This window comes from Rosa chinensis, chromosome 1 (genome assembly GCF_002994745.2).
Source record: "Rosa chinensis cultivar Old Blush chromosome 1, RchiOBHm-V2, whole genome shotgun sequence".
In the NCBI taxonomy this organism is placed as follows: Eukaryota; Viridiplantae; Streptophyta; class Magnoliopsida; order Rosales; family Rosaceae; genus Rosa; species Rosa chinensis.
Genome location: NC_037088.1, coordinates 4,068,586 through 4,140,674, shown reverse-complemented (window position 1 = coordinate 4,140,674; position 72,089 = coordinate 4,068,586). Strand labels below are relative to the sequence as shown.

General features: G+C 37.5%; 3 protein-coding genes and 1 long non-coding RNA gene across 6 annotated transcripts; 3 read left to right on the top strand and 1 right to left on the bottom strand.

Annotated features, from left to right (window-relative positions):
* The first annotated feature begins 15,424 nt into the window (after window positions 1–15,424).
* On the top strand, window positions 15,425–16,956 carry LOC112198740. The gene is made up of 5 exons (XM_040518605.1): window positions 15,425–15,736; window positions 15,818–15,916; window positions 16,163–16,340; window positions 16,765–16,862; window positions 16,945–16,956. The coding sequence occupies exons 1-5, from the start codon at window positions 15,425–15,427 to the stop codon at window positions 16,954–16,956; spliced, it is 699 nt and encodes a 232-aa protein (XP_040374539.1).
* Window positions 16,957–18,916: 1,960 nt separating this feature from the next.
* On the top strand, window positions 18,917–20,050 carry LOC112182078. Of its 2 annotated transcripts, XR_005801652.1 has the most exons (4): window positions 18,917–19,057; window positions 19,142–19,300; window positions 19,464–19,523; window positions 19,681–20,050. It is a non-coding gene; the product is annotated as an uncharacterized LOC112182078 (long non-coding RNA). The 2 variants fall into 2 exon arrangements; XR_002929269.2 differs by having other exon boundaries at window positions 18,930–19,300.
* A 16,796-nt stretch (window positions 20,051–36,846) lies between these two features.
* Window positions 36,847–42,424, top strand: LOC121051037. 2 transcript variants are annotated; one of them, XM_040512870.1, is made up of 7 exons: window positions 36,847–36,929; window positions 38,629–38,799; window positions 38,888–39,057; window positions 39,155–39,364; window positions 39,832–39,978; window positions 40,563–40,990; window positions 42,062–42,424. In XM_040512870.1, the coding sequence occupies exons 3-7, from the start codon at window positions 39,018–39,020 to the stop codon at window positions 42,233–42,235; spliced, it is 999 nt and encodes a 332-aa protein (XP_040368804.1). In that variant the 5' UTR covers window positions 36,847–36,929; window positions 38,629–38,799; window positions 38,888–39,017; the 3' UTR covers window positions 42,236–42,424. The 2 variants fall into 2 exon arrangements, with proteins under 2 accessions (XP_040368804.1, XP_040368803.1); XM_040512869.1 differs by having other exon boundaries at window positions 38,888–39,364.
* Window positions 42,425–59,573: 17,149 nt separating this feature from the next.
* On the bottom strand, window positions 59,574–61,118 carry LOC112198724. The gene has a single exon (XM_024339848.1). It carries the CDS (start codon window positions 61,116–61,118, stop codon window positions 59,574–59,576), a length of 1,545 nt encoding a protein of 514 aa, XP_024195616.1.
* Between the last annotated feature and the right edge of the window lie 10,971 nt (window positions 61,119–72,089).

Below are 72,089 nucleotides of genomic sequence, written 5' to 3'. Positions count from 1 at the left end.
AGAAAAAAATACGAGTACGATTCCAAGCCGTACTCGGAAAATCTCGTAATAATTCCGAATAAAGCAACGATGTGTCCCACACATCAAAATAATTTCAAATGGGTAAAATTTTGTAAGATTAAATTATAAATCATAATTATTCTTCCCTCGAAATCCCGTTTCGAAAAAGTAATTATAAGAAATTCAAGTCGAAAAAAGAAATTAACTTAATTTCCGGAAATTACCTTGGAAAATGTTTTTTCGAAAAACAAACAATAACCATGTTATCCAAATCGGGCATAGAAAATTTAAAATTGAAATCATGCTAGAAGCAATAACCACATAAATAATGGGATAATCCGATATTAAAATAATATGCTCAATAAATTTCATACTAATTTGTAAAGCATTAATTTGATAAAGTAAATGCATGCATCATTTCTTAAAATAAAAGTCCACTTCGGCTAATCCTGTCGTCGATCGGTATTTTCTTCGTATGGAGACTCCTCTTGTCTTGTACGAATAGCACTTGTAAAAATATAATTACAGGACAAGAATTTAAATTTACGATAATTAGAAATCGAAATTCTAAACATCTCCTTCAAACCCAACTCCTTCAATCCACATCGGATTCTATCCAACTACATTTAAAATGTCGATTCACCTATTTACAAATTATAGGCAACTTCGAGAGAAATCCGACGGTCAGATTCTCGTAATCGATAATCGAAATTCTAAATTTTCAGAAATTCATAAACAACCCAAAACTTCTCCAATCTTCACCGAAATCACATATACAAGTTCTATATCAATTATAGGATTTAATTAGCCAAAAATATAAACTAAAACCCTGCTCGCGTGGGCCCCCCACGCCGCCAGTCACCACCTTCGATGGCTACCAAATTTTGGCAGCAACACCTACTCAACAAACCCAACACTTTTGTCAACTACAACAAATTCCAATTTTACCTTGAAGTGCTCGAGATTGGCTGGTGAAAATTTTCCATAAATTTCAACCTAGAATCAGGAATTTCTTTGATTCTCTCTCCACACTGTGAATTGAAGCTAGAAGCTTGAGGGAAAATGATCAATGGCTTGAGGCGCTTCTATTAGACCCGGTTTGGTGGCCGGAGATGGCCAGAATTGGAAGAAATCGCCGGAAAACTCTGATTTGCTACAGTAACATTCTGGACTCAAATTCTCTCTTCTCTGGAAAAATTTAGACGACCCACGACCACAGGCGTGTAAGGGAGGAGGAGACGAATCGACCGCCACTGGGGCTCGCCGTTTGGTGGCCGGACGGCGGCAAATCGAAGGGGAGAAGGAGAGAGGCTGACGCGGGGGGAGAGAGAGAGAGAGGAAGAGAGAGAAAATTGGGGGTGGGGGGTAGGTTTCTTGAAATAGAAACCTACCACAGTAACTTTCTATATATATATATATAAAATAATTTACCATAGATAGTAACTTTCATATTGTATGTCATAACTTTCGCATGCGAACTCCGATTTAAGTGTACCACATGTTCACGGACTCGGTTTAACGTCCCCTACAACTTTTGTGAAGAAAATTTTCTCAAATTGTTATTCCATAAAAAGTCAACTTCTAGCCCCCCCCCCCCCCAAATGATAAATACTGAAACCGAGGACTGTAAAACGTATATAATTCACTTATACACAGTAAGAGGTAAATCATATACGGGGCGTATCACATTTTTCTCATCAACATCTTTCTTAGGTATTCTATTATTGTGAGTTGACCATATTTCTTAGGTTGAAAATCCCTAACTTATACCTATTTGCATATTCCTATCTATTAGGTAACAATTGAGAACGAACAATCATAAAAAATTAATATGACAATATGCAAAAGGAAAAGTTCAAAGAAAATAAAAGTATCTTGTTCTAGGTACGACAATATACCTTGAACAAGATACTTTACCATAAGAAAATTTAGGGCACAATGATGACCAATTAAAAGGTTTGAAAAATTAAATCTCATGAATAACATACCTTATGAGTAGATACCATACTTTCGAAAGTCAAAAATTAGAAAGAGAATATGGTCATGAATGCATAGGTGATAGGTGATATAAAAGTTCACAACAACAAATTTGAACTTCTTTCTTATGATCTATAAAACTGAACTAGTATTTGTACAGCTTGAAATCATGGTGTTATATATATATATAGGGCTAAATACTGTTTAGTACCCTATGGTTTGAGCCAAACATCAATTCAGTCCCTTGACTTTCAATTTCATCAAAAACACCCCTACATTATCAAATCTCATCTAATAGGTCATTTTTTCAATTGGAGTCGTTCACTCGCTGACAAGGCATGCCATGTCAGATCATGTGGGCCCCACCTATCAGGCAAAATTCCAAAATTGCCCCTGCCTCTCTCCCAGCTCTAGAAGAACTCGGCTTGCCCCTGCCCAAGCCCAGGCCATAGAGAGAGAACCACCACCTCTTTTGCAATGGCCGTCACTCCGTCTCCGACCTCCGGCTATCCCAACAACACGCCAGATGTTCTTTATGCCTCCATCACCACTCTCATACCCATAAGACTCGACTCATCCAACTTCACCATCTGGAAGTTTCTGATGACCACTATATTCAAAGCTTACTATCTCCTAGGCTACGTTGACAACTCCATCACGCCGCCGGAGAAGTTCCTCCCAAACGACACCGGAGAACTGATAGCCGCGATCAGCCCGAGCAACTAGACCTGGATGGTGCACGACGCCGTCATGATAGTGCTGATCCACGCCACTCTCTCCAACTCGGCTCTCTCCCACATCATCGACTGCGACAAGGCCAGAGAGCTCTGGCTGAAAATGGAGGAGAATTGTTCGTCTCTATTGAACTTCCACATCATCAACTCCAACCCTAGAAAGCCTATCGAGCCCTCCAGCCCTTCATCCCCACAATAACCCCTCCTCCCTTCGTTGTAGCAACCCTAACCCACCGCCTCCCTCAAAAGCCCCAACCTTTCTCCCTGGATTTTAGCTCCATGGACGAGAGCGGGAACCCGCTTTTGGTGTTCCAGGCCATGATTGTGGTTCTGTTTCTGGAGAGAGTGCCGTTTATGCTTGTGGAGTCATCGGAGCTGCAGAAGCAGCTCGAGACCGATGCAAGCTACGGGAGGTGGGCGAGAGAACGGGGGGATTCTAGTAGTGGAGATGGCATGGATGGTGGGAATAACAAAGGAGGAGGGTTTGTGGGCAGAGGTGGGCCGTGGGTGGTTGGGCCGGAGCCGTACATGGGAAGGTTGCCGCCATTGTTCCAGAGGATAGGTCCGAGAGGTAGAGGAATGATAGGAATGCCGAGAGGGGATGATTGGGTCTCCAATGCATAGGCCTAATATGGGGCAGAATGGTGGTTAGTCCCAATGACTACAAAAGTGACCATTCTTGACATTTTGTGAACAGCGTTTGACCAGCCAACCTAAATAGTGGAAATACAAGGCAAAAAAGCAGTGAATAGTCTTGACCGGTCAAGCTCAACTGGTGAACTTGCTCTTATGTCATATGCTATAATTATATATCAACACTCTACAAGGAAGGTTGCCCAATCTCAACAAAAAAAAATTATCCAAGGGTAAATCAGACATATAGAAAAACACAAAAAAAAAAATAATTATACATCAACACTATATAAGGAATGTTGGCTACATGGATTGGGTGTAGATTGAAAGAAAAATATGTATGAGTTTTTCCCAATATCTCTTTAGAAAATTGGGTTTATATATTATTTTTTCATTTAAAAAAGTGAGTGACCGAAATATCGAACATGTAAAAATTGAATGACAGTTTGTGATAATCTCCCCTAACCATCAAAACAAAAATATTTATGTTTAGCTATTTTTGTTCTTTTATAATTTATGTCTAAATAAAGAATTTATATACTTTTTTGGTTATTCGTTTTATAGTGAATTTTATTCGCGTGATTTTGAGTTATATACGAAAAAAAAAGATATCATGTGAGGTTGTATTTTTTTTTTTTTTTTATCAAAGGCCTCTAAAATCTCAGGACCGACCTGACTTTTGAGACTAGAGGAGGATATCTTCGTGCCCTCCCGCACATAGTGTAGCACAAGTATTTTAATTATTCTAGACTTCTAATGGAACTAATTAATGTAAGAATTAGCTTATATGGTCAGAGAGTAATTTTAAGTTGCTCTTTTATAATATGGCTCTAGCTATCAAGAACCCCAGCGACTCCGTCTTTGGTGTTGAGCAAACATATACGACCTTGGCTTTGCCTCTACCTATCTCAATCACCCAAACCGATCGAGCATGCATGTTGTTGTCTAGAACGATGCCTTACCATCGATGTCCCTTGGTTGGTAGATGGGAATCGCTCTGTTATGGCAGATCGGGTTTGGTTGACTTTTGGCAGGAGAGGGCTGCCATGATCTCAGTGGTTTGGTCTGGATTGCTGACGGTTGCTGTACTGGTGCTCGTGTTGCTAGTTATGCATTGACTTTTTTAGAAAACTTCATTCATGAAAGTTGTAGAGCATATTAAATCGAGTCCGAGGACATGTGGCACACTCAAATCGAAGTTCATATGAAGAAGTTATGATCTAAAAAGTAAAAGTTACTGTTTCGATAAACTTACTATAAATAGCCAATTATTACTTTTGGTAATTTCCATTGATAGAAGCATTTTATGCGACGTTTATATGGTTAGGGGCCGGATCTGTGGCCACCTAAATTATAGTTAAGATTATACTCTGATTCTAGACCATTAGATCATAGAACTACTAATGGTTCAGATTAAATAATATTTTTATCGGTTTTTTTTAATAAATGCATATTCTAAAATACAAAAGTAGGTGATTATACTTTTTCCTTTTTTCTCATTCCTTCATTTACTGTAGGAAAAACCCAATGTGGAATACCAAATCAAATGAGATTATCCATTTAGTTACTTTCTTCTCTAACCTCATTAATTTTAAAGTATCAATTGGAAAACTATTTAGAATTTTTCATGTAACATAGAGTAAATTTTGTTTAGAGGTTGAGAAAGAAAAAAAAAATTATCCGTTTGTTTTTTTTTTTTTGAGTTGAAAAGGTCATACTATTATGAAGTTCAGCAAGCAGTACAATAATGGCTTGCCCAAAGGGCCATCAGAAGAAGTCATTACATAGAGCACACTACACTAGCTCACCCCTCACACAAGCATACTACTTAGCACACCCCAGCACACCACCTGTTTGGTTGAAGCTTAAAACAAGGAAACCCTAGAGCTCCGAAGAGAATAAAAAGAAACAACAGAGCTTCTAGTTTCCTTGTTGATCTTTCCTACTCAACAAAAGAAAAAAATAGTTCCAACATCCTTTCGTGAGAGAGGTTATGAACCCAATGCTAACATCATGACCAAAATCTAACAATGCTATGAGCCTAAATAGACCAGGCCCATACTACCAAAACCCTAGCAGACCAGGCCATTAGTAACAAAGACCAAAAAGCCCAACCAGGGCAAACCCTAGCTGAGCTGTTTCTTCCCTTGTCGTCACCATCACTGCCTATCACTGACGAGGAAGACAGAGAGCCCGTTGTGCCCATAGTTCGGCCCCCGATAGAGGATAACCGACGGCCGAGATCCAAATCACCATCACCATCATCATCTGTCTGACAGGCTACACTGCCGTTCTCAGCTGACGATTGAGACACTAGCCTGCCACTGATGTGCTCATATTATCCTATATTTCTATGTCTCTTAATCTTGGTATTTATGTTTAGTTCTCCTTATTTATAATTCATTTATATGTTTTAGTGTTTTTGTAGGTTTGTTTCGTAGAAAAAAGAAAAGAAGCTAGAATGAGCTAAGTAGGATTGAAAGGCGATTACAATACCATGTTCCAGAATCTGTCTGTGCAGAACACCTAACTTCGCCGAATTACTGAGAAATTCTCGGATAGAATCATACAATGAGCCTTATATGCATGGAAAGCTACGGATGTCTACTTTCTGACTAATTGTACAGATATCAATTTCGATAATTCTGGAGAAAATTATGTTTATTTGAGTGAAGATAGGTTGGACAGGAAATCTGCTCGGGAATTTACAACCATTTGTGGAGAACTCAAGTTCCATGGCATAAGATCGTCAATGCTAATGTTTCAAGGAAGTTAATTCATATGAGGATTAAATGATGAACTTATTCCTACTTCTACAAGAGATGTTTCAAGGTTTTCCCATTCCAAATGAAGAAAGGAATCTAAACCCAAGTTTTACAAGGAAACATGAAGCCAAAGATGAGCAGAAATCTTCCCTATTTAAGGGAGCACGAATTTACATGAGAAGGAAGTCTTGGGAGCACAATGTAGATGCCTAAGGAGCAGAGACGACTCATCCATCTTCCCCATCTTTTCCCTTCCATTCTTTTTATGTTCTTTCTATGTTTTATTTAGTTATATTTTGCTAAACCTTTTTCTAGGGTTAGGATGATGCCTTAACATAATTGTTTATGTACTTTGATGTTTTATTAATGGATCTATAGTTTCTTTATGATGAATTCTTAGTCACTATTTGAATTGATGCTTTATGTTTAAGTTCTTTGATTGATCACCTTAGGGCTTTGCATCTAGTAATTAGAAGATGAATTTGAGGCGTACTGCAATATAATTCAAGTTATCTTCTTGTGATTAAGAGTTATGAATTACATTGTTGTCGTACCTGAAGTAATGGTTTGCATGATTCTCTTGTTTTCTAAAACATAATGTGTCCAATGTGTTAAATTTATGATGTACCTAGATAAATTGCATGTTAGGATAAACTGTGATGCCCCGGAAATTCGTATTTATTTTCTGAGGATTTTCCGGAATTTAAATTATGGTTATTGGACGGTTTCGTGGCTCGTGGATGGAGCAGAAGTGTTTCGGGAGAATAATTATTTGAAGACTATGGTTTTAGGGGGGTTGCAAAGGTTGATTTTTTATCCGTTGAGATTCTCCAAAAACTTTCTTCTCAAAAGTTGTAGAGCATGTCGATACGAGTTCGTGGACATGCAGAACGCGTCAATCGGAGTCCGTATGAGGAAGTTATTGTCATTGGAAGAATTTTTCCATTTTAGTATAAATAGAGGTTTTCCGGAAATATTTTCATAATTCCAAGTTTCCATTTCCGGAAACTCTTTTCCTCTCTCTTCTCTCTCGGTCGACACCTTCAGAAACGAAAATATTCGACTGACCCGACCCTAACCCAGCCGACCTGACCCGATTTTTCCTGCGAACTCCGGCGACAAAAATCTCCAGATCAGATCGCCTACTTGCTCTGGTCGTCCCTCTGGCATCCTCTAGCGGCGATTCTCACCCATGACGGCGCTTGAAGGGGGAGGAATTTGGAGTATTCAGATCCGACCAGAAAACGTAGCTTCCATCTTTGGGTTCAAGCTCCCATCTTTGGGTTCGTGGGAGCCTCCTTGATAGATCCTTGGTGTTTGTTTGGATCGATTTACGTGGAAATCGGTTCAACTCGGATTGAGCAAAAATTCAAAGCTTGTGAGATAGTTTTCGATCATTTATGCTTGTTTTCTGACTTTGAGCTAGTTATGAAAATTCACAACCATGCTTAGATGAAACTTTTTGATGTTGGGAGTTTTGGGAAATAATGAGTTTTGGCTGGCGGCGGTGCCCCACCGCCTGTGGTTGCGTTCTGGAGGTGTTCTGGCCATCTAGAGAACTGTTTCTGATATTATGTATGTTCTACTCGTTGATACAAGCATTTTGATATATAATATGAAAATTTTGAATTTCATATGGATTTGTTATGATTTTTACCGTTTCATATCGGTGAATTTATTCAAATCCTTGAGGATTTAAGCATCGGATCGACTTGTGGCTTGGACATATCGATCATGGAAGTGTTCCAGAGACTTTGGGAGGTCTCGGAAGTGGTTTCACCTCAATTTGGCGTTACCTTGAGATTTTGGTTCGATTTGGGGATTCGAACTTTATGAAATTGTGATTCGTTAACTGAATCAGAGCTGTAATTCCTTAGGTACATGATGAAGTATTCTTTGGACGGCTATTTTTGATTTGGCTGCTTTGTTCTGTATTGAAGACGCAGCGGGAGTTTCGAGATGAGTAATCTCACAAGGTTCATTAATGAACGGAATACCTTTATTTTTTAGAGTTATTTAGTAACTACAAACTATAGTTGGTATTAGTAGGCATTCCTGAGCGGATGACTACGTATATATATATATATTTATGTGGAATATATATATTTTGGTGAGTTGTGGATAAAACAATATGCATGAATGATGCTCTTTATTGTTTTGTGTTATGGCTTTTCGGAAAACAATGATTATGGAAATGTGGATTTCGATTGTTTTCAAAAGCATTGAGATTTGTGTAACATTTTGGGTCCAGTGCGACTCCTTTCATGTTTTGCTCCAAGGGACTGTGCGGCCCGAGGAATGAAGGTCTATGTCCTTGGGCAAAATATCAGGTGATCACGTCTTTGGCCGGACGAGTGGTTATGTTTTCAGTTAGAGCTCTAATCTGTCTGCCATATAGGTAATTCATGGGGTAACGGGAACTAGTTATAGATAACTCATGACATTACGTCCTTTTAGGGAACAAGGTGTGAGTTGCTTCCTTATTAATGGTTTTTAAGGTAACAAGTTGCAAATTGTTTTCCTTATTAACGATTTGATAGAAATCAAGGTGTGAGTTGCTTTCTATGATACGATTATGGTACATTGGATAGAATTCAAGGTGTGAGTTGTTTTCTATGTTTTATTGATAGAAATCAAGGTGTGAGTTACTTTCTATGGTACGATTATGGTACATTTGATAGAATTCAAGGTGTGAGTTGCTTTTTATGGTACGATTATGGTACATTTGGTAGAATTCTAGGTGTGAGTTGTTTTCTATGTTTTATTGATAGAAATCAAGGTGTGAGTTGCTTTCTATGGTACGATTATGGTACATTTGATAGAATTTAAGGTGTGAGTTGTTTCCTATGTTTCGTTTTAAAAGGAAACAAGGTGTGAGTTGCTTTCTTTTATTTCGATTTGAAAGGAAATTAAAGTGTGAGTTATTCTCCTTTATTTCGTGTTTTAAGGAATCAAATCGTGAGTTGTTTTCCTTATTTCTGGTGTGAGTTGTGTTAACTGTTTTGAGTTACTCATACGGGCTTGTAAAAGCTTACCGGGTTTGTTGTGTGGCAACCCGGTGCTCTATTCAAACGGTGTAGGGGTTAATCCTGCAGGTTAGGATAATCGGGTTTGAAGCTGAGGTAGCACCTTTGCAGCTTTACAGTAGGAAGCCATTTTTGTGACTTTATCGTTGATAAGGACTTTCGTTGTGTAATTAAATCTGAGAAGTATTTACGTTTTATTTTGTTGTTGACAATTTAATCCGTAAGTTTATGTAATATATGACTCTGTGGGCGGGTCAATATTGACATTGTGGGTTCAGGGCATCAATATGTATGTAGTTTGAAGGGAAAAAGTTTCCAGGTATTTGAAATGGGTGACTGAACGTTCACACATGTATAATTACAGGATTATATATCGATTTTTATTGTGTTAAAAATCAAGGGCGTGACAAGATATATAATAGAATATATTATTTAAAAAATAAATAACATATTTTGTTTAATCTGAACCATTAGTTGTCATATGATCTAATGGTCTAGAATCAGAGTATAATCTTAACTATAATTTAGTTGTTAATACCTATATTAATTTTGTTAGTCTATTCAATTTTTTCTGTATTTATTTATTTTTGTGTTTATTTGGTTTTTTGGAGCATACAAAAAGGATATAATATGGAGAAAATATGTGCAAATAAGGAAAATCTTAGAGTCTAGACCCAAGTAGGAGACCTTGATGGATGGAGGAGCCGAATCCATGGAGAAATCGCATCAAGAATGGAGAAAATACTCAGAAAATGATGATGATGATATGGTTTATTATCATTGGACAAAGTGATGTGGAGAAATCCTAATTCAATTAGAGAATTAAGAAGTTGGCTTGAGAATCATACGAAAAGACTCTGACGTGTGATAATCAAGCAAGAAACTTGAGCAGAAGAAAGCAGATCAACCGTTCACTGACCAGTCGACGAAGTTCGACAACCGGTCGTTCTGATGATTTTCCAATTTGGTTTTTAGGGTTTTTTGTTTTTTTTTCTTTGCTTATCAATTCTTTTGTGCTTTCAACTCAAACCATGAGTAACTAAATTCTTAGTAGTTGGGGGGCCGTTGAAGCCCCAGTCTTGATTATATGTCATGCTATGACATTTAGTTAGTTTTTGTTTATTCAATGGATGAGAATTTAATTACTATTTTTCATATTGATGATTTCTTGAGGGCTAAATATTGGTTATTACCCTGTGGTTTGGGTCTAAAATCAATTCAATCACTGAACTTCTAATTTCATTAAAAACAACTCTAGCCTGTACTTTTAATTTTGATCAAATAGGTCCAATCCGTTAGTCTTCCGTTAAGTGAATCCAAGTTATGGTTAGGTTATTTGTTGAAAAATATTGTATTTGATAGATTTTAATAGTGGGACCCACTCCTAAGCTGACTATGCATACCACATCATAAAACATAGGCCCTACATGAGCCACGTCAGCAAGTTAACGAACTCATTTATCGAAAGACTAACGGATTGAACCTATTAGATCGAAATTGAAAGCATAGGGGTGTTTTTGATTAAATTAGAAGTTCAGAGACTGAATTGACTTTAGACTTAAACTACAGGGTATTAACTAGCATTTAGCCCATTTCTTTATGTGCTTTCTTTGGTTGCCAACTTAGATTTCATGTTTAGGATTCTATTGCTGTGAATAGTCATTGCCTATTCCAATTAAGAAGGTTCCAGTAGTCACTTGTCTAAAAGGCAAGTGATTATAGGTTGCTAGATTAATTGAGACGTGTCGTAGTCATGTTGTCTTGTGATGTCTCATTTTTATTGTTCTTGATGGTTTCTTTGTGTTAAATATAGAGTTGCTCAACCTAGGTTGCATTTTAAAAAATAGGTTATGTGTAGAGCATCTACCACCTAGCATACAAGTAAGGAAAAACAATAGGTGTTAACTCTAACAGTGAGTTAACTTGAGCTTCTTCATCCATAGATAGATAAGACTAGGTTAAACATGGCTTTGCATACATGATTGATTCATGGTGGATATATTCCTTGACTTATGTTTCTCTATTGGTTCTCTCTTAAGCATTCTAATATTGTTCATTTATTTTTATTTTTCTCAATCTCGAATCAACTTTTCAACTCGGAAAGATTTGCGATTAGTTCCATAAGTCCTCTGCAGGAAATTCTACTTCCATGTTCTACAATTGACATGCAAATCGGTAGTAGAAAAATTGTTGGCATAAACTTATTCGACCATCCATTTCTGGAAAATTACTTCAACCCTAACTTGCTTTTTTCTCTCTACGCTGATTTGGTCTCTGACCTGACTCACGTCGCAACTCGAACAACGATATTTTGGCTGTCTAGCCACCTGATGACTCTGCACAGGTGCCTTTCGAACCGCACTGATCTCCTTTTCATGTCTATGGTGGTGACTTGGGTCGATTCGTGCAGTCAAAACAAAACCGTTGATCTTATCGAAATTTCAAATTTCGACGACCTCCGATGACGATAATTATTGGGTTTTGAAGCTTTTGAAATGTATTTCAAACCCTCCATGAGGCGTTGGACGATTCTCAACTAGGAGGGCCAATTGAGAATTTGGAAATTTCGGCCCCAAATTCTTTCGAGGTAAATTTCAGCTTCTACACTTAAAATTGGACGTTCTTGTAGTTTTAGGAATGGTGAGGCAGCGTGGTGCCTCTTCTAGCCTTCTAATTTAGCCCATTAGGTAGAGCTTAACATTTGTAATTTGTGGGTATGATTTCTGGTTGAATTGGTCAAGGTTTGATATCGATCGGAAAATTTCAGAGTTTGGAGTTTCGAGTGTTGATTTTCAAAAATCCGACAGTTGGATTTCCTTCTTTTACATCCTACCATGTTAGAATCAATGAAATGATATTGTTGGGGAAGTTTGATTGGAGTCCGATGAGTTTTGGAACTTTTAGGTTTCGGGGGTCGACAATATTAAGTTTTCGGTTTGATTATCGTGAATTTATTTCGGACCTTCCATTCGGTTGTTTAAGATATACTTTTGTGTACAGGATGACGTATCGAGCATTTTCTTGACGAGGAATTCATTACCTGTGACAGCCTAAGTTGTACTATGAGTGGACTTTTGTTTTAAATTATATGCATGCAATTATTATTTTAAAATGAATGCTTTTATTAATCTTCTTCACTTATTGAATTTAATTTCGGATATGGTTTATAGATTTTCTTCATGATTTTCAAATATGAATTTCACTATACTTTTGGAAAGGATATTGAGAATGTTGGATTGGATTTCGGAATAAGAATTTCCTTGATGAAATTTCTCTGCTCGGATTTGAAATTGGGACTTTAGTCATGACTTAAGGTTTTTGTTTTATATTTGGGATTTCAATCATGACTTGCATTTTATGAAAATGTTTTCCGAATAGTATTCCAGATTTAAGTACAATTTATGATTTATAATAATTTTCGACGAGTAGTTTTCCGAGGCTAATTTCAGAATTGAAATGTATTTTTATTTGTCGATTGTGAGCTTTCTAAGAGATTTTCGATGGAAACTATAATTATCTAATAATTATCGGCTTTTAGTTTTGGCATTGGGAATGCTTTAACGATGATTTCCTTGAGTTTTGTTTGAATTTGGGTTTGGATCTTGTTTATGATATTTGTTTTATAATTTAATTTTGCATAATTGTTTATTGATCTGGGGAAGCTTATTGAGTTTATCAATCATATTGGTTTACTTTATGTTTCTCAAGCTTGATATTGTTATGAGATTTTGCCGAATACGGTTGGGAATCATATTCGTGCTTTTCTTTGCGATTATTGTCTGTTGTGAGATTTTAGGGAAGCTTTACTGATTTTTGGTTTTTGTATGTTTTTCTTCACCATACTGGGGTTGTCGTATTTTATTGTTAGCTACCTTATTACTCTTCCTCACAATACTTTGTGGGTTGCAAGTGAGCCTAGAGCCTAGGAGGCTCCGACTCATGCCTCGGAGACTCTCTTTACTGTATGGTGACATTTTCTTCCCCATAGTATACTTTTATGCTTAACCAGCAGGGCTAGATTGTTCTTACGAGATTTTTAGTTTTAAAGAAAAGTGTTTCATAAGAATTGCATGCATGGATGATTTTTAAAGGAAAATGTGGAAAGTATTAAAGTTTTATTTTGATTTCAGTTACTTGAATTTTTATATTTGTCCACTTACGTTAACTTGTTTTTCAATACTTTTTCTTGGGCCCTTTAGTTTTAAATGCCCAGTTTTCAGACTACATTAATTAAGGTCGGGCGTACCTGGATTCGAGACATAGTTAACATCAGAGCTTCTGTATATTTACCTAATTTTTATTTACTTGTATACCTTGTGCATTAGAATTGCTCTGATAACAAGTCTATTGTATAAATTGTGTAATTTGGTTGGATGCAAACTTCTGTATTTTTTTTTTGGAGTTTGATATGAAAATAGGGAGCAGCTAGCTCCAGTAGTTGAGATTGATTGTGAAATTTCTAGAATTGTGAATATAGTCTTCCATAGGTTTTTGGGTAGTCCATTTTCAGGAGTAATTTAGCTAAAGTTTTGGTAAAGTTATTCCTAAAGTGGGCCAGGGCCACCTCGGATTTCAGGGCTATTTTTGGGGTGGTTTCTGTCATATATGTCATTGGACGGAGATGATCCCTGTAATGTTGCCTGAGCTTTGCTTCTTTTGTGGCCTATTTGTTAATGGATTGGAGTGTTGTGTATTTCTGAAGTGGGATACTGCCCTGGATGCGTGTCATTTTGGAATCTGGATATGGCACCTAGGTCAATCATGGATGTGGCAGTGCATTTGGGTTCTGTATTGGATTTGAGCCTCGGCCTATTCTTGCTATTGGCTTGGCACCAAGATTCATGCATTTTGTTCATAAGAGTTCGATTGCGATTATTCGAGTTTTTTATACCCTCGCTCGTTTTCGATCTCTATGTGGGTGTTTGCCTCAAAATTGTCTCGGCCCAAATGAGAGGCCGAGGGACATGAAGTCCAATGTCCTTCTGGATTGCGCGGGCATGCCAACTCGAGACCTGTTAGCCAAGCGAAGTTTTGATTAATTTTGAGCTGATCTGACTTCTTCAAGAGATTATGGGCCGAGGAAGGAACCGTCTCAGCCACTATGTTCGAATGCCTTTGTTGCAAGGACTTTAGGCATCTTCACTGATGTTGCTTCTCTTTTTAATTTTTTGATATAAGTTGCAGAAAGTAAAGTGCAGAAAGTAAAAGAGCAAGAATCTAAATTGAAGAGTAAATTAAATTGCATGAAAGATAGAGTGCAGAAGGTAAAGACAATGATAACAATTTAACTAGGCTAGAGGAAGAATGAAAGATATTATAAAGAAAGCGAAAAGAATTGACTACGCTAGCTCGAGGGAAAGATATTAGAAAAGTTGTAGATGTATTTGAAATTAAGCAGTGTTGTGTTGGTTGGGGACCTTTTACAATGAGCTAAATGCCTCCTATTTATGTTATTACAAACATGGGTGGTTCTAGTTGGACCTCTAAATTTGCTATTTGGACCTCCTATACTTAGTACACCTCTAATTTACTTTTTAGAATTCTTGAAAAGCTAAGTAGACCTCCTTATTTTTACCAATACACCCTTGAATCACTACTACAAAAATTGAATCAGATGACGCTATACAATTATCTGTTGTGTGATTGATTTTTTTTTTCAAACGTCATTTTGTTAAGAGCTGTCGTCTGATAAGGACTTAGGAACTAGTTCAGAAGACATTTAAGATAAAAACTATTGTGGGACGCTAAAAAAAATTGAGCGTCAAGTTTCCCACCATGTTAGTGGTGCCAAACCTTATATTGAAGTCCAAAATTGATATAGGCTGGGCTTGAAACCCTAACACTAGAGCCAAAAAAATAACAAAAAACTCAAACCTGCTCACTCACTCTCGACACATATTCAAATTAAAGGCCAAAACCAAAACCAAAATCTCCTCACACTCCCTACGGCGTCTCCCCAAAACCAAAACCTACAACCATCACCGCCTACACTTCAAATCCATTGGATCCAAGCCCTCTGTTCTACGGCGACACCAAATCCATCGGATCCAAAACCTAGACCTCTCTCCCTCTTATCTTCTACACGGCTACACCTATACCCCAAATCCATCTCTCCGACAACTAAACCAGTAGTAAACTAAACTTGTTGCTCATGGCTTCTGCTTTGGCCACTTCCTTTGCTTCCCAATTGCTCCCTCACGCCCCACCCAAATGTCTCCCTTTGCTTCATCCCACAGTCACACCTATGTCTGTAGCTGTGAGAGTTTGAGCTAGCAGGCCGTTATCTGCTATGGCGGCGGCGAAGAGTAATTCCAATGCTCCGCCGCCGACGACAAGCCCTAACAAAAGCAGTAAAGCAGCTGAAGAAGAAGAAGCCGTTAAAGAGCTGGAAGAGGATCTACCCTGGATTCAAGAGAAGGCCTTAGACCTGGTGGAGTTCACCGACTCTGTCACTCAAGCCATTCCTGGACCCAGAGTTGGCACCAGCTCTCTCCCTTGGATTTTGGCTCTTCCTCTCGATTATGCCAGTCTCACTTTTGTCATCGCCGTTGTCAAGACCGTCAAAAAGTTCTCTTCCCCTCGACATAAACGCAAGAAACTGGTCTGCTTGCTCTTCTTTTTCTGCTCAATTGATTTACAGTTTTAGGGTTTAAGACTCAGAGGTCCTGATTTCTTGTAACAGGTCAATAAAAATGCTATGCTATGCAAATCAATAGACGAAATGTTTCAGAATGGCTCCGAACAAATCAAGCTTGATGCCCTGAAACAACTCGTGCAAAAGGTGACATTTCTACTCTTGTTGATACACCATGTACATGCATTAGTTTTTTATAGTTACAACTCAGCATACTTACATTATCATCTCACTACTGGACCAAGGAAGTGAATATATGCATATCACTGAGTTGCAAAGTGGGATCATTTCAACAAAAAAAAAAGATTCATTCTATTGGACTATGGCGTGCTCTTGTAGCATTTCATATCTTTATGAGAGTGATTTTGACAACCGTCTCTAATTTGTATCCAGACAGGTTTTGGCATGGAGGAGATTTTGCGCAAGTACATCCATTATACTTTGAATGAAAATCCATTCAACCCAGAAATGGTTTCCAATTTAATTCAGCTCAGGAAAGCTTCTTTGTTCGATGATTCTCAGGTGGCTGAAATTCTAAATGAAATTTCAAGAAGAATTGTGCAAGACAAAGGTAAAGCATTGACCTACTACTATCATAACTTGTATGATCTAATTACACAATACTCCCTTTTCCATATAAAAATAAGGAATCTGATAAGGACATGTAGGCGGTGAATGTATACCACCTCCTCCTACATCCGATTGTGAATTACAGAAGAAGGATGCTTGTAATGTGCTCATAAATGTGTCCTGCTTCTACTACTACTTCTTTTCATGACTTCTCCATATATCATTCTATAGTTGTCATCTGTTAATGTTTTGGATTTTTTGTGTTGTTAGCAAGGCATTGCACTTAATTTGATACGTGTACTGCCAAGGTACATTGTACTATTTGCTCCTTTAGCTTTCTAATAAACATATATGGAATTAAAAGTCAGAAAAATTCATTGCAAAATTGTGCTATCAGTTGCTGACTGCTTGTTTGCAACTTGCAAGCCCAATTGTAATGGATATGGCAGGTTATACTGAACGGGGTTTCAAAAGAAAATTAGTTGTTCAAGCCCTATTTGGAAAGGTGTTCTATCTGTCAGAGGTAAGGGACCAAACAACCAAAATGACTTTGACCAACTGCCTGTATGGTTCATTTTTATTTTTTCTTTTTCCTTTGTTGTTAGAAACTACCTTGATTCACATCATAAGAAAATATGACTAGTACCTTGCTCCTCTCGTTTACGTTTCCAAGCTAGTACTTAGTTGTCCTGCCTTGGAGAAATTTTGCATGCTACTGGCTTACACCCCTTCTCACAAAATCAAATTCACCACTCACATGTGAGTTATTGTGAGAATTGCAATAGAATATTTAGTAGCTGCCTTGTGCGAGATTTGGCTAAAGGGTGATGGTACTGTTAGTTCAAGATCATCTCCGCTCAGGAAGTATAAACTTTAGTTGTAAGTAGTAATCACCTTTTCGTTCTTTTAGTTTTCTGCTTCATTTCTTATCATATCTATATGCTCAATTTTGAATGTATGTGACCTCTTTCTCACGGTTTCGGCATTGATGATAACTGTGACATATCTATTATTGATGGCCATTGTTAATTACCTGCTTGGTTGGTTTGCATTACGGTCACATCATTAACCATTTTAAGGTCATCAGAACAGAGTTCTGCACTAGACTATGTCATCCACGTCTGTCGTAGTCTAGGCCTTGCCTTGAATTTATTTGGTAAGGGACTTGTTCATAATTTTCTTGTATATAGCAGCAACCATCAAAGTCGCTGTGTTGTGTTTGTTTCTAAACTATCTACTTCCATGTTTTCAGATATGCATATAAACAAGGCTCTCTACACATTCAGTGGAACATCTGTATGGCAGCTTGTGGGAGATTTGGCTTTTTATATTTTTATTTTTTTTATGTGGGTTCTGTGTGGTTTTCCATTTCAACTGTGTTTTGTGGAATTAGATATGAGAAGTAGTTAGATTCGGCAGATTGTTTCATGCATGTGTGAATGCATTGACCGACCAGCTGCTTTTTTCACTTTTTTTTTTCATTAATGTTACCATCTCCTACGGTCAACAATCAGTCTATCCAAGCGAATCAGGAATATTCTGATAATCAATTGCTTATTGACTCTACGGGGTAGTAACATTGATGAAAAAAGATTATGTCAAGGTAAAGGTGCTGCAATTGGTTGATCAAGTAATTAAATTTCTGTTTTGTTGAATTTGTGTCTTCCTTTTGAGTTCAGGGGCAGGTTTTAATTTTCTTTTTCTTTTTTATTGTTTGTGGTTTTGTGGAAAGTGTTCATTCTTCATGTTCATGATGCAGTGTTATCTGTTGCGATGCTTAAAAATTATTGGGATTGATTTTGTATGCAGATTTCACTTGCTGCTGCTGTAAGGTCTGTGTCTTCTCTTTTGATCTGTATTATTGGTCTGCTACTTTTGCTTCCATTTTCTCAATGTGCAATAATAAATTGGGCCTTCTTTGTGTGTGTGTGTGTGTGTGTGTGTGTGTGTGTGTGTGTATATATATATATATATTTGGGTGGTGATTAAGATCTGAGGTTGACTTGGTAGATGGCAGATATATGATTTGTGCAATTTTGCTAGAATATTATGAGTGAGCATGGGAATTAGCTGTTGGAATTGTTTCTATAATTGCTTGGAAGTTGGAGGATTTTTTTTAATCTATCTGATTAGTAGAGTCTGATGTAATTGTTTTATGGGGTTTCCTTTTGCAGTGAGAAAGAGAGGACGGGGAATCAGTTTGTGTTTCTTTTGAAAGAGGTACATATCAAAATTAGAGCAAATTTAACGTCGTTATTTTCATGGTATTGAAATCTTTCATATTTTACAATATTTCTATTTCATTAGTAAAAATCAGTGTGTGCTTTCAGTTTTTGTCGAAAACACTTTAGTTTTATGCTTACTTAAAAACATTGCTTTTCTTTTCGTTCTCTTAATTTGTTATCAAATTCAAAGGGCATAAATATCTGTTTCATGTAAAGTTCAGAGCACATAAACATTGCTTTTTGATATTAGTATGTCTTTTCAATTTACTATAGTGCATAAAAGTTGATACTGGAAACAGAAGCTTTCTTATTCTTGGTTTAATTCTTAAGTTCAGTTGCTACTGTGTGGTGATAAACATGTTTGTAGCTTACCAATCCCTGTGATCCTATTCCTTTTTTTGCATTCACCTTTCGAGGATCTTTCAGTTGTACTGTCAACTACATCTGATTTCAAATCATAGAGGCCATTGGTTTAGTTGCTTTCCCGATAGCTGTACCCCTCTTGTGTCCTTGAATTTTGCAGCCATTTCAGTTACTCATTAAGTTCTTACCAATGGGTTGTGGTTTGATATGGCAGGAGATCTCAATTGCAGCAAATATAGCCTAAAAGGAAATTGATAAGTACATCAAGATACCTGGAGAAGCCCTTCAGCTAAGTCAACCTATCAACAACAGTTCCATATCGGTCCAAATGCCGAGGTTTTGCAGTCTCCTCTAGCTAAATACATCTGCTTAGGTACTTTTGTTTCGGTCCAGAATCTGGTACTTGAACTGTTGGCTGGTTATACATTACTTAATTTGAGTATTCTTTCGGCATGAGTCTTGATGTTATTTGGTTAGATGGTTGTTGAAGGAAAGACATATGACGTTGATTATGATTTTTTGTATATATGTTCCAGACTAGAATGAGATTTTTGGGAACTGTTTTTGCAAAGTGAAATTATTTCACCACTACTAAGGTACAATTTTAATCGACCAATCATGTCTTACATTTACTCTCATATATTGTTAGACAATTCATTTTAGTACTTGTGATTCATATGAGTTAGTAGAGGACAGAGGTTTACATAGTAGCTGATGGAGTACTTTTCTAGAAATGCATAATGTACATTAAAGTCTTTGCATTGTCTGCAGGAAAAATGGGAAACTTAATTTGGTTCACACAGCACAAATCTCTTCTTAGCAAAGAAGGGGACAGCCTGTTCCCCAATTGCTCTTGGACAAGAGTATTGGTTGCCCATTCTTACTAGTGCCAACACCAGGCTAAGCAACATGGCAAGCACCAGGCTTGTCCTAAGGATCACAGACAGTAGCTCAACTTGTAGACATGGAGCTCCAATGTACTCGGCATTGTATAATGTAGAAAAGAGCAAAAGTTGATAGATACAGAGAAAGAAGGCAAATGTACAAATGACCCTCCTACATTAGTGTATGAATATTTGGGAAATAATTATGTTTGATATCAATTTACTGAATTCATTTAATATGTGGTGGGATTTGAATTAATTTGATTGTTATAAATTTTGTAACAATTAGACATCAAGAATAAATGGAAAGCATTGTCCAACATGTTATAACACAACGTTAAAAGCTCAATATGTCGTCTCAAAGCACAGCATAATATTCACAATAGCCACAAAATAAAAACTGTTGTTTGAGATTAATACAAATCACGGATGCTATCACAAAATAGTTGTGTGAATAATAGTCACACAACAGTTATAAAAAAAAAAGACTTCTGAATCACAATCACACAACGGGTTCTTAAGTTGCCTGTCGTCTGAGTGACCTTCACACGACCGTTAATGATGTCGACAAGCTATCAACAGTCTGTCGACATGCTATCGACATGCATGCCGAGTTCTTCAGACGGCAGTTCTCTAAATCATGTTTCATCAGACGACAGCGAAATATACAACAGTCAGCTCCGCATCAGACGACAGTTTTTAGCCATCGTCTGATTCAATTTTTGTACTAGTGAATATGAAATACAATAATCTGTACTCTACTTTTTATCTCTATCTTCAACCATGAGAAGAATAATGAATCAAAATCACATGATATTGCTCTCTTATGAGTACCTCTACCAAAATTAATCAGAGGGTTGGTTCTTGATCTTGATACATTGCTAGAATCTCTTTGAATTTGCTAAAAGAAGGATTTCAAGGGTTTTGGGTTGGAAGATTGAGTAATAACTATATCATAATATTCAATTAATTTAGTTTAAGAAAATTCCAAATCAGATTGTTTTGAATTTACTTTTGTATTAAATGATGGTCCATGTATAGAAATTATTATTTTTACTTAATTGTTTTATGTAAATTATAAAACTATATAGGGGTATGCAAAACAGGGTACAAACCGGCCAAACCGGTCGAAACGGATCTGTAAATATGGTTGGTTAAGGTTTTTTAGCGTTAAAATATAAAAGCCAGTTCATTATCGAACCAAACTGTTTATGAATTGGCTTGGTTTGGTTTTTCTTTTATTTAAACCGCGAAATCCGAACAGACTAGTATGTATTAAATATAATAGGAAAACAAATTTAAATTTACATACATAATATATATATATATATATATTTATTTATTTGTGGGTAGTCTTTTATAAGTAAGTTCTAAATCTCCAATTATAATTTGATTCTCAAAATGATATATTACCATATTGAATCCTAGACCCAAAGGCCTAAAACCCAAATAAGTGAATCATTTTGAAAGACTATTTTGGATTTTGTTCTTTGAATATTAGTTTTGGATTTTGATTATTAAATTTTGATTATTGAGATTGAGTTTTAGTATTTTACTATGAATTTTTCGTAAACAAAATTGTCACGCCCCGAATTTTTTTAATAAAGGATTCAAATCCGAGACATGAATTAAACAACTACAACAAATAAACGTTCTGAATTTTTTTCTCAGAAATAATCACACCTCACATCACTCAATAATACATAAACCAAATCCTCAAGAGTTTAATATTACAGCACACTCTCTCCAAATTTAAATGTAAGCTCAAATGAGCATAACAACCTCACAATAATGCTGTAACTCAAATACCACTACTCTAAGCAGCCTGATCACCTTCCCGATTCTCCTGACCTGTAGGATTACCCGCTACACCGTTTGAATAGTGTACCGGGATTGCAACAACACAAAACCTGGTAAGCTTTTGACAGCCCGTATGAGTAAAGGAAAAGAACGGTTGATTTATTATCTCACAAATGTTTTAACTCAAGTAAACACACCCAATCTCAACCTTTACCACTCAACCCAACTCATATAATAAATATGTATTCATGATCACGAGTAATTTAACTCGCTGCTTTCATGTCATACGTCAAATTTCAAAAGTGTATTCATGATCACGAGTAATCCAACTCGCTCTTGCATGTCATACTGTATTCATGATCACGAGTAATTCAACTCGCTGCTTTCATGTCATACGTCAAATTTCAAAAGTGTATTCATGATCACGAGTAATCCAACTCGCTCTTTCATGTCATACTGTATTCATGATCACGAGTAATTCAACTCGCTGCTTTCATGTCATACGTCAAATTTCAAAAGTGTATTCATGATCACGAGTAATCCTACTCGCTCTTTCATGTCATACTGTATTCATGATCACGAGTAATCCAACTCGCTCTTTCATGTCATACTATGGCAGACATACTAGAGCTCTAACTGAATTATCGTAATGTGTCGCCTTGGCCAAGGCTCACGCTTATGAAGACCTTGCCCTGTCACCACTGGTGACCAATCCGTAGATCAAAACATTTTAAAGGTCATCCTATATGACTCAAATGTTACACCTCGACTCACTTATGCTTTCTCTCAATAAAATCAACAATAACATGGTATATTGTATTTCCATACACATTTTCACTTTAATCACAATATAAACAAGGTAATTAAAGACATTTGGTTCGTAATATGAACCATGTGAGATTTACTCACCTCTCATCCAGCTGCGTCTTCTATCAATAAAAACTACAATAATCCAAACGCTCATCAATCCAAACCGTCAAGTACCTAATCAAGTACAGTCTTTACTTAGCAAAAGAACACGAAATAACCTAACATGAAGACGATCCAACGGTCGGATTCTAAAATTAAGATGATCCAACAGTCAGATCGAAATTAAACGATGATCCAACGGTCAGATTCTAAAATTAAAACGATCCAACGGTCGGATTCTAAAATTAAGATGATCCAACGGTCAGATCGAAATTAAACGATGATCCAACGGTCAGATCCTCACATATCGCCCTTAGGATCATCCTCCAAAAATATCACGAAGATCCAAACGGTCGGATCTTCCTGAATCGTCCTTACAAACATCTCCACATATTTATACAAAAAATCCGACGGTCTGATTCTCACGAATCGCCTTCCAAATCAATATTTCACAATTATACGAAGATCCAACAGTCGGATCTTCGCCCGTGACCTCACAAAGTCATCGGGACAGTCATACGATCAACATATCAAAACTACAAGTCCATCGGACGGTCCGATCTTCACAGATCATTAATCGAACAATCGAAATTGATCGAAATCGTAAAATTCATAACTAAATCATACGATATCCAAAAATTATGAATTATATATGCAAACGATCGTATTGAAATATAGAATCTAAAAATGTAAAGAAATCACATTTTTGACCCACGGAGGTGGCCGGAAAAGGGCCGCCGGAGTTAGGGCAGAGCCCCCGCCGACCACCGCCAATGGTGTCGGGGCCAGGCTGCTCCTCTTCATCTCATCAAGCCCAACCACTTTCCTAACTAGCATGAAGTCTGAAAATGAACGGAAGTGGTCAAAAATTACCTAGAACAGTTGAACTTGGCCGGAAATTTTCCAAAAACCGGCGAGAATTGCAGAAACCGGCGAGCTATGATTTCGACGTAAAAACTTCAATATTAGGCCTCTATCCCTTCTGGAGAGTTGTTAATAACCTCAAGGCGAACTCACTGGTTCAAGAATTAATCAAAACGATGCTCTACAGCCCGAGATATCTTGATCAAAAGTCTCGGTGGCCGGAAAAATTCCAGAATCCGGCGAGAGCTCCGTTCCACGTAAAAACTTCAACAACTCGCTTCAATCCCTTCATGAAAGTTGTTCATAACTTCAATCTGAGTTCATCAGCTCAAGAATCACAGGAAGAGGTGGTCTGTAACTCGAGATATCCGGATTTGAAGGTGGTTTTCGATCTAAATCGGGGCGAGCTCCGACGAACGTGAATCCGGTCACTCCAGGTACGATCCTTCTGGGATGATGATCAGCAGGTTGAGGCGAGTTCAGGATGCTATGGATCTTGGGTTTTGGTAGCCGGAGGGTGGAGAACTCGGCGTTGACTCAAAATCGAACTCAAATCGGAACAAGCTTGCCGCCGCCGTTACAGGCCGAGCCGCCGTGAAAGGCTTCCACAGACAGGTGCGGAAGGACCATACGAAGCCAATGGAAGAAGTTTGGTGAGGATTGGTGGCCTGAGGAGGAAGATATGGCCGGAAGAAAATCGAAGGCGATTTCCGGTCGGGGGAGCTCCCGGTTTCCATTTTTGGAAATTCTGAAAACATTTTCGGAAATTTCCGAAAATGGAAACTTTATACTAATTTGGAAACTTTTTCAAAAAATAATAACTAATTCATACGAACTCCGATTTTTGCGTTCCGCATATGCACACGATCGTATCGACGAGCTCTACAATTTTCATGAAGGAAGTTTTCCCAAATTCCATAAGTATAAAAAGTCAACTATCGCGAGCCCCTAAATAACGTACTTTTTCGAAATAAAATCGTTCGAACTAATTTCACCACTCCTCCAAGCTTCGTGCTTTCTCCCATGACCACGAAATCATTTCTAAAATGTCCTCGGAAAAATAATTTGAATTTACGGGGTATTACAAAAAAGTTAATGTTATATAGGTTAAAACTGCTTTACCGACCGAACCAAACCATCTTTAAATGGATTAGATTGGATTAATCTTATTTTTTTCAATGGCTGGTTGTCTAAAATGTCTAAACCACTTATTTTGGCATAGAGACGGTTTGAAGTAAAAACCGATCCAATCCAATCCGCGTTCAGCCCTAAAACTATATGACAATATAAGGAAATTCCGGAAAGAAAAAAAACAATTTAATTGAATGTTATATTTGGGGAAGTAAGAATTGTAATTTTCTTTTCTCACTTTGTCCTTATTTGTCTTTTCATATGACTTGACAAAGTCTATTAATAATCGAAAAAAGTTGGAGGTCCAAATATCAGATTTGGAGGTCCAACTAGAACCACCCTACAAACATAGCATTTAGGAAAGAAAATACAATTAGGCGTAATAAATTCCTTAATCGCACCATAATGGCATTCTTCTTGTGGTGCCATTATAATTGATTTGCTCTTAAATATGCACTATTCTCTCTAATGCCTTCAAACTCAATAAAATCTCGGCATTAAGTATTGTAAAGAATAATTATTGCCGTTATTTCCTTTCATTCTCATTTCTTCTCTAAAAGTTAATATCTAATAAAATCTCATAAATATGAAATTTTATCAAGTATCAACAATAAAATCACCATATTTTCCTCATCTAATGGGCAAGAGTTTACAGGTCGATTTTTCAAAAATGGGTACAAACAGTGGGCAATCCTCCTCTCCTAGGTGGTTATCTCATGTTACATTTACTTTCACAATTTGCACTGCTTGAATGACTTTCGCAACGCATCGTTCGATGCCTTTTGGCATATGGTCTGGTTCTTAATACCCTTTATGGCACGTTTACTTACTTGGAATGGAAAATAATCATGAATCGGAGACAAGTGGAATGGGAGAAGAAAGGAATCGGTATTGATTCCGGAGGAATGATTCCTAAACCCATCTCCCCCTTCGTAATCGAATTCCTGAGTTAGGCCTCATCAACCGGCCCATTGGTAGCGGGCTTGGGCCGGGCCCGCCCGCCCGGCTGGGCTTTATTGTAAATTGAAGGATCCAAGCCCATCCATTTAATGCGGGCCTCGCGGGCTTTTTTCGGGTAGGCTGGGCTAAGCCTTGCGGGCTTTATTTACAAATAAATCTTTAAAGATAATATTTTTTATAAACTTATATTTATATATTATATACTCCAAAGAGAAACCTCTATCAACTTAAATAAAATGGGAAAACCAACCGTTGGATGAGATTATTATAATAAATTATGAGTGTGGTAAAAAATTTAGCCAATTTCATCATATTTTTGAATCTGATCGAATTGGTCAACCGTCGTTACTTGTATGTTTTCTTGGTTGACCGATGACATGACGACCGCGAAACGTGCTTATTTTTTCACATCATGTATGTAAATATTCCATCGATTGATGTGCATGGATATAAGATAAAAATTTCAATTTTAATTGCAAAGATGTTGGCCTATATCAATTTGCCTCCTAAAGTCGTGTGACTTGTTTATTGCATTTAAATTATTGAGGTCTATTCTAAAGCAACCATGAAGTGGAAAATGAATTTAGAGAAATCAACTGCTCGATTGAGAGATTGTAATGTTTTATGGTGATTGTAAAAAATTCAGTTAATTTGATTCTCGTTTCGAATTCGATCAATTAGGTCAAATTTAGTTATTCTTATAAACCTATATCTATATATCATACACTCCAAAGAGCAACCCCTATCAATTCAAAGAAAATTGAAAAATGGACCGTTGGATGAGATTATTACAATAAATTATGAGTGTGGTAAAAAATTTACCAAATTTCACCATATTTTCGAATCCGATCGAATTGGTCAACCATTGTCACTTGTATGTTTTCTTGGTTAACCGATGGCATGACGATAGCGAAACATGCTTATTTTTTCACATCACGTTTGTAAATATTCCATCGATGGATGTGTGTGGACATGAGATAAAAAAAAAATTAATTTTAATTACAAACACATTGACCTATAATAATTTTCCTCCTAAAATTGTATGACTTATACATTACATTTAAATTGTTGAGGTTCATTCTAAAGCAACTATGAAGTGGAAAATGAATTCGGAGAAACCAACCGCTCGATGGAGAGGTTGTAATGTTTTACGGTGGTTGTAGAAAATTCAGCAAATTTGATTCTCGTTTCGAATTCGATCAACTAGGTCAAATTTAGTTACTCTTATAGACCTATATCTATATATCATACACTCCAAAGAGCAACCCTATCAATTCAAAGAAAATGAAAAAATGGACCGTTGGATGAGATTATTACAATAAATTATTAGTGTGGTAAAAAATTTAGCCAATTTCACCATATTTTCGAATCCGATCGAATTGGTCAACTGTCGTCACTTGTATGTTTTCTTGGTTGACCGATGGCATGACGACCGTGAAACGTGCTTATTTTTTCACATCACGTTTGTAAATATTCCATCGATGGATGTGTGTGGACATGAGATAAAAAAAATTAATTTTAATTACAAACACATTGGCCTATACCAATTTTCCTCCTAAAGTTGTATGACTTATATATACATTACATTTAAATTGTTGAGGTTCATTCTAAAGCAGCCATGAAGTGGAAAATGAATTCAGAGAAACTAACCGCTCGATGGAGAGATTGTAATGTTTTATGGCGGATGTAGAAATGGATAGATTGTAATGTTTTATGGCGGTTGTAGAAAATTCAGTCAATTTAGTTCTCATTTCTAATTCGATCCACTAGGTCAAACTTAGTTACTCTTATAAACCTATATTTATATATCATACACTCCAAAGAGCAACCCCTATCAATTCAAAAAAAAAATGGAAAAACCGACCGTTGGATGAGTTTATTACAATAAATTATGAGTGTGGTAAAAAATTTAGCAAATTTCACCATATTTTCGAATCCGATCGAATTGGTCAACCGATATGTAGAATATATATATACACTAATGCACATATTCTATATAGAAGTATAAGAACTTCCACACACACACACACACACACACACAGATATATATATATATATATATATCTATATATATATATATATAAACACACACACACACACACAATATATATATATATATATACACACACACACACAGATATAAATCTATATGTATGTTTGTGTGTGTGTGTGTGTGTGTATATATATAAACACACACACACACACAGATATATATATATATATATATATATATAATATTTTACTGTCTTTTACGGGCCGGGCCTAGCGGGCCTTTAGCCGGCCGGGCAGGGTTTTTGAGGGCTTTTGGCGGGCCGACCCACCACCCACCGAGGCGGGCTTTTAGCCCTCAGGGCAGGCGGGTCTCCATCGGCCCACTTGATCCGCGGGCTTTTTGATGAGGTCTATCCTGAGTATTCAGGAATCGATTCCTGATAAGGAGGTGAGACCTACATTCATTCTGATTCCTTCATGTGTTAGTAAACGCAGGAATTCTTTTACCCGGAATCATTCTGATTCCTTTATGTGTTAGTAAACGTATGAATGTTTTTACCCCGTAATCATTCCTTTTCCTTTCAAGTAAGTAAACGTGCCCTTAGTTTAGATGCAGCTATGCATCTTGCCGTATTTTTCGCTTTGTTCCATTTCAATGTGTGTGTATCAATACATTGTACTCCTTAATTTCATTTAGGGTTAATGCTCATACACCCCAAATCCGGGAAAATACTTCTCATACACCCCAGTGTATTATTTTTGTTCCCCCTTACACAACATTTTCTCACTTTCCTTCCTACCTACCCATTTTTTCAAAATCCCTACCATGAATACCCTTTATTCCGTTCTGTAGCAATTTTCTTTAACGTCTTTGTCAGAGTCTGCATCTGCATATGTCTCTTTCATATAGTTTGCTATCTAATTATGTTTAATTAACGGTTTTAGAAACGTGGTGGGCCCATCAGAGTTTATATTTGAATATATATGTATATATATGAAATTGACAATCATCCTCTAAATTCGAAAGGTAAACAGTACAATTTACTATTCATAATACCGATTGTAGACAGACTTGAGTTGATTGCTATCTGCAAAATTACTACTAAAGAACTGCAGAAAGAGAGAGAGAAATTAAGAAAGTTGAGAACCTATAGAGATAATCTGAGTAGAGACTCTCCCAATTAGTGGAATATTATTTATAGACTACAGACTAGAATCTATAGAATAGAAGAAGAGATAGATAATCTCTTGGATGTTCTTGAAGAGGAACAAAAACCTCTTGATTATTTGAGCATTGGTTAGATCCGCACATCACTGGTATCAGAGCTTGTAAAATAGCTCAAGGAGAACCCCTCCTTAATGGGGACTATGTCCGAATTGTTATTAGAGAAAATAAATTCTCTTCTAAAATCTTCTGATGAGAAATATCAGAAGCTGTTACTAGAAATATCTAGATGTCAGTCGACTCTAGAAAAATTACCTGCTATAATCCACCAATTGGAAAGATTGGAAAACAAACTGGATTATATCAAAGAACTTCCAAAAACGGAAGAAGAAAAACTGACGAGTGTCAGTAGAAAAATCAATGAACAGCAAAAAACGCTGGAAAAGATACTGAAGGACAAGAAAGTGCCTACAGTAAAAAAGAAGACTAATGGGTTCAAACCATTAGAAAAACCAGACTCAAATCGTGTTCCAAACATGATTTTTCTGGAACCATCTGCTAGTCAGACTAGTATCCGGTATGAAAACCCAGAAAAAAGAGAAATGAAGATGTTAAGCATCTTTGGAAAAAAGAAAGGAGTCCAACTCCTGAATTCTGAAGAATTTGAATATAATGAGATCGAGCATGAGGTAAAAAACGCCTCAATTCCAAAGCTAGATTTCAAACAGATCTACAGACGGGGAACATTTGACCTGATGGACAGCCATCATTTCAAAGTACTTGAATTCACAAACCCCTCAACATCTGGAGAGACAGATCTCTTGATGATCACCCCAGCTGAAGTTGCCAGAGCACAAGCAAAGAAGTACCAATTTATGCACATTGGAGCAGTCCAAGTCGGCATAAAGCTTTTGGCAAGAGAAGGCATCAACAGCTCAGTCCTATGTGTCTTACAAGACAACAGACTGACAGACTTCCAAGCTAGTCTGTTGGGAACTCTAGAAGCAGCACTGTGCAACCAAGTAGCATATTTCAACTGCTTCCCCAACTTCACCACCAGCTTGAAGGATGCAGCCCACTGTCTCCGACTGAGAGTCAAGACAGATGACATATCTATGAAAGAAGATATGCAAGAATTGGTGATAGTATACAGAGTGTACTATAAACTGATGAGCACCACAGTAGAACCAAAGACACGGATCTCCAACATCCCTGGTCTAACTACTGGATTCCTCACCAGCCAGAAGAACCATTCACAGCAGATTCACAAAGTTGCTTGGAATGAAGTAACTTTTCCTATTGAATGGAAATTAACCGGTCCGAAGCTACCAGCAGAAAGTGCAAAAGCAAAGATCTACTAGAGTAGAAGAACTGGAGAAATCAGCCTCAACTTCGACAACCACAGAAAAAGTGATGTCGGTCCTGAGAATCTTAGGATAAACAACAATCTTCTGAGAAGAAGCTACAGCACCAGAGAAGCCGGTGTCAGTGGTACAAAACCCACTATAGAAGAGCCAATAGCAGAAGAAGATCTGGAAGCTGATCTAAACAGACCAGTCCATATGCTCAGAGCTGAGAGGCTCTATGATCTTTATAAAGAAGCTGAGAATTGTGAAAGTCCTGAATGATTAGAAAAACTAATCGAAGAGATGAAAGAGTTCAAATTCAGAAAGACGAGAAAAGTCTTTCCCTATCAAGATATTGAAATGGAAGATGGAGAGAGCTCCAGAACTTTCATAAAAAAAGAAACAAGGGAAACAAAACTCCCAGTTCAGAAAGCCCCCACGGGTAAAAAAGGGGAAAGAAATTCCCAAAGATTCGTCCCCGAGGACAATCTGCCAAGAGTTCCTATCACGAACTATGGCATATGGTTGGATCTAGACAAGAGTCTAGACAAAAGAAAAACCATTGACCAATGGGTGGATAGCCTGATGATGGCTTCTGCACTCACCCTTGGCAAATTTGAAGCACCAGATTTGCAGGTGTACTATGAAACTACTATCACCGGAGTGGCAAAAAAGTACTATCTGTCATTCAAAGAAACTGCCAGAGGAAGAGACTGGCTTGAAGAGATCAAGAATTCAAAGTCTCCGTATGATTTTGCAGTACCCCTGTACGATCAGTTCTGTGGAGATCTTTCAAATCTCAGTGAAAAAGCCAAAGAAACGGCAAAGTCGAATATCTATGCGCTCAAGATCTGCGACATGAGATACTTCGAAGAATACCTGAATGAGTTTCAGGAATATTACTGTACAATTGGTGAACTAGAAAATACTGATCTAGTTAATCTGTTGCACAGAAAGCTCCCTGAACCATGGAGAACAGCTGTGAGAGAAAGCATAGCTGAGAAACCAATTGAAAGATTTTCAGTTGGAGGAATTGCCGACAGAATCAGGCAATTACTGAAGGAGCAATGCAAAGCCAATCTTAGAGCAAAGATGGCCAAGAAGCAACTCAAAGGAGTTGAAAATTTCTGTTATGGAATACTGGATATGCCCACAAACTGGGGATGCCATGAATCCAAATTCCACAGAAAAAAGAAAAAAGAAAAATATTACTCTAAAAAATTTAAAAAGAGTAATCAGAAGAAGAATTGGAGATTCAAGAGAACTTCCAATTACAAGAAGCAACAAGATGAAGATCCTAAAAAGAAATTCTTCAAGAAAAAGAAGAATACTCATCAGCATAAACAACAAAGCAAGAAAGCTTGCAGATGTTGGTTGTGCAAAGCTGAAGGGCACTATGCCAATGAATGCCCAGAAAAGGGTAAAAGATCTACTAAAGCTCTCTTTGAAGAATATGAGCAAATAGTAGAAACTGCAAACATGAAAGGCTATGAAATAGTCTATTCTGATGAAGAAGAAGACGACATGTCAGTCTACTCTGCCTGGTCTGAAGAAGAAGAAGAGTCATCAGATGAGTCTGAGATAGATTCTGAAGTAGAGTACTTCGAATCCAGACAAATGAATGTTTTGACGATCAAAAATTGGGAAGAAAGCAAGACAGAATCCTTCATGTCTTCTTATCAGGTGAACCCTGGTTCATTCATTTGTGACTACTGCTTTTGTCACGAAAAGAATGGTCTCCCTATGTTTTGTGAAGAGTCTAAGAAGACTTATCACAAAGAATGCTTCATAGCTGAAGCAAAAAGAAAAACCAAGAATGGTCTTGTCAGCCAGTTGGTCGAACAAGAATATGAAGAGTATCTTGCTGAGAAAAAAGCAAAAGAAGTTGAAACTCTGTTCCAGGAAACCATGGAACCACCATCAACTACTCTGTTCCAGGAAACCATGGAACCATCTTCCTCAGAAATAAAGGAAGAAATCATCGATGAAGAAAAAATCGATGAAGATATTGAACTGGTTGAAATACCAGAAAATGTAAAACTGGTGAAACAACCACCAGAAACTGTTCATCTCTTAGAACGACAAGAGGATACTGCAACCTGGGATCTACTTGGTCAACCATCCGGTAAGTTTGACTATAAAGTCAGGTATGACCTCCGTCATGGTTCAGCAATCCAGAAGTCGAAGAGATAGTTCCTACAGATTGGGATGATGATTCTGATAAATCACCCACTCAGGAACATGTTCCAGAAGAATGTAAACCATTCATTCCAACGGAACAAGCTCAAGAAAATGAGCTTCATCAATCGAAGGTCGTCTCTACCAGTAGATACAGCAACTACATAGAGATTGGACTAAAATTCCCAGATCACAGAAAGTATCATCTACATGCCTTTGTAGATAATGGATCGGGATTTACTGTTGCAAAGAGATTTGCAATTCTTGATGAACTCTGGAAAGAAGATAAGAAAAAGTCAGCTACTGGTGTTACATTTGATGGAAGTCATCTCACCATGAAAAAAGTAGCAAAAAATGTTCATATCACCATTGGTGGAGGAACATTCATCATCCAGAATGTTTGGCAATCTGAAGGCCAAGGATCTGATTTCTTGTTGGGAAATGATTTTATTCTCCAACAAAGATTCATTCAGGATGAAGAAGCGATAGGCTTCAGAAAAGGAGAACGGGTGTTCTGGGCAGACCGACTCACACAAGCAAAAAGTGTGGTAGGTCCCGATTTTACTACTCAGTATCAGAGATCGCAACAGAATAGTGGTGATCTTACCCCCTACAAGCCCAAATTTCAGCCTATACTCCAAATCAAACAACAAGAAGAATTGCTTGTTGAAGAATCTTCAGAAGCTAAAGAAGAAGAAGAAGAAACTAGTGAAGATGAAGAAGCTAGTTTCATCCATGAGCATAACCTCAAGCACTTTCAGAACACGCTTGAGTCCCAACAAATTCCCACTCTTGAAAAAAATCAAGAAACTACTAGAGCAGAATGTGGATACAAATCCTCAGAAGTTTTGGGAAAAAGACCCAGTGGTCTGTGAATTGAGATTGCATGACATGAACGCTATCTGCCATGTCAAAGCCATTCCTCAGTACAAAGAGGAAGATCAAAAAGAATTCAGAAGTGATATTGAAGATCTCCTGAAGAAGAGATTAATTCAACCCTCCACTAGCCCTCATCATGCTCCAGCATTCTACGTGAGAAATCATGCAGAGAATCTACGAGGAAAAGCTAGAATGGTTATTGACTACAGAGATGTCAATAAGAAGACTGTCAAAGACAGCTATCAGATCGCTCAAGTCAGAGTACTGATCAACCAGCTCAGAGGAGCTAAAGTCTTTTCGAAATTCGATGCAAAGTCGGGTTTCTGGCAGGTCAAGATGCATCCTGAGAGTATTCCTCTCACTGCATTTGGAACACCACAAGGCCATTACGAATGGTTAGTAATGCCTTTTGGCCTCAAGCAAGCTCCCTCAATCTTCCAAAGAAAGATGGACAACATCTTCAAGCATGTAGCGGAGTTCTGTGTCGTCTACATAGATGACATCCTGGTCTTCTCCAAAAACAGAGAAGAACACATGAAACACCTCCATGAGGTAGTAAAGCTGATAGTTCAGCATGGAATTATCCTAGGCGAGAAGAAAATCTTCTTTATCCTTGATGAAGTTGATTTCCTAGGGATAAACATCAAGAATGGAGTCATAAAGCTCCAACCACACATCCTTGAAAAGATCTGGAAGTTCCCAGACAAAATTCCTGATGCTAAGAGTCTAGAGAGATTCCTTGGTGTCATAAATTATGGGAGAGATTTCATTCCCAAAATCTCAGGGTTAACAGCAATGTTATCTCCCAAGACAAGTTCCAAAAGAAAATGGATCTTCACTGAAGATGATGAAAAGATCGTGAAGCAGATAAAAAATCTCTGCAAAAACCTCCCTCCTCTTCAACAACCAGAAGAGAATGATGAAATTATCCTAAAAACAGATGCGAGCGACAATTACTGGTCCGGTGTTGTTCTAGCGAGAGCGCTTGGAACTAACATTGAAAAGATCTGCAAATTTTGTAGTGGCAAGTTCAGCCCTGCAGAACTGAATTATCCCACAGGGGAAAAAGAAATTTTAGCTGTCAAGAAAACGATTTTAAATTCTCCAGCATATATTGGAAAAACCTTTACTGTCCGCACCGATTGTGCCAGAGTAAAGAATTTTAAAAATTTTAAACTTGACAAAGCTGCTGATAGAGGAAGATTAGCAAACTAGCAATTATTTCTTAACCAATATGATTATACTGTTGAATTAATTGCAGGTAACAAGAATTATCTTCCAGACGCATTGACCAGAGAGCTGGCAATGTTCAGCCAAAGAGAAGACGACGAAGGTCGTAATCCCAGAAGCAGAAGAGCTGGGAAAGAACAGGAATCTGAAGAAGATCCAAGAGAAACCAAGGAGAAAATCCTTAAAAGGTTTCTGCTAAGCTCAAAAGGCTTAGCCCCAACTAATCAATCCCAGGGTAAAGGATTGGCTAGCCCGTCTCAAACGGCAGACGGTAAAGGCACATCAAGACCGTTGATGGCTGCTGCTTTGCCAAAAAGAAGACCAACTCCTAGTGGAGTTATAAATGTTTTTAATTATGAATCAAGAACTTTTGACACTCCTGTGTTCAGAACTGGCAGGAGGCTAGCTTATCACCAGAAGGCAATCCTGGATAATCTCTTATTTGCCTTTCAAGAAAGAAGCAGTGGTCTGATGTTTCCAGCCCTCTTTGCATTAGCTGAAGAGCTTTACGCAAATGGTAGGCCACAAGGTGAAGAGCTTCATACGCAGCAGAGTGCTGTCAGAAAAGAAAAACAACTCTCCTTCCTTGAAAGTCCAGAAAGTGCTAGGGTCCCTATCATGGCACTCAATGAATCAGACTGGCATGAATTCCATAGTCTGATAGGAAGGCATAATCCGGAGAACCTAGTTCCTCCAACTCTCTTTATTGTCTCAGGACCATATGTTGGAAGATACATGGTAAATGTTCAGAGTGAACATCCCCAAGAACACAAGCTTTGGCTTGTTGAAAATGGTTTTGTTCATAATCTGTGGACTAAAACTAATGATGATCTGAAAGGTTTGCCGCCTATTATTGTCAATACAGTCAAAAATATCAGAAGAACTGACTGTACACTTCGTCTGAAGTTCAGATCCACTCCTCCAGAATGGATCCAGAAGGCAAACGGTGAGGTTGAATATATTCCTCCATATCATTATGTGAGAATTATTCAAAGAAGATATCTTCAACCAGCCTGTGTAGCATACAATGGTCAACCAAATTCCAGCATCCCTTGGATGAAAGCCATGGCCCTTGACTACATCAAAAAGATCATCTCTGAAGATGTCAACAATACCTTCCTGGCAGCAGGAGAAAAGACAATCATCACTGCTTACGATCATCCTGACGTAGTCAGCGGTGACTTATTCCTATCTCTAACCAGAAAAGAGATAGACTCGACAATGGCATGCATGCGCTGGGTGGAAAAGCTTGAAAATGACAACCACCACAAGATGTATGTTGATACAGACATCGAGGATAATGCAATAACAACTCGCATGGCCCAGATAGATAACAACTCCTTTGTCTTTGGCCACCAGTCTGAAACAGACGAGAACATGTGAAGCTACAGGTGAAGAATCAGCACCAAAATAGCAACTGTAGACCTTTAGACTTTTCTAAAGCTACTTTTGCTTTTTCTTTTTCAAAAGAAAAAGGACAAGTGAAAAACATTTCACTTATCACCTTTTGCTTTTCCCTGACCGACCTCCACCAGCAGGAGCACTCAGAAAAGCAGGAGTCACGGAGTTGTTCTGTACATTTTGTATTTTAAATTCTAGTTTGAGTTCCGCTCCCTATATAAGGAGCTTTAGCTTCTCTTAGAAGGCATTCGAAACGGGAGACAGAAAATATTCTCTCAAATAAGAAAGCCATAGTAGCAGAGTACTTCCTTTCCTGTCTAGGTGTGAAGTAGTGAGCTTTCAGTACAAGTAACTGTCCTCATTCTTATGGATAGCTAAAAAGCTTTTGCTGTTTACCTGAGAATGAGGCTCTGATTGTTTAAAGTCTATATGTATATTTGAATAAATAAATTCAGATGGATGTTCACCCACTTCTTTAACTTATAAAATCAGCATTATGTTCAAATCTAAATGTCATTATCATACTCATCTTTGTCATGCATAGTTTACTATGTATAGTTTAACATTCGAATGCATGCATCTCATGGAAATCTTAAAGTTCTAAAGCTTTACTGTTTATCCGAAAGAATCAGTTTTAAAAACAGAAAAAATTAGGACAAGCTAGCAGCAGTGATTCCGCCCTGTGAGTAGCCGCTTAGACAAGGAGTCGTTAGGCGAAATGTGGCATGTTGAAGGCTAGTCTTATTTTTGTTTTGACGTTTTTTTTACTGTTCCTTTTTGCTAAATAGAACTGTAGAAAAACCTAAAGGTCAACATAGGATACATGAGGCATTTGTCTGTTTAAACCATCCCTATTAGTCTTTGTCTTTCAACAACAGTGTAATACCAAAGTGTTGGGCAGTTGGGAAAAATACCAATGATTTTTGCGTATACGGGAAAAGACTCTTTCATTTAATATGATATACTACTTGTCATCAAAAAATTTTATTTTATTTTATATAGCCATCAATCATGAAGCGTTAAGAGTTGACTTATATAAAAATTTCAATAATAAATTTCAAGGGTCGCTGTGGCAGGTCTAATCGAGTGATTAGTGACAGTGTTTTTTATTTTTTATTTTTTTATTCTTTCTTTCTTTCTTGGACTGGCCCATATATAAAAGGATCGGAGGGCCTTCCTGATCAAGAGTCTCAAATCCTCCTCCTTGGTAGCAAGGTTTGCTGCTTTGTACTGATGTAGCAGTTTCCGCCACTTTAATTCCAGGTATGCATGCATGGTTTCCTCTAGAAAACGAAAATGAAAAACAAAGGAATTGCTTTTAATAATAGCTAGCTATATTAACTGTGTCATATTACATTAGTCTTTCTCCTTACTCTTTATAAATGTAATTTCATACGTGTAATTAATGAACATATATATTCTGGAGGAAGCTGTAGTAAGATATGCAGCTGCTGCGTGTTTCCCGATTGGTGGCCTACTGGCCTGAATAGAGTTTGTGAATCAATTCCTTCAGCAGTTGTACCCCTTTAGCTTCACATATGGATAACTCACAATTTTGTTTATTTTATTTATGGAGAAACTCAGATTATAGGTCCTTCTACGTACAGTCCAAACCAATTAAGTGTTCAGCTATTATATGAGGACTAGCCTAAAAAAAGAATTGGCATAAGCGATGGAGACCGTAATGGGCGTTAAAATTGTCATATCCCGACGGTTCTTGAAAGTTCCGTCGAATTATAGTTTACAGGGTCCTTAAGGTAATTGTCATTGGCATAAGCAATGGAGACCGTAATGGGCATTAAAATTGTCATATGCCGACGGTTCTTGAAAGTTCCGTCGAGTTATAGTTTATAGGGTCTTTAAGGTAATTGTCTCAACTCTCAACTGCAACAGTGATGAAGCTAATTACACCACTTAAAACAAGATATTGTAGATGACCAGCTGGGTTCCTACTTCCTAATAATCTATGCACGTACTAATCAAATAGAAACAAAGACTTTTTTTCATAAAGAGTAAATAAATAAAATAAACACGCACACACGAATATCATAGTCTTTCTGTGCTATGACTAATCACAAGTGCAGTTGAGGCCTTAGAACGGTATTCTTTGTGCCGTCCAAATGATCTGCATGTGTATGTGAGAATTCCTATGTGCACAAATTTATTGTTTAATCGGTTAGACCTTTGAAATTCTAGATCATTATTTTTTTCCAATATAACAAAAGAAATATGTACATGACGAGTTATTTAAATAACAATAATCTATGCACGTACTAATCAAACAGAAACAAAGACTTTTTTTTTCCTAATAAATATTTTCCTAAAATATCTATATATGAATATTTATAGTCTTTCTCTGCTATGTTTAATCACAAGTGCAGTTACAGCCTTAGAACGGTCCAACGGTATGTGCGTGAGAGTTGCAATATATATATACACACACACTGATTGTTTAATCGGTCAAAGCTTTGAAATTCTAAACCATTCTCTTCTTTAAATATGACGAGTTATTAAAATAAGCTATTAATTTTAGACCCGTGGATTTATTTTCACTAATTCCTATCTTCTTCATTCCGATCTTGATAGATATCTGATCATTCATATCAAAAATAAATAAATAATATAATAAAATAAAATAAAAACATCTTGAATGCATTAGTTTATCAATTCAGAGATACTTCGTCTACCAAATGGAAATGAGTTTCGTACAAGAATGTCCAATGTCAGATCAATGATCATTTCACAGCTCTTTACTTGTATAAGTAGATAATCATTTAACACACACAAGGTCTTGCTTTGGCTTGTGGCTTTCTCACCACCGTCTCACAAATTTAATCCTTTTTTTTTTTTTCATCACGTACAGATACTAAAATTTAAATTGCTTTTAATCGATAGACTTATATATAAAGGTGAGTTTGATCCCAGGAACTGACTTCTCTCTTTAATGGCATGTTATCCAAAGAACATTTCATGGCCGCAGATCCAGATTTCAAAAAACATTTCACACTGTCGTTACAACGACCACATTGTTCCAAAATTCTAATCAGCTGCTCACAAACAGACGATGCAGCGCATGAGATCTGTGACGAAGATGATACTACAACACCTTCCCTTTATACACTGGAAGATTCACGTAATCTCCTCTCTCACTCACTCTTAACTGTCAATTTTATTGAACCTACACTGATATATAGTTTGCATGCATGGCTTAATTAATACAGCTGGAGCAAGACAAATATACTTCAAGCAATGTGTGCCCCTATACAACGCTGCACTAATAGGTGATTGGAAAACTGCGAAGCGAATTATAGAGAAAGATAAGTCTATTTTGGGCGCCAGTATCACGAAAGGATGGCAAACTGTTCTTCATGTTGCGGCAGGAGCAAGACAGGTTTGTTTTGTAAAAAAGTTGCTGAAATTGTTGAAAGAAGAGGACCTAGTCTTGCAAGACCAAAATGGGAATACACCCTTTTGTTTCGCTGTTGCAGCTGGAGCGGTAAGGGTGGCTAAGATTATGATACAGAAGAATCCAAGGTTGCCGGAAATTCGGGGTGGTCAAGGAATGACACCTCTTTACTTCGCCGCTTTGTTTGGACATGGCCATATGGCGTCATATCTGTACCCGCAACTTATACAAATGGTTGACGAAGGGGAACGAGCTGGCATATTTTTCACTTGCATCAACAACAGTTTATATGGTAAGCACTGTAAGGTTCTATTTGTTTCTAAAAGAGAAACAAAGAACGGGGGTATTAAATTGATTTCGTGAAAGAATACAACGTACTCTTTGTTTGTTTGATGAAAATATCCCTACGAATCATTTGTCATTACATACATATGAAGCTTTACGAGTTTGTGGCAAAGGCCGGATATACTCAAATCCGAGTACTTCAATGGTCATGAAGATTCCAATTTAAGATAAATAGCACTATTTCGTTGATGATGATTTTGTTCAAGTTTCACGATGAGTTTTAGTTACAAAATTTTCTCTATTTCGAAAATACATCGTAATTTTTCCTTAATATTTCACGTCAAACTATGTTGATAACAATATATAAAGAGGGTACTCAGGTTTAATTTTCACAAGGGCTCGGAATCTTAGCATGGCCCTGCTTTCAGTTCAATCTGGTATATCAACTCTTTTTTTTTTCCTTTGATTACGCAGGATTAGCCTTGAAAATGCTTCACGACTACCCGGAGCTTGCAGTGGCTCGTAACAAGAATAATGAGACAGCTTTGCATTTGTTGTCTCAGAAGCCATCGGCATTCTCCAGAAAAAGTTCGGGAATATGGAAAAGCTTCGTACACTATTGTAATTCTCTTCTCATTGAACCTCAAGTTTCATCTACTCATGCCATGACTTGATCACAGTCGCTTCATGACTTATAATGTTTGAGTCCTGCATCTTATTTTGTTTCCGCGTCGAATACTAATGCACTCTAACCCGATCTCTTTAATGCATCAACAGAAAACTCTGCACTATATAACCTATCGTATATGTTAATCGTATTTTCTTCTTGTTGATTCCCATACGTACTGTGAATTAAAATTAAACTTCAGACTTTGCTACCAAAGAGAAACTAAGACTAATAGTTGAGAGAGACTAGAAATATATACCATAAATCCAAGAATATGTTTAATGGATATTATATGCAAAATACAGTTATTCTCTCTTCGTTAGCAACTGACGAGAAGACCCCAGTCAATCACCTTTAGGATCTTGATCCAAGGGGAGAAATAAATTATTTTAAGTTTCAGCTGATACTTTTCCACCCTTGGATCTAGATCCTAGAGTAATTCACCCCAAGGTTTTTCTTGTCAGTAACTGAGAGGAGGACACTGCTGATGTTCAAAATAATTTAAACATCTAACTATTTGTTATTTTGCTTTTTCAAGGTACAAATAAGGGAAAGTTGAAAAATACTCAAGGACTCCAATTACTGAAACGCCTTTGGGAAGAAGTTCTATGTAAAAATGAAGGGATTGTTACCGACGTTATTAGAAGGCCTTCACATGTATTGTTTATCGCAGCAAAAGTAGGAAACTTCAAGTTCGTGGCTGAGCTTCTTGGCTCTTATCCTGATTTGATTTGGGAAAGAGATGACAAAAATCGGAGTTTATTTCACATCGCAGTTATGTACCATCAAGCACGTATCTTCCATCTAGTACATAAATTGGGTTTATACAAGGATTTCATACTCTCTCTCACAGACGACCATAACAATAACATTCTGCATTTAGCGGCAAAGTCTCCACAGCATGAACTGAATACTGTGTCAAGACCAGGTTCCCGTCAAATGCAGAGTGACGTACTATGGTTTGAGGTAAACATCAATCGTTATCTCTTTATCTAAGTTCTAGTTTCATAAGCCTAGACCTAGATAATAGGTTGTAAGCTCAGGTGGACTCAAATAATTAAGTTTCCCGGCCAATTGAAACCCTATAGATTTAGCCTGCTAATTACAAGACTTCCGATCCAACTACATTCTACCAAGATTACATATGGCATTGGTTCAAAATTAGTGTACTAATGTGACATAATAGACTATACACTCTACCAAGATTACACATGGTCATTGGTTCAAATTTAGTTTAATAATATAACATAATAAACTATTTGACAAAAGAGAAACAGCTTAATAGCCAATTTGCTACCTTAGGTTTCACCTTAGTGTCAATTTGCTGCCCTAGGTTTTTCACAATTAGCCAATTTACTACCCTAAGTATCATTTCTACCAATTTGCTACCTTATGCTCTCAAAATTAGTCAATTCACTACCATTTTGTCATATCAATTGGTTGATTTCTCCTTTCAAATATTGATTAATTTTGAAAATCTAGGTAGTAAATGACTAATTTTGATAGCTTTAAGGAAGGATGTTGGTTAATGTTGAAAGCCTAGAGTAGCAAATTTGACATAAGGGTAGCAAATTGGCTAAAATAAAACATAGAGTAGCAAATTGACACTAAAGTGAAACCTAGGGTAGCAAATTGGCAATTATGCCAAGAGAATTTAATGTGGATGTGGTAAGTAATGATACAGAATCATGTGTATTCTAAATTTAGCAATTGTATAGATAATGACGTGAAACAGGTTGTTGCACCTAAACCTATACCTTCATTACAACGCCAGATTGAAAGTCTAGCTAGGTTAGAACCAAAGTGCCCGTGAAACCCTCTAGATGTTCTCGTACTACGTATCCCGCTTTCTATACTGTAAGACTTTCTATCTAAACCAAAATATATTCAAACCGTTTAATAGTATATAACTTATTGGACTATTTCATTTAGGGTTTAGATTAATGCAAACGTAGTAAGTACGTGGTTTAGAACGTTAGGTTTAGCAACTACATACATAATGACTTCTTTTGTAACTTATTACTAACTACTGTGCAGGAGGTGAAGAAGGTTGTTACCCCTTTCTACATAGATATGAAAAATTCAGAAGGTAAAACTCCTAGAGATATATTTAGGGAAGAACATGGAGGCTTACTGCAAAGGGAACAATCGTGGCTGAGAAGTACGGTGCAGCGCATTCAACCCTCGCGATTGTTGTCATTTCGCTTTTAGCATATTCGGGATTTATTGATGATAGCGGAACTCATAATGAAAATAGGGTTGATCGCATATGTCTGAAGTTGCTTTGTTTTTCTTTTTATTCTTCTTCTTGTGTAAAAGCATATGTCTTAGAATTGTGCTACCTATATGTGGATAGGTGCTTTTGTTTGATCCTTGTATTAAACTTTCCTTTCTTATATATGTCCTTGACACAAAGCTTGACGTACTGTTTAAAGGAAATAAAATGTCAAAGCCTATTTCAAGGATTCTAGGTTTCTTCCCATTTTATCTTTTGGCTACCGGATATCATTTGGTTTAGTAAGTCTTCTCATTGTAAGTAAGGTGTTATGATACGTTGGATTTTTTTTTAGGGCCGTGACCACTTACCCAATTTTAGACTCAAAATTGCCCACTTACTCCACTAAAAGTTTTTTAACCCCATCTACCCAATCCAACAGTGTGTGACAGTATTGCCCTCATACACACTCTCTCTCTCTCTCTCTCTCTCTCTCTCTCTCTCTCTCTCTCTCTCTCTCTCTCTCTCTCTCTCTCTCTCTCTCTCTCTCTCTCTCTCTCTCTTCCTCTCCTGTCCTTGTTCACGCCGGCGTCCATGCCGCACCGGATCTCCGCCTCCTTATCCAACGTAGACGTTCGGCGAGCTCCCTCTCCCATCCTCTGTAGACGAATTAGTCGAATTTGGATCGCATTTCCTCTCATAATTCAAAACCCTAGATCTCCCCAATCCCAAATCCGCCCTATTCTTTCTACCACTACTACTGATGTTTCTACTTCTCCTCCACCTGGCCAGCAACTCCGACACCCAGCAATCGGCGCAGACAGAGACCTGGTCGGCGGCAGCAGACAACGACCAGGACCAGACGGCGGCGCTGCGGTACTCGGAATCACAATCCCGGTGGACTCGCCGCTTGTACTGGCGGCAAGAGAAGCAGTGGCCGAACGACGAGTCTTTGAAGCAGTAGGAGCAGAGCTCGGTGGATTTGACGCGGGCCAAGCACTTGTTGCAGAGGAGGACGATCCGCCACTCGCTGTAGAGAATCTGAAGCTTGTTGTTCTTGGAGGATTTGGCGAGGTCGACTTTGAGGTGGCAGCAATGGCACTCCGTCAGGTTCGGCAACTCCCGAGTCTTCTTCTTCTTCTCACTGCTCGTCGTCGTCATTGAAATTGAAGAAGCCCCTTTTGCTTTGGAAATTTTGGGGAAGACGATCAATTTAGGGCTCCCTGTATTTAATTGATACACCAACACGATGTCGTCTCGGCTTTTTTTTTTTTTTTTTGAATGTCTATTGGATTGGAGGCCAATGATCTACTATCTATTCAACAATGTAAGTAATCTGACATTGCAATGTAACTGTGGTGTTTGTTTGATGGTCTACTGGGGGGCAGTAGACACATTATTAGCCCCCAGTAGACTTTGTTATGAGGGACAGGGATCACTATAGTGTGGTGTTTTGATAAGTTACATGTTGTTTTCTGTGTATTAAAGTCAAATTATCTGTGAATCCTACAAAAATGTGCATTTTTGGTGGTCTATTGGGAGGCAGTAGAGACATTGGACTTTGTATTGGGGGCAATAATATGATTATTGGGAGCTAATAATATGATTATAAATTGATCAATTGTTCCTGTAGTGTATTCATTTTGGTTTTGGGAGTTCATACAATTCACTGGACGGCAATAATATGATTTTTGGGGGGCAATAATATGATTATTAGGGGGCAATAATATGATTACTGGGGGGCAATACTACGGTTACTGGATATTATTAGGGACCGGTCGCCGGATTCTGGTCACCGATCGTCGGATTCCTGTCACGGTCACCGAATTCCGCTCACCGTTCGCCGGATTCGGGTCACCGGTCGCCGGCGCCCTGCCACTGGTCATCGGAGGCCGGCAAGGTGGAGGATGACTTCTCCCTCTAAGTGAAAAAGAAGGAGAGGGCAAAAAAGTCTCAAAAAAAAATAAAAAATAATTAATTGGATAAAGGGGAGATAATCCCTTAGAGTGTTTTGGGTAAATGGGGTTAAAAAACAGTTAGTGGAGCAAGTGGGCAATTTTTAGCCTAAAATCGGGTAAATGATCATTTCCCCTTTTTTTTTTTAGTCTAACGACATAAGTTTTGGGTGGTTCTAGTTCGACCTCTAAATTTGATATTTTGATCTTCATCATTTTTTTTTTCAGTTGTCAATAGATTTTGTCAAGGGTGGGTGGTTCTAGTTGGACCTCCAAATTTGCTATTTGGTCCTCTCATACTTAGTACACATCTAATTTACTTTTTAGAATACTTGAAAAGCTAAGTAGACCTTCTTATTATTTTTTTTATAAGAAAAGAAAACTATTTAAAGAAGGAAGCTTCTTGGGCTACCAAAGTTTACAACGTAAAAAATTAAGGCTTTAGAAGCCTCACTTGGGACCCTATCACTCCAAAACATAGGAGAAGTAACATCATGTCCTAAATTTGCAGTAACATCAACTACAAAGTTTGCTTCCCTATAGATATGCTTAAAGGTAATTTGAGAAAAGGAAGCTACAATGGTTCTAATGTCTTCAATCAATTTGAGAAGCCTCCACGGTGGAATCACCATTCCAGTAACTGCATCAATAACCAGCTTTTAGTCTTCTTCAACTTCAACCCTTGTGAAACCTTTGTCTTTGGCCGCAATTAGACTATCCCTGAGTGCAGTAGCTTCTGCAACAGGGGTAGAAGAATTGCCAACACACTTGGTTGCAGCAATAACTGGTCTTCCATTATAGTCTCTGATAACTAAACCACTAGCAGCTGAATCTCTTCTAACTGAACCATCAAAAGTGATTTTAACAAAAGAACTAGGAGGAGCAGACCACTTAATTATGGTCGAAAGGTTTGAAGTTTTTGCTCCACTAGTACTAGTGTTAAAATCAGCAAGGCTTTTCATTATTGCTTCAACCAGCATAATAATTAACATAGGATTTACAGAAGCTTCTCTGAAAATAACATCATTTATAGTCTTCCAAACCTGCGAGCATAAAGTAATAATCTTTGCAAACAGATCAGCATTAATGTAAGGTTGTAGTAAAAAAAGTTCCTCAAAAACTTTGAGATATCCTTCCTCCTAGTCTATCTAGTGTTAAAATCAGCAAAGCTTTTCATTATTGCTTCAACCAGTATAATAATTAACATAGGATTGACAGAAGCTGCTCTGAAAATATCATCATTTATAGTCTTCCAAACCTGCGAGCATAAACTAATAATATTTGCAAACAGATCAGCATTGTAAGGTTGTAGTAAAAAAAGTTCCTCAAAAACTTTGAGATATTCTTCCTCCTAGTCTACTAGGGCGTTAATGTTTTCCAACCTCCACACTTCCTTAGTGAATTTGCAATAGCCAAAAAAATGATCAGCAGTCTCATTATCTCTTACAAAGAAGACACGAGTTATCATTAATAATCCCAAACCTAGAAAGTCTATCCCTAGTTTTGAGTCTGCCTCTAAGTAATAGCCAACCAAAGATTTTAATTTTTGGTTGAACATTAAGCTTCCAGAGCTTATTAATTAACTCGGATTGGCTATGCTTAAGAAGATGATCATATTGCAGCCACGTAGCAGATTTAATAGAAAATCTACCATTTGAGGAGGGACCCCAAATATATTTATCTTCCTGCTCACAAACAGGTAAGGGAATGCCAAGAATCTGCTTCACAAAATTAGGGTCTAGAACAGAAGCAAGCTTTGCCTTTTCCCATTTACCATTAATAATATACTCGGCCACTGATTCTTCTAGGTTAATCATATTCCTTCTATCATCCTAAATGAAATCAGGTAAATGACAATCAAATGCCCAATTAAAAGTCTAAAATTTAATATTCTTACCATTGCCTATAATCCACCTCATTCCTTTCATGATGAGGTCTCTTGCATCCAAGACACCATTCCAAGCAATGGAGTTCTTCTGTCTCTTCTTGGCCTGGAAAAAAGAAACCTTTCTTAGATACTTTCTTCTCATAATTTGTGGCCTCCAGTTATCCTTATCATTAATTATTTTCCAACCTTTTTTTTTTTTTTTAATAAAGGGCTGGTGCGGCTGCCTTCAAGCCTTGATTAATGAAACCGTCGAATACAAGGGGGGACATTGAGCCTAAACCCCTGATTACAATAGGCACCTAGAGTACATCCTGAAATAATATCATGAGTCTCTACTAAACAATTGTATTCAAATATGCACCAACTAGCAAAGAACGCGCTCCAGACTGTTCTAATTGCTTCCCATTGGTGACATAATGGAAAGATAACTCGATCTGGAACTCGAATACAGCATAGCATAATATCCATTCTCACAGCTTTCCCATCATGTTGCCATTGAAAATACATCCAGTGACACCAAGTTTCACCCTGCCACTAGGAGGTAGCGACCATTTGACAAAGCAAGGAACTCGCCGCCTAGCCAGAGCAGACAAGCCACTTTGAGTGCACACACAGGCACAAAGCCCGACAAACCCTACACAACTAACGTAGGGATTTATTACTCGCAAAAAGCGCAAACTAATTAAACAACATAAATAAATAACAACTTTAAAGTAAAAAACAGCTAGGGTAGGGCCCAAAAATTGAGCCCAAACCCAAGCCCAAGTAGCAAGAAAAACACAGCCCACATGCAGGGCCCAGTCCAATTCTTGTACAGCCTCCATCGTCCATCCACAATCCTTGCCGCACCACCACCTGCAATGGGGTGCCACCGTCAACATGCCGCCAAGCCGGAAGGCCCATGACAGTTGCTCCACCGCTGGCATTCCACCAATCTGATCGCTCCACTACCAGCACACCACAACCCGCGCCTCACCGATCTAGGAATCCATAACCAGATCAGATCTGCTATACCAAGCAACAGCCCAGATCGGATCCAGAAGTCCACTGGCGACCCACGACATCGCATGCAGCCTCCATCCCCACCAACAAGAACCGAACAACCACCTGCTCGCAACTGCCATTCCTCCACCACCTCTGCCAGTCCAGCTCGAACCTAACAGAATGAGACTCCCACAGACGGAGACAACCCGTCCGACAACAACGCCCAGAGGGCACGCCGCCGGACGGAGAAGAGACAATTTTTCTGAAAACTTAGAGCGCGTACAACGCATTCCCTTTTTTTCTTTTTACTTACACTACAACAAAAGTAGGCTTTTACTACGCAAAATTTACGGCGCACAAAAAAGCATGCCGTAAAAGACATACATTTACGGCACATAATTGATGCACGCCGTAAATGTATATAACAGCGCACATATATTGCACTCCGTAAAAGTCATCCGTGTTTGGTTTTTTTACAGCCCACATCTCTTGCGCGCCGTAAATGTCATAATACAATTAAGGCACGCATCTGTTGGGCGCCGTAAATGTTATAATATAATTACGGCGCACATCTCTTGCATGCCTTAAAAGCAATGAGTATTTAGTCTTTTACGGCATGCATCAATAGCACGCCTTAAATGCCATAGCCCGCCCTTTTTTTGGCCAAAATTAAAACTTGGGCTAAATACTTATTACTACCCTGTAGTTTGGGTCCAAAATCAATTCAGTCCTTGAATTTTTAATTTCATCAAGAACTCCCCTGCACTTTCAAATAGGTCCAATTTATTAGACTTCCGACAATTGAGTTATTTAACTTGTTGACGTGGCTCATATATGGCCTATGTTTTATGATGTGGTGTTGAGATGGTCTGCATAGTCAATTTAGGAGTGAGATCCACTATTAGAAATCTATCAAATAAATAGTTTTTCAACAATTAATCCAACTATAACTTGAACCCATAACATATATTAACGAATTGGACCTATTAGATTAAAATTAAAAGTGCAGAGGTGTTTTTGATGAAATTAGAAGTTCAGAGACTGAATTGATTTAGCCCTAAACCTAACCCACAGGATAGTAACCAGTATTTAGCCCTTAAAACTTCCCTCCCCTAATTTTTTTACCAGTCTCACACTGATTTTTAGTCCGATTGATCCTCCTTTACTTGCAAACAATTAGAAATACAACACAATGAGCAGAAGCTATCTTCGTCCTGCTCTTCTTTTACCTTCTGCAATTTTCCCTACAATTCATTCTAGAGTTTAATTCTTCCCAGATCTTGCAGGTACCTTCCGTCTAAGCAGAGGTGGGATTTGCAGAGTGGAAAGATTGGATTCCGGCAAAGTACGCTTCCGGAGTGCCCAGCGCTACGAATTCAGGATTGGATTAGGCAAGTCCCACGTCGTCGTCTTGTTCTCCGACGACGTCGCTTCTTGGAGAAGGTTCCGCAAACCATGCAAGAACCTACTTCGGCTATCTCTTCTTATTTGTGTCTATCTCTTAGAAGCCGACCTTTTCTTCTCTCATCTCCCTCTCACCTGCAAACCGAAGAAGGAAGAAGCTCAAAAGTTTTGGTTCTAAGCAACGTCACCACGAAGGTATTAATTCCGTTTTCTCCTTCCCTAGATTTGGTCTTTCCGCCCCATTCTACCATGTTTGGATTTCCATATTCTGATTTAGGGTTTTTTTTTTTGTTTTTCAGATCGGGAAGAACTTTGGTGAACTACCCTTGGTGAGGAAAAGCTGGTTCCTCTTTCTTGATTTTCAATCTATCAAAATCAATTTCTCTCAATTCTTCCTCTTTTAGCTCCAAGGTTGAAGGCTCCACTGGGCTGAGCTCACTCAACATGCAGCTGAGGAGGGAGCTCGATTTATACATGTTGCTTGTGGGTTGCGCTTCAATCTTCACTTATTTAATTACCTCCCTTCTGTTCCTACACTTATTATTATGTTCAATTGCTAAGTTTGATTACCTTACTGGACGTAAGTTGCTAGATTCAAAGTTTTATTTTCTTGGGTTTGTTTCAATTTTGCTTCTTTTAATTAATTAGACCAAGCCTTCACTATGCATTGTTCTGTGATTGCATAGCAATTGGGTTATTTTTTTTTAATGATATATGGCTCGACTAAAGATCTCTTTGTGAAATTATATCATGTTCCTTCCATCAGTTTAAGGATTATGACACCAAGATCTCTGATTTTGTTAACTTTGGATACTCTGGTATTTTGAAAGAATATCTGAAGTATTTGTTTGAGTTTAACTAAGATTGAGAAATTCCAGGTTCAGGCTTTAAGATGGAGACTGTCTTGGCAGTGTTTTACTTCAATTTTCAAAGATTTGAGAATGTCTTAGGTATGAAACTTATCTTCTTCTGTGGTTATATACCATCTATAATGTCAGAGGAAGGAAATGTGTATTAGTTGCTATTTCTGGACTTTTAATATATTGATATTAGAGAATGAGAGGTATAACAAACGTGGAAAAAGAAAATAAAGAAATCTAGTGTAGTGAGAAAAAAAAAATTGTGTAAGAACTAAGCTAGAGCTGCAACCCCACATTCCATGATTCCATAAGATAATTGAGCTATTATAGAATGGTCTTCAAAAAGAGAAGCTGTTGAAAAGCCTGGCTGCTTCTACATATATGTGACTGAAAAATCATAATCAAACTTAACCCATGAATAAATTTGTTCTAGATGAATCTGAGCTTCTATAAAAGCTACACCAGTCTAGTCTACAAGGTCATGTGAGAGATTCAATTAGTTCCAGTATGGGCCATTTCATTAGTGGGTAGCCAACTCATGCATTACCAAATAGCTAGTGGCAATTTTTAGCTTACCTTGGAGATGTGAATTGGTAATCTCAGCAGCTATGACCCCATTAGGAAAAAATGTGTGTATGAAACTTTGATTTCAGAGTGTGACCAATGACCAAAATTTTGTTGCAGCTGATAGACTCTTTAGATGAATAAACTGAACATCCTTTTTATAATTGACATAAGTAATTTGTATGTTTATTTTAAGGTCTTCCACTCTTAACAACTTCACTTAAAAGAACAGAAGCTAGAATAGGAATGAAGATTTGAGAATAGAGAGTAGTTGATGGATAGATTTAAGAATTCCTTTGATGCTTTTCTCTGCACATTTCAATTAAGCCAAAGAAGACCTTAGCAGATGTTGGTATAGGTTGCACTGATGGTGTTTTTTTTTTTCCTTCTTCCTCTCTTTTGGGCGTACAAAAACTTTGCACTGAAATTAGTGTTTTTAGTTAACAATTAATTTTAGCCTTTCATTGTTGTTTTACTTGGTTTCTACAGATTTTATGCAAAAAAATCTTGCCACCATTTTGCTGCTGCTATTCCTTTGTCTATTTGTCAATGTTATTTTATTTTCTATTTGTCAGTGTTATTTGTTGATGTTTACTTCTACTTTATTTCAGACTTAATCGGCTGCAACATGATTTCAAACTTTGCAAACAGGTCGATTTTCACGTTCCAGCCCAGTTGTAAACCAGAGCTTCTCTGTTGACACGACTCCATCAATTGAAAGGTACTGAATTTGAATTTAGTTGTTGATATGTGTTATGTTTATATGTTCTCACTGCCTTTTTTTTGGTGAAAGTATTCTTATGTTTCATATGTTGTTGTCCACTTCATTAAAGGCGTCTCTTTCTCGTTTTTAATTTTGTGATTGATATTTAGTGATGCATATTTGTATTACAAAATACAGAACAGCAGCTAAAGTGTCAAAGCTGTAGACTTTAAAATCAAACGTGAGGCATTTTGTTTGTATTGGTTGATGCTTTAGAAAGAGAAACTGGAAATTGGGACAAGCTTTAGCTATATGATTTTGAGGTTACCAGTATATGGTTGTTAGTTTTCCTATTGTCTTTCCGGTGGATGTAATTGGTTGACCTTTAGTTTGAAGTTAAGGCAATAATGATATTGATAACAGTTTGGGTTTGATAATGGAACTGTTTGGATTATGTTTACTGAATTTTGGAGTTTGATAATGTAGCAGGAATGAAGCAAGAATCACAGCAGAGAAAGCATGATGATGTTGGCATTGAGCCCTTACATGCTTCTATTCTTTGTGTGAATTATTGTTTGTTTTCCTCTTTTATTATACGTGTTTTAGAAAAATGGTTCCATGATGTCTCCGAATAAATGGGTTTTGGAGTTTAATGTTTCTATGTCCTGTTTTTACAACTACTTAACAGAGTATTTAGATTCATTAAGTATTCAGAGTATTTCTTTTGTGATCTTCTAAGGCAAGAACTCATGTATAAAGTCTAGAAATCAAAAGGCTGAGCAGGTTAGTTAAGAAGCCACCGAGTACCTAATACATTTTCCACAGCTTCTTTTCACTTTTGATCAATGACAATGTGCATTTTGTCTCAAATTTCATTGTATTCCTGTAGGATAAACAAACAGCTTCATTTTTGTAAGTTCAAAGTTTCAGCCATGTGCAAAACATATTTGTTGGATGGCCCTCTCATCACAGACTCACTCATTCTGTTTGGGACAATTCTTGAACCACTTCACTTAATGGTGAGCTCTAATTTGACATAATCATACATATGACTAATATGACATCTGCATTAACTACTCATGTTTTCAAAATTCTGGATCAACATTTGATTCCTTAATTCTTGAATCATTAATATGTTGACATTTACCAAGAATCATAAGATAGAAATTAGCTGAGTAGTCTGCATGTGCATTTTGTACATACATTTTCTAGCAGGTAACTTAGACTTGGATAACTATCAATGAATTGGATTCAGACCAATGAGTGATGAAATGTTTTGTCCTGCACAATGCAAATACTCTGAAGCAGAAGTTCTTGAAGACAAGTTAAATGTCGTTGCTTGGTACCTAATGAAGGTCTAAAGAAGAATCAGGCTAAAGGCTTTGTAAATTTTGTCTCTTATATTCAGCGTTACTGTTTGCTACACTATTCCTATTAAATGTGTGATATATCGTATTTTATCACTTTAATCAAAATCAAGTCTTATTCAGTTACGTCATGCATTATTGTAAATTGTTAACAACAACAAATCCCACAGCAAAGCGCGGGGTACCATTGCTCATATATATGATATGAGGGTAATATGAATATGACATTTGAGCAATCTAATTTTTTATTTTTTTAAAAGACCTCATTTACGACACGCAGAGTGCGCCTTAAATAGGAATTCAGTTACTCTTTTAGGGTGTGCAGTGGTATGCCTTAAATAGGATGTCTTTTACGGTGTGCAATGTGGGCCATAAATGACCTCAATCACATTTGTGGAACCACTTTTACGGGGCGTTAATTGTTCTTCTATGACACATTTTTGCGTGCCGTAAAAGACATGTGGTCTCACTACTACAATAAGTTAATCAAACGATGGGTATTTGTAGTTGTGTGATGACCAGCCTCACTGTGGTCTAAACGAGTGTTGTGTGATTGAAAAATCACACAACAGTGATTGAAAAATCACACAACAGTGATTTCACTGTTGTCCAATATTCATTTCCTCAACGGATATTTAGTTCTGTTGTGTGAATTCTGCCCAGGCATGTGCCTGGCATGGCATGCGCGGGGATGCCTCGGCATTGACATGGCCATTCAGACAATAGAAAATGAAATGTAGCTGTTGTCTGAGATTCATAACACACAACAACTATATTGTTTCTTTGTTGTGTGAGATTCATAACACACAACAGATATAATTTTTTCTTTGTTGTCTGAGATAAGTAACAGACAACTCAATGAAATGATATCTGTTGTCTGTTGATTAATTCAGACAATAGGGATAATTTTATTTCTGTTGTGTGTTATGAATCTCACACAACAGAATTTTGTTATTTTTTGTCGTTGGTTGTTTGTTCACACAACAGCTATATTGTCTTAACTGTGGTGTGAATATTGTAATCAAATTGGTTAACATCTAGTAACTGTTGTACGAGAAGCCTTAATTTTGAATCCTTTTACAGTCAGACAACATATTATTCTACATTGTGTTGTATGACTGAACCTTGGACAACTGAGATTGCCTTATCGAATTGTGTGAGGAGAACTCAGACAACATATTCTTTTTATCAACCATTGTGTGAGCATTATAAACCAGTTATGTGATTATTTTAGGGTCTGTTGTATGAGCTTGGTTCTCACAACTTGGTTGTGAAATGTTGTTTGTTCAATCACGACCTAACTAGCTGCAACAATTTTCCAGAAACAATGCTGCATGTATATTACTACAAAAACAGTACATTACCAAATGAACAATACATATAAAGCCACATTGATCCATATCATTAGTGTAACTATATAAGTTCAATTTGTCGAGTACAACTAAACATCCAAAGTAGATAATTAAACTACCAAACAAACAAAGAAAGCATTCCTAGTCTAGCTAGACCAATGCATGCATGAATCAAAAGCTGATAATCGTTTCATGTGATTGATATCTATCAGCACAAGCAAAAGTTCATCATGCTTTCCAAAAACATATGCGATGGCTTCTACACATATCTATTAACCACAAACCTAGCCCACTCATTCCTCATCTCATCAATATCCACTTGGGTATAAATATGGTTGCTTCTCCTCTCCCACTGAAAAAAATCAAGTAACTCAAGTCAAAATTACCATAAAAAGCTTGTTGGAACACAAACATAATAAAGAAGCTTTAATTGTACCTTGTTAACAAATGAAAAGTCCTTATCCTCAATGATGTCTCTCATGTATCACATGATAAAGTAGCCACACTCCTTGCTGCTAGGTTGAGGAGGAATACCCTAAAAGCAGTAAATCCATAATAGCAAAAAAAAAAGAATCAAAATTAATAATCATGGGAACCTAATCCAAATTTGCTTCCACAATACTTATAAGCAAATTTTAGAATCCAACATAGCGAATTTCTAAACAATCCAGAATCTAACATAGCGAAAATGTACATACCGACAAATTTTTCCATAGAGGCGAACTTCGGCCTTTCCTGCCCTTGTGTGCATTATACATGGATATTGCACTAAAACAGAACACACGCACACACAATCAGGTTTTAAGAAATAGCCATGCTACCCCAACATGCATTATTCAAACTTGTATATTCCTAATCACTTACCTATCAACAATGGAAACCCATTCTCCAGTGGGTAATCGCCGCTTCATAGGATCCATAAAATAGACAATTTCTTGTTCGGGATCGACAATAGTCAGCACCCAATGTTTACTATATAACAATATAATCAGATTTTCATCAACGACCCATATGTATAACTACAAGCAAAGTATTACATATATAACAATAGCTAATACTAAGTTGCCGATACTTACTCTGAGTTATATGGCAGCATGAAAATCTGTCCAGGTTTTGCAGATATCAGCCTCTCCTTTATATGTTGGGATCTTTCCTGGCCTTTCCCACACCCAATTGCACCAATCATCGCAGGGTCATTAAAAGCAACCATATCCAACATTTTATACTGACTCAGGACATCATAGAGGTACCTAATTACAAGCATATACATCAATTTGAATCCAGCAACAGATTATTCACATTGATACACCAATCAAATAACTTTTGGTACTTAATAGAAATAGATTCATGAAATTTACCTCTGGTATATGACTATGCAGTTACCAGTCAATTCTCTCATGGTTGCAATTCTGCGCACGTCTTGTCCTAGTATAAATGTTTTCCGTGCACGCCCAAACACTTCAGCCTCAATTTGAATGGTGATAGCCTTCCCATCTTTGAATCCAACCTCACCCCACATGCACAACATCCTCAATGAATTTGGTAATGAAGCTGCCAATGATTGTAGGCTAAACTCATCCTCAGAGAGATCGTCTTCTTGTACCACTTTCTTTTTTCTCCTCTTCTCAGGTTTCTACACATACATAATTAATATAAGATTTTCTAATCTTATATGCTGCAAGCTTAAGCAAATAGAATATCAACAGATCAATGTTTGGATATATATATTACAATTATTACGAGAACTTACGTACCTTCACAGATGACATTATGACAAGCTCTTTCGGCCATGCTACCCAACTCCCTATGGCCTGCCTAACAGTTCGTATTTCATCACCCACAGGAAATGGAACTAAGGCATTCTCCTCAATTGCAACAGAGACTGAAACACGCAAATTACTATCCCCTAGCGGATAACCATGACAAACTTGGGAGGGGTCATTGTGTTCCACAACAGTGCCAAGAGCTACAATATGATCAACTGAACCTAATGCGAACTTGGCCTCAATCTCAGTTCCTTGTACCTGAAACACCCAAAAAAGCTGGAATTTTAAAATCAAACATAGATATATACATTGTGTGTGTGCATAGTCCACAATCAATAAAAACTATACTACTTTGCAATAGATATAGACAACTGTTTAAATAACTAACCAACTTCTCTCCAACTAATTGTCCCTGAACTCCATGATCAGCCACCTGTTTCTTTTCTTGGTCACGCAACTTGCTTAGCTCATCCTCTTTTTTGGAGTTGGAAACAGATTTTCCATCACACTCCTTCCTCTTTGAAACTTTGTTTTTACATCCCAATACCCTTTCCTCAATTACATCAATAGCTTTACGAATTGGTTTTCCATCCACAAGATTTAATACTTCGTCTCCCACTTGACCACATCGAATGTTGGACATGCGGTCTGTGAACAACTACCTTGCGCAGATCCATGTGGAATGTGTTTCTCTAGTGCTGCTGGAGAACTAGCTGCTTTCCCAACCTCCCTTGCATCTATCTTTGCTTCTATCTGTGCTAACTTACGAACCCAAAATTCTCTCTCTTCTTTTATTGCCCGCTGCTTCGCCTCTTCAATGATCTTATCTCTTTCCTCTTCTAATAATTTTTGTACACTTAACCGAACCGTCTCTTGGAAGCTCTCCCTTTTACGTTTATGGAAGGGAAAGTAAGATGAGGGATTCACATAGCCTCCCACCCCTCGCACTCTACCACCGTGCTCAGGAGTGCCCAAAGCCAAGGTTAACACATCATCACTTCCACTAGTGCTTAGTTCTCCACTAGCAATCTTTTCCTTCAAGTTCCTCTGCTCACATTTACAAAATATTAAATAAGCATAATAGTTAACAAAAGGGTAGCTGTACACATTGAACTTCACAAAATTATACTCACAATTTTGTCAGCGCATTGCTTCGTCCCTTCATCCTTGAAGGTTCCCTGGTTGGTTTGTCGTGCAGCAATCCATAGTGTTGCTCTATCAAGTTCCTCCTCATCCATTGTTGTAGACTAGCAAAAATATGAGTTACTAAACTTGTGGTGATAAATTAACAGCTAAGTTAACAAATTACCTATCCAATTATGTTAACTTACCAGCTCTTCCTCCAATCCAACATACCCCTTACGGGACATTCTGTGGGGATACTTATTCTTCTCACGCCGCGCTTGTGCAATCCTACGTAATTCCTGAAAAATATATGCACTCAATCCACCATATACCACACACACACACACACACACATATATATATATATATATAACAACTTAACACAACAATCTCAATGTAAAACTTACAAGAAATTTTGGGTTTGTCCGTTCAGCCACAAATTGGGTCCAATGATCTTTGTTGATGAATCTATAATCATCTGGAGGAAACTTTAAGGATTCAGGGTCATCCAAGTAAGGCATAATGTAATGCCTTGTAAGCCGGGACTTGAACTCCCTCCATTTTGATGAAGCTGATTCCAGTACAATTTTCCTCTTTTCAGGACCAATCTCAAATGCCCCCTGTGTACACAAACACAGTTCTGACTAAGTGATAGGAAGATAAACAAAAAGGTCAAATTCACCCATCATTAATAATATATAGGCAGAAACTCAAGGTCAGAACTCGAAAGGTAGATTTCATAGGAATAAGTTCCATTAATAATTTAATAGTAGAATAATGTATACCTGCACACGTAACCAGATTTTATCTTTCTCCTCAGCCGTGACACATCCAGGTATGCTTTTGCTGGTCCTCCAAGTTGTCCTTATGATTGGTATTTTTCTACGAGCTAAGACACCAATATATGATTGCATTTCCTTTGCTACCTTCCCACATGGAGTCCCTTTTATGTTGAAGAGAACCACTCTCTTCTGCCTTAAGCTCTTGCGCTTTGAAATACGGGACATTGTCACACAATGCCGCTTAAGTAGCTTCAGACCTCCGGTTTCTTCATCCTTTCTGTGAGATGAACCATTCTTATCAGAAATGGATGCATCAGCTGATGTGGAACGTGACTTTTTTGATGACTTAGTTTTCTTCAGTTTCAGTCCCTTATCTTTTGACTTCTTCGGTGTTGAGGCAGATTTAGATCGCACCATTATCTACAAAAAATACATGAGACATTAATTAGTAACTTGTACACCAGAATATACACTTTTGTTTCAGTAATCAATATAAGCACGATATAATGCACACAATAAAAATAGTGATAATATGGCAAGCAACAAAAAACTTCCTTCATTTTCAGTAATCACATGAAATATATGAACCACAATCAGTTTCATTCAACAACAATAACGAAAGTACAATCTTACATAGAAGGCATTGATATGGGATAACAACTTAAACTCATAGAAAATAAACTGCCTATATTATCCATCAACAATTATATCCTCCTCCCCTTCCCGCATGTAACCCACTTCTTCCTCGTTTGCTAAGTTACCATGTAACTCAATAGATGGCATCATAGTGGTGATAGGATGGTGAGCAATAACAGTGTCCCCAAGCTCATCTTCAACCTCAAAGTCACTGTAATCCGCAGTAGGCATTCTTAGAACTACTGACCACATTGGATCTACAGGGTCTTGAACAAAAAAAAATCTACTGAACACAGTTTCCCAACACAAAAGTGTCATTTAAATGACCTTTCTTATTCAAACTGACCAACGTGAACCGAAGCTCATCTACCTTCACACCTCTTCTATTCTCTACCCAATCACACTTAAAGATCGGGATCCTAAACTTTTCATAATCGAGCTCCCAAATTTCAGTAATCACACCATAGAAACTCATATCATCAATAATTGGCCTTTTATCCCTAGCAGTAGCTACTTGTGGTGTCTTAGCAAGCAAGTAGACACCACTGTTTTGCGTCGATCTAACATCATCGCGCTTCCTTGTGTTATACTGCACTCCCGCAATTCTGTAACCACTGAACTTCTGTACTTCATTGCTCGGTTTATCTGAAAGCCACCTGACAATCTCAGGGATGTTAGCATCTGGTTCACTAAGTTGAACAGCAACCTGCGAAAAACTATAAAAATAAGTTTTTTGAATCAACAACTCAAAATAAGTCACCTGGAATATGATTAGTGCATATTCCCAACATCGTTACTATTGGGACTTACCCTTTCCTTCAACCAATCTGCAAACGTCTTGTTTTGCTTGTCCGTAAGCCACTTTTCATTCTTTTTGTATTTAGGAAATTCCCTCTTCAAATATTCCAAGTGTTCACTACAATTACCAATAAGACAGCAACACAATGAGGGAAGATTAGTGTTTACTTTACATGAAATATTAACATAAATCACAATATTAGAAAGAGGGATATTACTTACTCAAAATAGCTTCTGAATTCATCCATGTTTTGAAGCACGCAGAGATGAGCTTCGTCAAATACTTTGCCATAAACACTAACAATTGTAGCACCTGAGGTAGGCTTGTCTACTGTGCGAGGGCCAGCTGGGATCCCAATAGTCTTGTCGTCGACGAACATTTCCGCTAAAAACTCAACCGCCTCCTCAGCAATATAACACTCGGCAATGCAACCTTCTGGCCGATTTCTATTTTGAACATATCCTTTGCAGATCTTCATGTACCTCTCGAAGGGATACATCCATCGAAAACAAACCGGTCCACATAACTCCACCTCTCTAACTAGGTGAACTGTTAGATGAACCATTATGTCAAAAAAGGATGGGGGGAAGTACTTTTCCAGCTCACACAATGTTTCAACAAGTTCATTATGGATTTTTGGCAGCCTTGAACCATCGATAGTCTTGCTGCAGATTTCGTTAAAAAACAGACACAACCTTATCACAGCAATTCTGACCGGCTTTTCAAGTACACCACGGATGGCAACATGATGGAGTTGTTGCATTAAGGCATGACAATCATGGGAATCATGGGATTTAAGTCCACTAAGCCTTAAATCATCCATGGAAACCAGGTTTGATATGTTAGAAGAATATCCTTCAGGAACCATCATACCAAAAAAAGACCCACACATGCATCTTTTTTCATTTGTCTTTAAGTTCCAGCTTGCCAATGGCAAGCGCTCCTTCTTGGGACCTTCAAGATCAGGCTTCAATCCTAATCTAATACCCATTTCAACTAGATTCAACCGAGTTTTCACCCCATCCTTTGTTTTTCCAGGAATATTCAGCAAGGTCCCTATAAGACTATCACATACATTTTTCTCTATATGCATCACATCAAGGCAGTGCCTAACAGGGAGAAACTTCCAGTATTCAAGGCCGGGTTTCATCATCCCCACCCATATAAGGAGGAGGGGGATTTTTTTTTCCCAAAAGGCCACTTTGGAACTTCCTGCTCCACTCTTTGCAATACTTCTTCACCACTCAAAGGAACAGGAGGGGAAGAATGTTCTGGAAGGTTGTTGAAAGCAGCCTTTTGCCTTCGATAAGGATGGTTTCTTCCTAAAAACCTCATATGCACGATGTAGGCCATTTTCCCTCCATTCACTAGTCTTTTTGGTTTTGTTTTTTCAAGGCAAATAGGGCATGCATTATACCCCTTAACTATACTCCTAGAAAGATTACCATAAGCTGGAAAATCGTTCATTGTCCAGAATAATAAACCCCTAAGAGTAAAGTATTCACTTTGTCTTGCGTCATAGACTCCATTAACTCCTTCCCATAACAGTTTTAAGTCATCTATCAAAGGTTCCAAGTAGACATCGATATCATTTCCTGGTTGTTTAGGCCCAGAAATCAATAAAGTCAACAACATGTGTTTCCTTTTCATTATGAGCCATGCAGGCAGATTATATGCAACTAGAATAACAGGCCAACAACTGTACTTGCTGCTTAATGAACTGTGAGGATTGAACCCATCTGATGACAATGCAAGTCTCAGGTTTCTAGGGTCAGAACCAAAGTCTGGCCATTTATCATCTACTAACTTCCGCGAAGCTGCATTGGCCGGATGACGCATCAAGCCATCACGTTTTCTGTCAGTAGCATGCCAAGTCAGACTCTTACATGTATCCTTTGACTGAAACATTTTTTTGAACCTAGGAATAGGGGGAAAGTACCAAAGTACCTTCGCAGGTACACCTTCCCTCTCTTTGGAGTTTTTGCCTATTTTCCATCTTGAAATACCACATCTAGGGCACTCAGTTGCATCAACATACTCTTTTCTATACAGAATACAATCATTCGGGCAGGCATGAATTTTAGTGTAATCCATTCCTAGAGAACTCAAGGTCTTCTTTGCCTCATAGACAAAGGCAGGTATCTCATTGCCTACTGGAAGAAACTCCGCAGAGGCAACCAACCACTCAGAGAAAGCAATATCACTCATACCGTGCTTTGCTTTTAAGTTATAAAGTCTTACTAGAACATTCAACCTTGTGTGACTATCACAACCGGGATATAACGGTTTATTGGCGTCATCGACAAATTGTCTAAACTCATTACACTCATCACTTTCCATCTCTGAGTCACTACCCAACCTTGCTTCATATTCAGGTATCTCATTGCCATTCACAGAGTAAGAACTGTGTGAATCTGAACCTGCTTCTGCGTCATCAGTATATTCCTCTATTCCTAAGTCTAATAAGGCCTCCCCATGCTCATTCCATCTATCATAACTAGCATCAATTCCATTCACAAATAGATGGTCCCTTATCACAGCAGCGGAAAAGTAGTCAACATTTCCACAATTTGTACAAGGACAGGGAATATGGTTAAGGTCTCTAGCATTTTCCAAGGCAAATTTACAGAACTGTGTCACCCCTAATTTATATTGACGAGATCTCCTATCCGCAACCATCCATGTTCTATCCATTTATACTACGCAAAAAAAGAAAAGCAAATAAGAAGACAAACTTAATTGCAAATATATCAACAGAAACACACATTTAAATTTGTTGGTTTCTTTTAAACTGAAAGGTACTGGAACAGGGAATCTCGGTGTGCAATGGACTGAAACAGCTACCAATCCAAGATTATGTTTTATCCAATATACCTTCAGCATACAGACTATACAAATGCACCCAAACAGGAAGACAAATATTAATCCAGTTTTTCTCATTATTACAAAGTGGATAATGTTTGAAATATGGCTAATGAAAAAGCAATAATTGCTAGTTGTCTTTCATGCTTTACAATACTTCTAAAATTAACAGAGGCAAATACATAATATATCAAAAGAAACATGTTGTCAAAAACAAACAAGCAAAATAACATTATCTGCAAGTAGTACAAATAAATCAGAAGCAAGCAACCAAAAATAACATGATCTTCATGTATCATGTTATCATCATAGAGTAATCCCCAAACCGTAAACACATCAATTCAATAACAGACACAAGTTCTTGGATTTAGAATAGATTGACTGGGTAAAAGACAACTATTATCTGACAATTCCAGAAAGCACTACATCCACAGGGTTCAAGAAAACAAGATAAGGAAATAGTGATAATACTTTAACTATGACATAAATATTATAACTGGTTTTGCTAAAGAAATGGAATCGTACCTGAATCACAACCAAAATTCAGTGCCAAAGCTTCGAATTCGTTGCTAGTGTCCAAAGCTCTCAGATTATCAAAATCTAGACCAGTAGATTGTGCTTGGGTTCACACATGAAGCTTCCTGAAATTCCAAAAATTAGAAAGGAACTGAAAATCATAGAGTATAGGAGGAAGAAATTAGCGATGACCCTGAAAAAAAGAAAATTGAACCTTTTCTTTGTTGCTTCTCTTCCAATAGGAGAAATAAGGTCGACCCAACTCGGACAATTGAGAGGTGACTGAAACATTGAAACCCACAATAATTTGAGTTAGATTCTCATTATTTCCGACTAAAGGAAACTCAGCCTGTCCAACCCAAAATGAAGAAATTAACTTCACAGACGGATCAGAATCCATTAACAATTATAATTAAGTTTCCTACAACGTCTAATATTAAACTTAGAACAAAAACAAAAGTAACAGAGCAGAAACCCAGTCTTTCATTTAAGATGAAATAATTGAAATAAAAACATAGAAGAAGATTAGAACATTGAAGGAAAAAATTCACACAAAGATAATTCAATTTCAGATGTATCTTCAACAGTATAATCTTCTTTATGCTTAGTCAATCATCCACTAATACAAAGCCATCAAGTGGCCATACCTAATCCAAAGCCAAGTTATTCACACATTTGATTGGATAAAGCTAGTTAATAGCAAAAAATCTTGGAAAGCTTAAAGTTAATCACATACTTGAAAGCTTAAAGTACTTTCGAAACATACATGAAAGCTTAAAGCACTTACAACACAACAGGCACAACAGTTAGAAAGTTTCTGTTTCAAGTGAGCTGGTCATCAGCAAATGGTGTTCCTTTTTCCAGTGAAAGAAATGGTACGTAATCTGAAAGGAAGACGTAAAGACAATCAGAACAAATAAGTAGGTATAATATCAACAAGAAGATTGCTGTATGTCATCAACTTATTGTAAACATAATGCCGTGGATAAACACTATTATACAATTGAGTAATCTCAAGCAATACATCAATTTTTTGGTTTTCACAAAGAAACACATAACATACACTTATGTACCAAATCTGCAGCAACTATTCAATAGCTTAAAGCTTTAATACCAACACAAACTTAAGGGTAATTGTGAGAAAAATATGAAGCCTATATTAATCACTATTAAATTTGCTATTCCAAATATGCAATAACGTCAGAAAGCAATGTCGAACCATAAATATGGATTATTTGAGCATACACAATGTTCATAAAGCCTATGCACATCCAGAATTTGACTAATTTTCCCAGCAGCATATCACAAACTACACATTTTAAACTATATGATTACTCTTCAGAACATAATCAATATATAAGACATTTATTTCATTCTCCTTTATCTTGCTTAGAAACCCATTGACCAATGCCATATCTAAAGTTTCAAACTTCAACAACCAACTACAGCTAATTGAATTATATTTTAGTAATTAGGGAAACATAAGGTGAGGCTGAACCAGAAACTTCCCATTGCTCACAGCATTACCCATAATTTTGGTAAAGACTTAACTAAAAGAATAAGCTTAAACTTTTTCCTATAAACCCAGAGAAACAAAACTGCAATTACCCACAATTTGTACTTCAAATTACACAAAGAAACAAGAAAATTGAAGAACAATACATAAAGTTTCAACCTTTAGCACTATACCCACTAAACCCAGGAATCATTTGAACAAAGATAAAGTCTTTTTTGTAAACAAACCTTTTGTCAGAGTGAGAGAGATCCAAATCCCAAATCTTCCGCGAGAGACTATGAGAGAGGATAACAACCTCTTAAACTTTTTCTTGTAAACCCAGAGAAACCCAGTTGAAAGAAGAACAAACCCAAGAACGTTCTTGCAAAAAAAAAGCCCAAATTTCACCAGAGAAGTAAAGCAGACCTGGAATCAGCTCTTGATAACGTCGACCGATGAAGTAACAGTCCGACAAAGAGAGATAATGGTGGTTGATGGTCAAGACAGACTGAAATATGCACAAATCCACTTACATTATCCAAAGCAGAAACCAGAAAGAAGAAGAAGAAGAAACCAGAAAGAAGAACAAACCCAGCAGAAACCAGAAAGAAGAAGAAGAAGAAACCAGAAAGAAGAACAAACCCAGGAAGAAGAACAAACCTTCTTGGGGAAAGAAATTCCAAAGCAACAACGAGTAAACCTCAGTCCACCATTAGAACCGAACCCTGAAACAAACCCTCAATCCGTTGTAATCACTATCTCTTTCATTCAAAAAACATAGAAAACTGAAACAGACCTTAGATCTACGAACTTGAAGAACAATGTATCGAAGCCCTAATTTTCCAAATCGATACCCAAATTGTAGTAGGGATCTTAGTAGAGAAATGGGTTTGATTTCAAGTGTTTAATTCTTCCCTTTGGTTGCGGGCTATTTTGGATTCGGTTTCGAGTAAGAGTACATGGGTTGCTGTGTTGAATTGGAAGGAGCTAAGTAAGAGCACGCAATTATGGGTTTGGTGGGAGTAATTGGGGGAAAGTAAAGGAATAAGAGTGGTTGTCGGGCTTCAATTAAGATGTTTGGTGGGAGAGTCCAATTTGTCTTAAGTTTCTCCAACAACAGATGAAAATGAACGTTGTGTGACAATATAATGACAAAGCAGGCTAGGAGGGAAAATTTGCCGCTTGTGCCTACATAGGTTTCATCAAATTGAAACTTTGCCGCGCTGTGCAATTTTCTTCCATGCTCAGACAACAGAACAATGACAATCTGTTGTATAAATTTGTGCATCTTGCACTAGGTGTGCCTAGTGGGATTTTTCAAAATTCATACAACAGTTCGTTGTACAACATATAACAAAAGACTGTTGTGTGTATAATTCAAATTGCATTTTGTTGAGCTCGTTCTCGGAGGGAATCATATGCTCATTTGCCTCCATTCTAGGCCTCACACTTACACAACATAAAATCCTTAACTCAGTTGTGCAATGTCTTCCTAAAAAAAAAGTTTTCAATTTCCTTGCATTCACACAACAGAAACAGATTTGTTCCATTGTATGATAGAGTTGGTGTTAACACACAATAGCAGATTTTGGTTCTGTTGTGTGATGAGTGTTGTGTGTTTCGATTTTTGTAGTAGTGTCTTTTACCGCGCGAGCTTTTACAGCCTGTTTTTGTGCGCTGTAAAAGAACATTTTTTGTGTAGTGTTATTCTTATTGCTAAATCTACAATATTAAAATAAGCTGAAGGTCTAATGCCCAAGCCACTTATTGACTTGGGTTAGCACACTTGCTCCCAAGCAACAGGAGCAGATTTCATGTCTGAGCCCCAGAAAAAGGATCTGGCTTGTTTATCAATGTTATTGGTCAACTTCTTTGAACATTTGAAACAAGACATAATGTGATTGGGCATACCGGCAATATTAGATTTAATAATGATTAGCCTACCTGCCCTTGAGAGTGTTCATTTCTTCCACCCAGACAACTTATTTGATAATTTAAGTAAAAGTTCTTTTGCATTTATAGGATCCTTCCAAAAATTAACATTATGGATACCCAAATACTTACCTATTGTAGCCTTCTGTTGAATGTTCAGAATATTTACAATATCATTTTTGAGACTAGAATTGACATTTGGAGAAAAATAGAGAGAAGATTTATGATAATTGATTTTTTGACCTGAAGCAGCAGCAAGAGGTTAAGAATTTTTGAAATGTTCCTTGCTCATTTCTTAGTAGCCTTAGAAAAAATTAGAAAGTCATCATCAAACATGAGGTTAGAAATTCTAAAACAACGTGATGAAGATAAAAGGCCAACTTGTGACTTATGGTTGAAAGCCAGAGCATTTAGGGGCCTTATTAGAGGCTCCATAACTAAGATAAAAATATAGGGTGTGAGGGGGTCACCCTGTCTAATCCCTCTAGTTGGTTTGAACCAACCAAAGGGACTGCCATTAACTATAATTGAGAAAGAGGGAGAAGATATACAATTTAAAACAAGCTTAATTCAACTATCATGAAAACCAAACCTCTTGAGGCATTGGGAGATATAATCCCAGTTTAGGAAATCATAAGTTTTTTCAAGGTCCAACTTGAGTGCCAAAGCACCAGCTCTTCCTTTCTTTTTTTGGAAGTCCGAGAAGATTTCATGTGCAATCAGGATATTATCTTGGATGGCCCTTCCTAGAGCAAAAGCTCCTTGATTTTTCGAAATACACTTTTCTAGCAGAGGTCTTAACCTTTTAAAAAGAATTTTGGAGATAATTTTATAAGAGACATTCCACAGGCTTATAGGCCTAAAATCATTTACTTTGGTAGGATTATCAATTTTGGGGATCAAAGCAATATTAGTATGGTTAATTAGGTGTAGGGAATTACTATCAATAAAAATACCTTTGATCATGGGGATGATTGTGTCCTAAACTTCATTCCAACAGTTTTGATAGAAGGAGGCATGCAACCCATCTAGAGCAGGAGCTTTAAGTGGTCCAATAGCTTTAACAGCTTCTTGAATTTCCTTATCTGTGACCTGTTTGTTCAAAAGCTCATTGTCAGAATGATTAATACATGGCTCAATAATGTCAATAAAATCATGTAAGGACTCCCTATTAAGGACATTATCAAGATGGAATCTCTTTTTAAAATTGTGGATTAGAATATCAGCAATGTCATGGTCTGCAGATGCCCAATTTCCAGAGCCATCTTGAATTCTTGTTATCAAGTTAGATTTCTTCCCAATATTGGCCTGAGCTTGGAAAAATCTAGTGTTCCTGTCTCCTAATTTGAGCCAGCTAGCCTTAGCCTTCTAAGCCAAAACAGTTCCTCATCTTTATAAAGTTTCAAAAGCTCTTCTCTGACTTGAAGATCCTGCTCCTGCAAGTAGTTAGACATAGGTGAAGTCATTAACTGTTGTTGAATAAGATTGCTCCTTTCATTTAGATCCTCCAGCTTCCTGAAGAGATTTCCATATACATTTTTGTTCCAGCTTTGAGCTAGGCTGGAGAAATGACCTGCAATGGTAACAAAATTCAATAAAGGATTAGTATTGAGTTTTTGGTACCAAATATTTTCAACCAAAGGTTTAAACTCCTTATGTGAGAGCCAAATTGCTTCAAATTTAAAGGATATGTTTTTTTTTTTTTTTACGTTATTGAGTGTTAGACAAATAGGTCCATGATCATACCCAATAATTGGAAGGTTTTCCAACTTAATATCTGGATAGTCATTAAGAAGGCTTGTGTTAACACATGCCCTATCCAATCTCTCGAAAATAATGGAATCATCTTCATGTTTGTTTGTCCAAGTATAAGGAAGTCTAGAAGCTCTCAAGGAGAAAAGTTTTCATTGTTGAAAAAATCACAAAAATTGAGCATATAATTGGTGACTACTTGGCTCCCACCAAGTTTTTCATCAATGCTAGTAATGATGTTGAAGTCTCCATCAGTACCCAACTTTCATTATTGAGGGGTTGTAAATGAGCAAGATCATTCCAAAGCCTAGCTTGTCTATCTTTTTGGGGCTAGACATAGACATAGACAAAAGTTGTATAATAAGACTTAGAAGTGACCAAATCATTAATAAGACAATGGATAAATCAATCATGAGGTTCAATCACATCGACTTTAACTAAATTTGAATTCCAAAGAATCACCAAACCACCACATTGCCCTAAGGCTGAAATAGCATAAGAACTATCAAACGGAAGGTTCTTAAGTTTATTGACAATGGAAGAAGAAGAAGCCCTTGTGTCCAGAATACAAAGAACATCAACATCAAAACACGCAACATAGAAATGGGTTTGTGCCACAAAGCCCTCCCAAGCACTCCCCCGGCTATTCCATGAGAGTATCTTCATGACACAAGATTAAAATTTAAGGAGGTGCTGCCCTCGGTATTGGTCATAATAGCATTAGCCATATTAACTATCAATTCTTTAATCCGTTCCTTATGATTTATGAAACCAAAACCAACAAACACCCAATTAGGATTACTAAGTATAGCATTTCCACATGTTCCAGTAGTACAAAAGTGAATCAACTCAAAATCACTTTTGTCCAAAATACTAAAATCATTGCTATAGTAAATAGCTAAGTCATTCTTTTTGTTAGCAGGATTTCCAAAATTCGTCTTGGCCTGATAGAAGTTTGCATGAACAAAACCCCATGATTTCTTGGTGTAGGACAACTCACCCACAGTAACAGTAGTCAGATAGTCCTCAAAACAACAATGATCAACTAAATTGGTATTAAAAGAAGACAACAATTGTAACCAATATTTGAAATAAAAAAGCTCAGAGAACAAACCTGATTGGTAGAAATAATACAAATTGAAAGGCCAAGAAAGGTCAACAAAGAAAGAGTTGGTAAGGAAATGTACCTGACCCCAAAATAATATCTTTAATAGATCAATACTGTGAAGAACAAGTCGAAAATTCTGACCTTGACTTGAATCTTGCTTAGTGTGTAATGGGTTGTCCTCATACACGTGGTAGGAGCTTTGGTACCGTCCGATATGACTGAGACCAGAAGTAGTAGCAATTGACCTTAATTCCAACCAGACCCATTGATTGAAAGAAAGGAAAAACAATCAAATCTTCAAGCCTTTCTGAAGCGAGAAACACCAGCGACAATTGAAGGCAAAATTTTCCCCTTTGCAGAATAATTGAATTCGAGTCGAACAAAGTTCTCTATCTTCTCCAATCGAGCTCTCGCAGCTGCTATCACGCCCTCGTCAATTGCTTCTGATAACTGGAATAGTGAGGGCGGAGAAAACCCTGGCCACGATGGCTGCCACCTCACGACACCTGCAGCCCACAACCTAAATTGAGTGAACCCTAGCAGAGCTCGTGGGTTCTCAAACTCAGCGCGTGCAGCGCATGACATAAGGACATGCCCTGGAGGAATTTTGCCTTTTTTTGGTCTATAGACCTCCATATTTTTACCAAAAAACCCTTGAACATGAGATACAACAATCAGTTACTCTACTTTTTATCTCTATATTTAACTATGAGAAGAAGAATGAATCAAAATTACATGATATTGCTCTCTTATGAGTAGGTCTTTCCTCCACCAAAATTAATCAGAGGGTTGGTTCTTGATCTTGATATGCATGTTGCTGGACTTTGAATTTGCTAAAAGAAGGATTTCAAATGTATTGGGTTGGAAGATCGAGTAATAACTATATTATAATATTCAATGAATTTAGTTTAAGGAAAACCCTTTGGTATACTAATTATGGGAGGTCCAAATAGCAAATTTGGAGGTCCAACTAGAACCACCATTTTGTCCACTCATATAAAAAGATAAATAAGAACAAAGAAAGGAAAAATAATAATTAAGAAATTTTCTTATATTACCTATTGTTCAAGTAAATCCAGAATATGTGTCTGGCCTAAACTCTAGGTTACTTGACCTAGTTGTAATAGGGTTTTGAATTAGAGATACTCTCGGAGATATTCATAGATATCCGATTAATTGTCTGATTATCTTTCCTTGAATAACTTTGATTCTATGTCTTGTAATCCTCTATATAAAGAGGCCTCTATTATCAATGAAAGCACGACTCAATTCTCTCCCAATTTTGGTTTTCCTTAAACACGTTATCAGCACGAAGCCCTAACCCTGAAACAAATAGCCAAACCCTAATTCAAGAAGCTAAAACCCTAAATTCAAATACCAAACCTTAAAGCCTTTTCTGCCTTTGCCACAGTTTTTGAAGCCTTCGACCCCAGGAATCCAGAACAAGCGGCAGAACCACCAGAACAGGCCTGAAACCTACCAAACCGGCCATCAGAAGCTCCAATCCACCCGCAGAGAATATTCCACCGGTTCACCACCTTCCGGACTTCCAATTGCTACCAAATTTTGTCAGCAATAGCACCGCTACCCCATAATCCGGGAACCAGAATTTTTTTCAGAGATCTGACCTTAAAGTCTCCTAACCGCCCACAAAGATCAACTGCACCCTTGAACCGCCAGAGAGAAGAAAAAAGAAAAGAAAAGGAAAAGAAGGCAGCCAGAAGCCCAGAAGGAAAAGTAAAGAAAAAAAAGAGAAGCGGGTCTAAAAAAAAAAGGGACCGGCCCACCTATCCAGTACAGCTTACAGGTCCAGTTCCTCGATCAACCATCCCAAGTCAACGAACTCAGGTCAACCACAGCCGGTGCCAGTTCCTGCGGTCGTCAACAACTTTCCGGCGACTTTTTAGACCACTTTTCCTGCCAAATTTTCCAGTGACCTATTTCAAGTTAATTTTTACTAAAATTTCTCGTTTTTGAAGTTTTTATTCTTTTTCTTGGGGACTTGCAAACTCCCTTCTTCTACCCCCCTTGCAAACTTCCTAATTAAGCCAAACTGTGGGGTTCATGCTCACTCCAAGCTTGGAGCTTGTTGAGATCTCCAAACTTAAAGTTTCTAGAGAATTTATGATCGACCACTTACGTCATTGTTTCGATCTAATCCAATACCTCTGGGAATAGAATTTTTTGGAAGCGATTATGCTCAAAAATTCCTAATTTCTTGAGAGCGATTATGCTCAGAAATTTGATATGTTTTCGTGGTAGCTTTTTTTGCTCCGAAACTAACCCTTTTTCTTGTTATCTTTCAGGATGAGTAACCTGAACAAATTGGACTTTGCTCCATTGGGAACAATTGGCTCTGGATATCATAGGTAGGTTCGTGATGTCCACCAATAGCAAAAGGACGATTGAATCCTGGATACGATTCTCGAGCCTAGCCAGGAAGTGCAAACTGTTGAGCAAGCTCAAGCTTTGGAAGCAAATAGAGCAGCCTTAGAGGCAAATAAGGCGAAAGCCATCATCCTAATGACTCATCATATGGATGATTCGCTCCAGTACTAGTGTATGAATAAAGAAGACCCCAGAAGACTGTGGGTCTCACTCGAAGAAAGATTTGGTAACGTCTGTGATTCCCTGCTTCCTAACCTAGAAGTGAGATGGCATAGCCTCCGCTTCTATCATTTCAAGTCAGTTCTTGACTACAACTCTGAAGCACTTCGTATTAAATCCTTATTGTGGTAAAGAGATCACTGATGTGATGTTGATTGAGAAGACTCTCTTTACCTTCCCCGTCTCTACATTGATGGTTGCTAAGAACTATCGAATCGATGTTACTGCAAGATGGATCACAAGCTTTCATGAGCTTATTGGAGCTATGAATGTCGCTGAAAAGCATGACAACATCCTTGTGAAGAACTATAATTCGAGATCCGTGGAAACAGAGCATATTCCGGAATCCAATTATAGTCACGCCCCTAAGAGAGGGTGCCAAAAGCGAAACCCTAATCTTAGGGATACTTCTGGACGTTTTGGTCTATATAATCGCTTTACTTGGAAAGGTAATCGCCAAAATAGGTGAACACAGAACCGAAGAGGTCAACATAGAAAGAAAGAGGGAGGCAACGCCTTTGGCCATGTTGGTGGCGCCACCAACACTAATAGCCATCTAAATGACGCTTTCAAAGTGCCTCAATCAATGGAGTCTGAGCAAAGATATGTATGTTCTCGATGTGGAGTATCTGGTCATTGGGCACACATTTGTAGAGCTCGTGAAGAAATTGTCACTGCCTGCAAAGCATATTGTAAAGTAAGAGAAGCTCACTATGTGGATCAAGAAGATGATCTAAAGTGAAGGGTTGAAGACTACAAATCTGGTTGGGAGCAATGGATCGCCAATTCTGTTTAAGTCTTTATTTTTCCAAGAGATGTAATAGGCATTGCCATATACTTTGTAGTAAATGTTATTGGTTTACTTTTTCTTCACATAGGCTCATCCAAAATGAGTATGATGTCTAGGAAGGTTTTGAGATAAGTGGTACTTAAGCAAGCTTTGCTCCACCGACATCTCTCTACTCACCTGGTCATATTTATTTTGGAGTTACCGAAAGAAGTCAAACGACTACCTTTGTTTTGTATTAGCTAGCATTTGGATTAGATTCTCCTAATGGGTAAGAGACAATGATGTACTCTGTTGGCTTATGAATAAAATTTCGAGTTCTTTTCATTATGACTCAATTTTGATTCTGAGCATATTATTTTGTGACTACTATGGTTGGGCTATCAGTATTAATTAAAGGACATGGAATAGCCCAAGTTCCCTTTCCCTTGCCAAATGGCACCTTGATTACTGTCACAGAAACTCTCTACGCTCCTAGGGAAAATCGCACCTATAAATAGCCAACGGATTCCAAGCGAAAACGCATGTAGAGAACGGAAATGAGTTCCTTTGCAATACCTCTAACGATTATAAATAAAAGTGCATCTTAGAGAAGTTTATGTGTCT

Coding starts and splice junctions, on each gene's coding strand:
- LOC112198740 (XM_040518605.1), top strand. CDS start 15,425: ATGGCGGCGGCGAAGAGTAATTCCAATGCTCCGCCGCCGACGACAAGC. Junction 15,917..16,162: donor TGAAACAACTCGTGCAAAAG/GTGACATTTCTA, acceptor ATTTGTATCCAG/ACAGGTTTTGGCATGGAGGA. Junction 16,341..16,764: donor AAGAATTGTGCAAGACAAAG/GTAAAGCATTGA, acceptor TGCAACTTGCAA/GCCCAATTGTAATGGATATG.
- LOC121051037 (XM_040512869.1), top strand. CDS start 38,637: ATGGCCGCAGATCCAGATTTCAAAAAACATTTCACACTGTCGTTACAA. Junction 39,979..40,562: donor GAAAAGCTTCGTACACTATT/GTAATTCTCTTC, acceptor TGCTTTTTCAAG/GTACAAATAAGGGAAAGTTG. Junction 40,991..42,061: donor GTGACGTACTATGGTTTGAG/GTAAACATCAAT, acceptor ACTACTGTGCAG/GAGGTGAAGAAGGTTGTTAC.
- LOC112198724 (XM_024339848.1), bottom strand. CDS start 61,118: ATGGATAGAACATGGATGGTTGCGGATAGGAGATCTCGTCAATATAAA.